Source organism: Haemaphysalis longicornis, unplaced genomic scaffold (genome assembly GCF_048455015.1).
Source record: "Haemaphysalis longicornis isolate Haplotype H1 unplaced genomic scaffold, Haemaphysalis longicornis Haplotype H1 scaffold_11, whole genome shotgun sequence".
NCBI classification, from domain to species: Eukaryota; Metazoa; Arthropoda; class Arachnida; order Ixodida; family Ixodidae; genus Haemaphysalis; species Haemaphysalis longicornis.
The window spans coordinates 129,223,917-129,296,005 of NW_027526214.1; positions in this window are offsets into that span (position 1 = coordinate 129,223,917).

Consider the following 72,089-nt stretch of genomic DNA (forward strand, 5'->3'; position numbering starts at 1 on the left):
AAATCCAGCGGAGCACTAGTAGTCATACCTGACAGCACGCAAGTTACGCCTGCCAATATCACATATCAGATATTGATCAGTACCATGAACAGGCCAATGCAGCATAAATTTCACAAACATTGTACCAAAGAAGTACGATGGATAATGCAAAATTACACTCCGGAGTCAGTACACGACGACAAATTTAATGCTGGGTCGTCTTGTCCCGAGGTGAGCGCTCGCAAAGGTTCATCTGTTACATTTATCCTCCACGAGAAGCGCGCAGATGGCCTTATAGAGTAATCCGCGTCCGTGACCAAACTCTTCTTCGAAACATCGCCATATGACACAGGGAGACTGCAGAATCTAGCATAAACCGAAATCAGAGACCCTTATCAGATACGACACTTTTCCAACGAGCCCGTGTGTACGAGATTTCGGCGCTCGTTAAGGATCTCCAGGTGGTCAAAATTAATCCGGAGCCCTGCACTACGGCCTGCCTCATCGTCTCCGTTGCGTCGGCGCGTTAAACCCTGCAATCAATCAATCAACTCTTCCAACGACACCTCGTATCGCTTGTGAACTGCCTACCCTGTATTCTTCAAAAAATGCGTCCGCCGAGTGATCAGCCGTTTGTTGAAGGCGAAAAACAAACGAAAGGGGAACACGCAGCTTGTGTGTGTGATTACTGAAACGTTCATTCGTTGATTTCGCTCCGCATTTGTAAACAACGATAATTGAGCGTCCTGCTCCTCCTCCAACCCCCCCCCCCCCCTTTTCTAGCGAAATTTCAGTGCATTTCGCATCTAGTTGGTCTGGTGAATACTACCTTTCTCAAACAAACGTCTTTAGCATTTCAGAAGCTGCACTCAGTTTTTTTTTTCATTCCCGTACGACTATTCTATTTATTCCTGACTTGCATACCATTCATTTTCCCGTGGTTTCATTAACTTATACCCTGGTTCTTACTATAAGGCATGAGTGAGCACATATCTGACAATGCACAGCCTTTGAGTGTACTTAACATTTTCGCGTGGCTTATATTCCCATAAAAGGCACACGTTTTTGTCAGCTATTGAGTTATCACATCCCCGAAACATATTTTTCTACGACGTACATATTCGAAGCAAAGCCGCATTTGTTGTCTGCGCTGCAAAACGAGCCAACCTCTTACAGTGCCAATATCAGGTCTAAACGAGGCGACAATAAATATAATTCACTTATGCTGACGTGTTCGAAGGTGACAGCGGTGATATGCTGCTGCCGTCGCCGACGCCCGCAAGAGCGGCCAAGAAGAGCGCAGAACCGCCTCCCCGGGTAGCTCTTGTTGGCGTTAGAGCGCTCTACTAAGACGCAGCTGTTTTTTTCAAGTGCCCTAAACGTGCAGTTAGCTTACAGACGTCACCATAACAAGTTGTTTAGTGCGCGGAAAGGCAAAGAGAAGCGAAACAGAACCAAAACACTGCATGACCACCTATCAGCCACGCAGCGCTAATCCCGCAAACGCCGCGGAAGAGCGGCGGCAGGCGGCGCAGCGATCGCGAATCTCGAGGCGTATAGCTCAAACACTTGTTTAACAGATAAAGTATCTATGTCCTTCCCCAATCTGTGAAGGCCGTTTAGCAATACCGGTATTCTGCTTCGTAGCATATTGTCTCCGTAAGTGGTTCTGTTGAAAGAGACCGACCATAACTCCGGATGTCTCGTAACACGTGCCTGAACATTTTAAAATAATTTAGACATAATAACCAGGCTATTTGTACCTTTATTTATTTCTGTAATTAGCTTCTTGCAGAGACGGTAATCATAGAAGTTTGGGATGCTAATCAGGTGAAGTTTTTCTGTCAGAGGACGCACGGGGTGGTCAGAGACGACGTTTGAAATATTTCTTATTATTCTATTCTGTAATCTAGTAAGTTTATGTATATTTGTAGAAGTAGTGGTACCCCATACAAGAAAACAGTATTCAATGTATGGTAAGAACAGTGATTTATATAGTAAGAGTCTAGTTTTCATTGGAAGCAAGTCTCGGTGACGGTAAAGTGCACCTGTGACACGTGATAGTTTAGTGACTACTTGATCTGTATGTAAGTCCCAAAGCATATTTTCAGAAAATGTTACTCCTAGCGTCTTAAAACTACTTACTGTTTCAATGGGGGAGCCGTTCAGGAAAAGAGTTTGATTTTGATGCAGCTGTTTGTTTTTTGCTCGGAATACAACAGCTTTGGCCTTTTCAGTGTTTATAGCTAGTCCGTTGCACGATGCCCATTCATCAAGCTTAAGCAAAATTTCTTTTCCTCGTTTAAACAAAACTTCACAGTTAGTTTCTGAAATGAATAGACTTGTATCATCTGCGTAAATTACGAACTTAACTGAAGGATCGATTTGAAAAATGTCATTGATATAAATGTTGAATAGGTAAGGTCCTAATATACTCCCCTGGGGGACTCCGAACACAGTCTCTTTTTTTGAGGAATGGTGATTATTTATTGAAACATATTGGGTACGATTACTTAAATATGACTCGATGATATTGTGCGCTATGCCACGTATACCATAGGATTCCAATTTTTGCAACAAGACTTTCCTATTAAGGGAATCGAATGCCTTGGAGAAATCTACAAAAATTCCAAGAACTAATTTCTTGTCTTCAATAGCTTCAAGAATGAATTCTTTTTGGTCCAGAAGTGCAAGTTCGGTGGAACAGTTTTTTCGAAATCCATACTGGGATTTTGTTAGTGTGTGCTGTCTATCTGTAGAAGAGGTAAGTCTAGAATGCAGAAGTTTCTCTAATACCTTCGAAAAGCTGGGCAAAATAGAAATAGGTCTGTAATTGCCAAGATTGTTCTTGTCGCCGTTTTTATAAATAACGACAACCTTCGCTATCTGCAGAGAAGAGGGGAACGTTCTCCTAGAAAAACAAATATTAAATATATGAATTAATGGAGTAGCAATCATATCCGCAACAAGTTTTTATTTCAGGGGGGGGTTCGTCCTCGTCTGCTGGTGTGGGGCTCAGGCGAGTTATTCCGTCTTTTTTCTAACGGCTTGAAACAGCCTGCATGGTTCGTCATTTGGGATCTATTGACGAACCATTTCTCTGATTAACTTTCAGGGTACTTGACGTGCTAGGCCCTTGGTCGAACGCTAAACGAGCATCTAGGGCGACAAAAGCTCTATTGTCTTTCCTGTGAAGCACAGGACTTGATCAGACTCTTTAAACAGGGCTCTCTTAATGAGCGCGTCATCTTCATCACAGTCATTATCATCATCTGTTCATTGATTTCATTTTTTCATACATCTGGTGTAGCAAGCTAGGCGCCTTGGCCATGCTAACCTCACCAGTATCATTAAAGACTATTCTCTCTCTTTCTACTAGTGCAGGAGAAAGCTTCAAGCAGCATGTGCTGCGTCTTCTACCGTGCTCAAAGGGTGCAACAGTGAACCAAAAGTGACCAATGGGGGCCAATCATTTCGCACGAGCGAACAAACAATCTATTCGCATGTTTTACCGACTGAGATACAGGCCGAAATTTTTATAACATCATCATTTAGCTTCTGAATAAACACAAAATGCGTAACAAACTAACTCAGAAGCATTTGCGCGCTAATAGAGGCGAGCGCCGAAAAGCGCGCAAGTGCAAAAAACCTTTCGGAGCCGAGCCGGGAAAAGCCAACTCGAGCACGTTTCGCGAGTGAAGGGGGGAGGAGGCGAACGCTTCGCTTTTGCCGATAAGGAACGAGGACGCTATCCATCAATGCCTTGGAAGCTGAGATTTATAGACGGCAGCGCCAGACGTGAAAAAGAAGATGAGGACAAAATACCACACCAGGCAAGGGAGCTTGTAGAGGGGCCGGCGACGAACGCAAGAGAAATACAGCGCCAACACGATAAGAAATTGCATAAGCATATAAAGCGAAAAAAGTGGCGAGGATGGCGGTAATAGTCGGGGAGCAACGAAAACAAGCGGTCAAAATTGATGTATAGGGTAAGCCCCTAAAACGATCTCATCCTTGAGCAGAACGCCGAAGATTTCCGAGTGTACAACAAAAACGATAGAAGAGGCAGCAAGTGTAGCGTAAGCAGCAGCAATGCGGCATAGTGCGATCAAAGCTTCTTTGCGGACGGGGCTACGGCAGGTGATAAACCTGTGCTCTCTTCCCGCTCAGCAGCTTCGTGGAGATGTTTTTTTCTTCTCCCGTACGCAGGATGGGTTGGCAACCGAGCGAGGCCTTCCCTGCCGCTGGCAAAGCAGCAGTGGTGCACGTGTGCCTATGTCCTAGCTCGTTCCAAAAAGCAAAATTCTGCATATAAACCTGAAGTAGAGGATGGTACTGTAGAGAAAGAGAAATAAAAGTGCGGAGCAGATTACCAAAAAAAACTGCTTTGGATGCGGAATATTGCGCAGTCGGCGTGGAAGAGCGGCCGCAACGGCCGGCACTCCAGGAGGGTGTGCTGTGTTCGGAGTCTCCACTTCGGTTCCGCTTCGAAGCGTCATTTGGTTCTGTCCTTTTACAGTTCTCAGGAGGTACACGTTCAGTTGTTCTTAGCTGCCGAGTAGCAGAAGAGCAAAGACGATCCACATGCTCACTTCGGATCTGAGATTCACAGAGCAAGGCAAAGTAGTAAATCTACATGTAGGAGACAATCGCTGTACAAGCCAAGCAGGACGAGTCATTTGACACAATCAATGACCACCAAGAAGCAAGGCTTATATTTTGTGCCCACCAAATGTGAACTCCTGATAGAATTAGAGGTTCCACCGCGGAACCAGACCGAACTTGACAAGAGACTACACCACGGTGTTGCTCATTTGCTACCCCAGAAAGCAGTTGATATAGACTTTGTCAGGACTTGGACGAGTGAAACCGAAACAAACTAGTGCGTTTTCCTTCCAAGGCCTGAAAGGCTCGATTTGGCTCTTCTCTCCACTTTACTAGGGAGCCACTAGGTTTCTTTATTTATTTATTCAAAATACCCTTAAATGCCCTCAATGGTAGGGTATGACGTGGGGGCGGAAAACACTGAAAAAAATTTGGCTGGCGATTACTATACTCCCCATAATGATGTTTGGGCGCAGCTGTTTCCCTGTTTTTACTGTGCAAAATATGGTGAGGCAAATAATTTCACACGGGCATATTTGTATGGTTACAGAAAACTTGTATTTGCAGTAGCCGACGAAGCACATGCAAAAGCTGCCTCGTTCACTCACTCATTCACTCGGTGTTCTGGCGTCGGTGGTGCAGAGCTTCCGCTCTAGCAGCTCGTTTAGCCGCAGCGGCTGACGGAGCGCACGACTGATTGCCTCACGCCTAGTTCAGCACTCACTCCTGATGGCTGCAGTGCGTTGAGGCAGCACTCACTCGCGGGTTCTCTCGACAGCAGCTATGGTGAGCTTGTGCGTCGGCGGCGCGAAGTGCGTCTCAGGAAGACAGCGCGATTTGCGTCTTAAGGGGGTCCTGAAATACCTTCCGCCGATGCATGGATGTACAGGTAACCAAATAAAGCAATCTATTAGCAATCTCCTCCAGCAAGAATTTTGTTAAAGCGAAGAGTATTAGTTATTAAAGTATTAAAGCGTAGGGTATTAGCGAAGAGAAATCGTAAATCAAAAACCGCGCATTATCGTCGCGCCGCGTTTCCTGCTCCTTTCAACTTACTCTCCGCTGTTGAAGGCGCGCGAGCATTCCCTCCCACGATGCTGCGCTCCTCAGCGGTGACGTACTTCCGCTACTGCGCGGCTCAGACTGCCGTCTTCTACGGGCAAGCTTTGTTGACACCACGAATTCCGCACTCCGCTCAAGGCTGGGAAAGGGAACGAAAAATCTGGCCGCATGTGTGCGGCGGCCTGGCCTTGCCCTTTTGCGGTGTACGTTGCTGCAGTTGCTATCGGGGGCACATGACTTTTTATCGGTGTCGAACTCGCAGCCGCACGGGAAGGATCGTGCGCTCGTTCTCTTTGATGAACCGCGCACTGTTTATCTAAAAAGCGCCGTATCAGATGTGGCCCCGCTGGTGCCGGGTCTTATTTTGCGGCGGTGGTAATTCCTTGCGGCGGCATGTAAAAAAGACATTTTAAACCGATACAGAACCCCTGCACAAAATGCTTCAATCATGTGACCAGTTCAGCTTGGGGCGACGCCTGGTGGAGAGCGGCAACGTTGGCAAAACATGCTCCGCCGCGGCTCTGAGCTTTCTAGCGCTGGAGCAAGCGCCATTTCTTTGACAATCTCAAACATCGGTTGCCTTGGCAACAAGGCACAAACCCCTCTAGAAGTCCGTTACGGTTCCGTGATCCCGTTGAGCTCGGGGCCCCACCTCGCGACATGTGGGCACTGCAGGCGTACCACTCACTCCCATTGGGAAGTGCGAGATACGTTTGGCTATACAGGAGGGGATGGTATGTGTGTGGGTTGTGGACACCTTTGTTTCGCGATGAAATGCGACGTTGTGCTTCTGCGGGTGGATAGTGCTTCCCATGGTCTGGATTACCTTTCTCGAGCGACGTACGACTCAACCTCGCATGGGGTATGTGCAGTGTGCGTGGGTAAAAGCCATCTCGGCTTGTGCGCCAGAGTTAAGTGACGCTGTTCGCCCCCGCAAACCGCGCGCGAGGTGAGTGCCGAATTTACGACGGGCAGGAGCAGGCAACCCATCGTCTGTCAATCGCGGTTCAGACTTGCAACGCATGTTGTGACGTTGTGTTCGAAACGCATCTCTGGATTGTTTTGAAGTTGAATAAAATGTGTGCGTCAAACCCGGGCATTCCGGTCAGGGGGTTCTCTGCGATTGCACTAAAAAAGTGCCCTGGGGCTCCAACGATTTCTTTATGAAACGTACTCAGGTAAGAGAATATCCATGTCGTGGAATGGCCGTGTTGCATTTAATACAAACGGTTAAGCGTTTGTTTACACTTGTTTTGTTTGTCGTAAAATGTCCGAGCACTCCGGCACTACGCTGGCAGATCAGCCGGCGAGCCGACGCTGAGCAGACGACTCATCTCTTTGCCGGAAGTGCGTGAAAAAGTCGCCCAATAGCAGGATGTCTAGCTCGTGACGAACATCTGGGAATCTATGACGTAGACATGTGAAGAAGGCGGCGTCCAAAAACACGAAGGGAAGGGTGAGAAAAAAGCGACAAACTTTGCAACAAAAGTGTGAGCTTTCCGCTGCGCGTAAAAGAGTAATACTTGGCACAGATGACGTTGACGACCCAGTCTAATGATTGCGCTAGCTCATTTAGAGTGCTCAAAACGCCTTTAAGGGCCCCTTTAAAGGGACACTGAAGTGAATTTGTCATGCTCCCGTTATTGCTTGCACTGCGTAGACAGGCTCAAATGAAGGCACTTTTCATCGCTTTTCCAGGTGATAAGGCGGTATTTATTTTCTAAAGCCTGAAAGAAGAAAAACTATCATGCGTGGTTTGAGGCCGCTGCACAACTAACCGCAGTGACGTCAGGTAAAGGTGCTGCGTGATTGGACGATGTGCAAGATTAGCATTCAAACAAGTTTCGGTTTCAGTTCTGTGATGGTGATGATGAAAAAACTTTATTATAGTCGTCTCTGTTAAGACGGAGTCACTGCTTGGGAGTGGCAGTGTCCTCGTCCCTTCAGACGGCGGTCAGGAACCCATGGGCCCTGGCGGCGTCTTCCGCCAGCTGGACGACTGCTGTTTGGACGTCGGGTTGGGAGCTAAGCAGCGCGGCCTGCCATTGCTCGTGCCTCGTAATGAGTACATCTGGTGTCTCCGGTTTACTGGGACACGCCCAAACCATGTGTTGGAGCGTGGCGGCTGCGGCGCCGCACCACTTGCACTTATCTGTGTATACTTCTGGAAAGTTGCGGTGGCACAGGGTGGGGTGTGGGAAGGTGTTCGATTGTACCCTGCGCCAAGCAACCGATTGCCTTCTGCTAAGTGTACGATGAGTGGCTGGAAATGGGCGCCGGCCTAATCTATAATGCTGGGTAATTTCACGATATGTAGCCAGCCTCTCCCTCCCCCCCCCTCCCTCCCCCCCCCCCCCCCCCCGCCCCCGTCGATGACGGCACGTTGTCTTCGAAGTCGGTCTGGTAGCTGAATCCTCGTGCCGCTTCGTGTGCCATCTCGTTTCCCGGGAGAGACAAGTGTGCTGGTGTCCATATCAAACGGATATGTGGTGAGGGCAGGATTGGTTTGCTTTGAATTATTTTGGCTGCAGCTTTAGATATTCTTCCCCGTAAATAATTTCGTAATGCGGTCTTGGAGTCGCAGATAATGGTCGGGGCCGACGTGACCGCAACGGCCAGAGCGATGGCTACCTCTTCCCCAATTTCGGGATTAGCCTCTGTGACGGAGCATGATGCGACCGTATTGCCCTGCTGGTTTACTACAACAGCCACTGCCGCTCTTCGTCTGGGGTAGTCCGCCGCGTCAACGTAGCAGACCTCTGAGTTGGAGTGGTACTGCTTGTGAAGTGCCGTGGCTCTGGCCAGCCGTCTCTCTTGGTGGTGCTCTGGATGCATATTGTTACGTGGCTTAGGTACGTTACGTGTTTTAGGTAAAGGGGCCACACTGATGTGCGCGCGTAACTCGTCCCCAAGCAAACTTTTGTTCCATGTTGGTCTGCGTAGGAGATGCGGAGAACGTCTAAGATGCCTCTTCCAGTGGCGCTTCCGGCTAGTCTGTTGTACTGTGCTGTGCGCTGGTCTTCGACGACTTCGTCTAGGGTGTTGTGTATGCCCATCTCCATCAACCGTTCGTTAGAGGCCGAGATTGGGATGCCCACTGCCAGCTTCATGGCTTTGCGTATATTATGTTAAACTTTTTCTTGCTCTGTTCCAGTGAGCTTGAGGTACGGGGTGAAGTAGGTAATTCTGCTTATAATGTAAGCATGCACGAGACGTAGGATGTTGCCCTCTTTGAGCCCATGGTGTCTGTTGGCTATTCTTGCAATTAGCCTACTAATTTGAGTTGCCGTGTTTTGCAGGGCCTGTATTGTGATCGTATTGGTTCCCGTTTCCTGTATGCGCAGACCGATAATACGCATACACTCTGTTCGAGGTATGCATCTTCCCTGTAGCTGAACCTTTATATCCGGATCATTTCTCGGCCTCCGACCGGCTGTGGTGGGTCTGAAGAAGAGGATCTCGGACTTCTGAGGCGAACACGCGAGTCCGCGTAAGGATACGTAGTTTTCAACAATCCTGGCAGCCTCTTGTAGTCTTTCTTGAATGTCTCCGTCTCTGCCTCCTGCGGTCCAAATTGTTATCTCATCAGCGTAGAGGCTGTGATGCACGTCAGGAATTGGCTGTAGTAGGGGAGGTAACTTAATCATGACCACATTAAATAGAAATGGTGAGAAGACCGACTCCTGTGGGGTGCCACGGCTACCAAGACTTGTAAGGTCTGATTTGAGGTCCTGTACCGTTATTCGGGCGGTCTTTTGGGACAGAAAGTCGGTGATGTAGTTGTACGCCTTGTTGCCCACATTTAAGTCACTGAGATTATGAAGCATGGCACTGTGGACCACAAAGTCAAAGGCTTTAGTCAATCAAGCCCCATTATGACTCGAGAATCAAGTGGGGACACGCCCGGGTTGTCAATTATTTAATGATGAAGTTGTAACATCACGTCTTGCGTTGATAGGGAAGACCGGAAACCCACCATGGTGTGCGGGAAAACCTGATGCGTGTCCTTGTGGCGGTTGAGACGGGTCAAAACCACGTGCTCCATCAGCTTCCCGAGGCAAGAGGTCAGTGAAATAGGCCCCAAGTCCTCTAACTTTAGAGCCTTTCCAGGTTTGGGAATGAGCTTAATCAGGGCGCTTTTCCACGTGGGTGTGAAACAACATGCTTGACATCCGACGTTATCGTTGGATGGACACTCTCGATATTTTAATAGTCGTCATACCGCACTTCTGCCATGTTGTCGGCTGTAAAATGCCTCATATGGGCCTACCAGGACGGCTTGGGATCGTAGGAATCACTAGCCGAGGCCTACGCAGTGGATGAACGCCCTCCGCGTCATCGCAGGCGCTCAAATGCCATGCGCTTTTTTCCCATCTTTAGAGTTTGCCTCACTCATGCCTGCATCGTAAAAAGCGTGTTCGGACCAGGCCAAGGGTCCGCTAATTCGGAACTGTCCCCACTTCCCGCAAGCAGTTGGTGCTTATGGCAACAGCAGCCTACGGGAACTCGCTAGCGTGTCAGTGTCAGACTGCGCGTGTTCTGGGAACTCGCTTGTGGAGCATGGAACGTTACGGCCCAAAAATTGTGAATTCAGTACACAAAACATCGGCCGAGAACGATGAAATCAACTTACAAAAAAAAGGATGTACCCTCGGGGAATCGAACTTGCGACTTGCAAAATAACAAGCCTAACCTTCCAGCGCTGCCGGTGTTAAAAATATAAGGTAAATAATGTATAACCAGTTTAAGTTTTTATTTAGTTTTAGCATTTCAAGCAGTTTAGATGACTATTTCTTGGATAGCGTTCATGCAGTAATCGTCCCCCAAGTTTCCACAATATCTCAAGTCTAGCAATTGCATTTCTTAAAAAAGCGTTCCCAGATGTGTGGTCGTGCTGTTGACCACTGTGCTTTTTTACCCAGCGCAAGAAGTGCTTCATTCACCCTATTTATACGCTATACGGTAAAAGTTCCAGTTGATTTTATTTTATTTCCTTAGTGCCTATATTAACTTCGCTGACTCTTCTTCCGTCTTTAATTGGTCAAGTTTCCTACTAACGTACCAGCCAGCGAAGCGTCGCATGTGCGCTTGTGCAGCGCTTGTGTGTAGGGACCTGAACTTTGAGCTTGATACGATGTACAAACTAAAGAAAGGCATATTCTTCAATCCACAAACGTGTCGTGGGTTAGTTTCAATTGAGCAAACGAATTGCGACGACCCGTCAGCGACTGGCGGACAAATAGCTAGGCCTACGGACTGTCGGAAGGTCGGCTATCCGTGCAGTAGCGCAGTCAAGCAAAGTCATTTTTTCCTGGCGTCACACGAAAACGCCACACAAAATTGGAGAGGATGCGGAGAGGAGGATAGCATTTTCGAGTTGATTTTTCTACTAAATAAATTCGCGTAAACGCGCCCAGAGTGGTCTAGGGACTCCGGACTACAATTTGCGTTAGTAATCCCGCAATGTTTACAAATCATTTCAGTGTCTCTTTAAGCGAGCGCACAACGTCGTCAGGGGACGTCCCCCTTGCGTTTTTGTAGCGTAAGCTGCACTGGCCTTGGTTCAGCAGTTTCGCGTGGACCTTGAAGGGCCGTACTGCGCAAGCGCGAGGAGCTTGGAGTGGATTAGATTGGATCTGGATTGGCTTGGATTGGTTTGAATTAAATTGGTTTGTATTGGATTCCAATCCAATTGGAGTACGGCTGAACCTTAGCTCACGCTACGTATATCCTTGCATAGCCGAGCTAAGCCACGGCTAATCTTTGACAAGTGTCGCGTGTAGTCGAGCGCCTCGTGCGAGCACAGCATACTGCCCCCCCCCTGCACACTCTCGAAGAAGCGTCTCGTGCCTCCACGGCGAACCGCCCTGCCCTCCCAAATTCGCGACGGCCTCCTCCTTTGCTTTCTTTCACTCTTCGGTCTTGCCATCGTTCTCTCGGTAACGACGACGGCGACGCGGCTCAGCCTAGGGACGGGCGCCAAAGTGCTGCTCCCTAAAAAAGGGTAGAGTGGAAGCTTAGGCATGTTGGTAATTCATTTTGGAAAAAGGGTTCACAGCGCGGGAGACGCAGCGCTTGTCCTGTGTGTTTCGTCGTCGTCGTCTCCCGCGCTGTGAACCTTTTTTTCCAAAACTACAAAGGTTCTTACAGCACTTACCCTAGATAACGCTGGCTTCTGCCTACCACGTCAGCGCGGCCACGGAAGGGATTCGCGGGTGCGGGTCGCCGGGCAAGTTACACCAGGCGACGCTGATGTCCCCGTAGCGCACCCCATTAGCCGGCCGCGAGAGTGACTGGAGGAAGAGCGTGCATGGAAGCCGCGGCGCATGCGTTTATCCCGTTCAGTGCGCTTGGAGATGGTTGCTGACCATTGCATTATAGCGCTCCTGAATCAGTGAGCGTGTGAACCGTGGCTGCGCGTGCATGCCCCCACCACACCGCACCGCGGCGACACTGGGGGTGCACACATAAAGGACCGACCGGTGATGTGCACGTGCTTAGAGAGGAAAAACGCTGACTGAAGCGTCCCTCCGAATGGCCGTCAAGGTGCTCGAGTCTGGACGGGAGAAATAACGGCCACAACGTCACTCCACGTGTCCTAAAAAACCAAAAACGCTTTCACCGCCGGAGTAGAAGTTGGCCGCGTATCGGCTCAATTCGTTGCCGCCGCTGCCACGTATACGCCTCCTTTCTGCACTCGCGCACCGCTCATTCTTTTCCCGTCCCGTCGCCTACGATGAACACGGTGGTGGTTTGCTCAGGTCAAATAAATTTTGCCGCGTTCCACTGCTCGCCCACCATTTACTGGAACCATTCGTTACAAGGGAATTCTTAAAATGCCGCCACGTGGCATAAGTGTCGGGCGCGAGCGCTTTTTGTATTTTGTGGTCAAACTGCTGTTTTACACGAGTATTGCTTTTATTTCCTATAAGCAAAATCAAGCCGCCTTATATATTTAATAAAAGAACTGTGCAAATACCGCATATGTAGTAGCGATGTTCTGCTTCAATTAATGATTGGTCTTTTGCCTAAACAACGTCTCCCTTTGAAAAATTTAAATGTGCAATCAAAAGACAGTCTATGTTCCAAAGGCATGAGACTGCGTGCGTCCTGTGTACGTACGTCGCCCATGTTGAAATTTGACCACTGACTTACTTCATCCTCCAAGTGTCCCTTGTGTTTCCGTCCTCCATGCGTCCAGCCCATGTCCCAATGGTAACCAGCAGCGTATGCCTTTCGTGTGGCACCTGTATCCCCCGAAGGCTTCGTCCTATATGTGTCCTCTGAATTGAAATTTGGTCCCCGATTTTCGGCGTCCTCCAAGCATTCTTGATGTTTCCGTCCTCTGTGTGTCTGGCAAGCTTCCACATTTGAGTTCCCTTTTCCTGCTGTCGAATAACAGCACCCTACAGCCAGCTACGTGTAGAGAATATGAGACAGCTGCACAGTCCCTACTTTGTGCTACAGTTGACGACCAAGCTGACGAAGATCACATGAAACACATACAGCTGTTGCAAACCTCGCGATTTTATGCAGATTGGATCCATGAGGGCTACTGCCAGCAGCCACACCAGGCGCTTCCTCCTCATCTTTCCCCCTCACGGGATGGGATGGACACTGCACACACTTGAACCTGAAATTGGCAAACACATTGATCTCGCATAAAGGGATTCAAATGCACATGTATCTGGAACATTTGCTTGTTATGCTTATGAACATGAGGGAGTGTTCCTATACAAAATTGAACCAAGAATCCTTAGAGACAAGGTACAACTTCTAGGTTGCAATATTAGCCACAGAATTTAGAGGAAATAAATTAACTAACGAGCTTATGGGCATCAAATACGAAATACTGTTACAGAGGTAACTTAAAACAAAAGTAAATTTTGTTTAGATTCATGGCCTCCTCAGGAAGGGAATTCATACATCCTCGCAATAATCTTTGAGAGCTCAGATTATTGCAGTCGCAGTGTGGGAACAAAGCAATACAAGGTGGGGGCGAGGGTATAAAGTAACATAAAATAGCCCGAACATGCCGAGTAGTTGCTCGTGTTTATGTGTTTTTCGGACACCTATGAAGGCAGCAGTTTTAATACAGATGTCGTTCGGGGGATAGTGTTGTACCGTCCTTGTGCTTTGTTGTGCGCACTGTTTTTGCTGTCAAAAGCAAAATGTTGGGCGTTGAGGAAACGCACGTGACTATAAACTGACAAACTTCTAAATCGCCCCTTGACCTTATATGTCCTTGTCTTGGAAAAATTAGTCCACCACAATATTGGTAAGAATCCCAGCAGGTAGCGTCCACCCTCGACCTCTTCCCCACTAGTGAATTTCTTAATTATTGCTATATGCAAATATACATTCATTCTTTGGGTGTTCAGACGGTGCACATGGAAAGCTCACAGCTTTGGCTGGAGACTGGGGGCTCTTCAATAATTAAGAAGTGGAGCAGGTAGCAATAACGGAGTGGGTACGTTAGCAGCATTAAAGCGACAGATGACTAGCACCAAATTTAATTGCAAGTTTTATGCTTGTCGCCCTTGAGGCAAGCTACTGCGGAGAGTAACTTGAACTGACTAATACGTAACGTGTGCTCGAATGCTGCTAACACACAAGCGTTTTTGCATAGGTTTCCACACAGAACATTCATACCGTTGGGTAGTAATGCAGGCTTTCCTATTATATACATTATAATATTGCTCCCGACCATGATTTGATTTCTGTACTTAATGTTTTGTAATGAGCGACTGGTTTATGTTTTTTTAAGCAAAGCGCGAATCTCCCTTTTTCTTTGTATGCAGGAACAGCAGTCTTGTTTGATAGAGAAAAGGTGTTGCTTTGCGGTCTCTCTCCTAGACTTTTCTTGCTTTTCTGAAAATGTTCTAGATCTAAATTGGTGAGTGCAAAAGAAATGTTGTGGCATTAAATTCGCCAAGGTTCGTCTGTGCACGTCCCTCTGCTGACTGCTCCTTCGACGCATGTGGATTTAAGGTTTATTATGGAGCACAAGTTTGCTCCAATCAATTATGTTTGTACGAAAACCCTGCATTGTCCGTGGCTACGTAACAATAATTTGGTCGAAGTCAGATATACAGAACCACCTTCCGCTTTTTCTTTTATTGCCTAGCACCGTTGTATAATTACGACCATGATTTGCTGCTGCTGATGATGATTGCAATTGGTTTCCCTTTTGTACTGGGGTGAAGACATGTCATCTTATCAAAAAGGACTAATATACCTATGGTTTATACTCTTGGCTTCATACTAGCGCTGCTTAGGGCAGGGACAAAAAGCTTATTAGGCACAAAATACTTTTTTCTTCTGTTACAGGTGGTAACTGTCGTAGAAAATATTCGGTTCTGTGGTTTTCGTCCACGAGCATTCTAATCTTCTTTTCGTCGCCTCGACAGCCTCGAAGTTAACTTCCTCTCTCCTACCCTTAAACTTAAATACTCGGGCTTGTGAAAGCCCAATATACCCCTCATGTGGACTTCGATGGATACCCTCACATGCTAACACTATGTGCCGCATAGTTTCTATTTCTTTTCCGCAGACCACGCATACCCCATCGTTTTGTGTCTACTTCCCCACAAAGCTCTTAGCTCGCAAGCAACCTTCTCTAGGCTCAAAAAGCCAAGCACTGCCCTCGGAATCATCGTAGAAATTTTCCTTTCTGAATTCTGTGGACATGGACATTCGTGGTATAACAACGGCGCCGGCAGAACTAGATGTTTTTACGGAGCCATCGGTGTAAATATGGGTGCAGTCACTGTATCTCTCGTGTAAATAAATGAGACTTAGCTGCTGTACTACCAGCGTTAGAAAATCTTGCTTCTTTGTTAAGCCTGTGATACTGAGGCATGCTCGAGGCTGCGTCGTACACCAAAGTGGGAGTCGCGGCCTCATCGCAGGCGTGTAGTTGGATGGCATGCTGGTGATGTTGAAAGCTACAACCTTTGAGAAAGACGCATAGGGGCGTTTAGATGGTAGACTAGCAAGGTGATGATCCGGCAGCCTGGTTAGGTGCCTAATATGCGCCTTGAGTGTTTCAATTGTAACGTAAGTGGGTAAGGGGTGATCACGAGCCACAGCAATGGTTGCAGCTGTTGACGTGCACCGTGGTAGGCCAAGGCAAGTTCGGAGGGCCTGCGCTTGTATGCCTTGCCGTTGCTGAATATTGGTACGGCACGTACCCGAAAGTACAGGCAGGCTGTACCTTAGGGAGCCCAAGAATAGTACGTCGTATAGCCGAAACATTGACTTCATAGATGCTGCCCACGTCTTGCCGCCGATGAACTGGAGAATGTCGGCCACTGCAGACAGCCTCTTCTTCAAAAAACAAACATGGGGGCTCCAAGAAAGGTCTCTGTCGACGACCACGCCGAGAAACTTGTGGTGCTTCACATTAGATATCCTTTCGCCATTAACTGTCAAAGGGTATGCGTACATAGGCTTCCGTGAGAACGCAAGCACTGCGCATTTGCTGGAAGACACTTCCAACCCTTGCTTGTGCAGATAGCTGTTTGTCAAATCTGCAGCCTTTTGCAGGCGCGCGCGCACGTGCCGTCGAGTCACTCCATCTGCCCAGATGCAATAATCACCCGCGTAAATCGACAGATGAACCCTTCATGGGAGGGAGCTTGCGAGGCCGATGAGAGTCAGGTTGAACAACGTGGGGCTCAAGACGCCTCCCTGGGGGACACCGCGTTGGGTGTAGTGTATTGAAGTTGGGCCATCTTGAGTCATTACAACGAATGACCTCCCCGAGAGGTAACTTCGCACCCACTGGTAGACGCGGCCTCCAAGCCCCACTGCCTGCAGTGCTTTAAGAATGGCATCTTGCTACACGTTGTCATACACTCCTTTCCCATCCAGAAAGAGTGCAGCGCATATGCGCTAGGTGCGTTCCTGGTGCTGCACAAAGGTCACCAGGTCGATAACGCAGTCGATACAACAGCGGCCATGACGGAAACCAGGCATGACTTTAGGGTAGACGTTGTAGTGTTCCAGGAAACACTCCAGGCGTGCAAGGATAACTCGCTCCATAAGCTTGCCAACGCATCTGGCAAGTGCTATGGATTTTCCAGGTTTCAGGAGCGGAACAAGGCGGCTAGACCTCCATTTTTCAGGGACTATGCCATCACGCCATAGGTCGTTGGCCCATCTTACCACTGTAGACGACGGCCTTCTCCGTCGTCTGCGGACAAGGCGACAAAAGCGCTCCTGTGTTTCCTCAGAACGACGGAATTGCACAAAAGACTGTAGCGCAAGACTACTCTCTACGAACTGTCTGAACGTTTTTGTCTATAGTGTCCTACCGCTGGGCACACCACTCCACGCTCTGTCTTTCCCCTTCCACGCTCTGTCTTTCCCCCTCTTTTTCTGCTTTCCTCTTTTTCCTCATTGTTCCCCCTTCCCCCGCGCAGGATAGCCGTAGCCTAGGTAACATTCCTGCCTTTCCTTTACTTTCTCTCTCTCTCTCTCTTTCCTTTCTGATGTTCAATTTTTCAGCCCTGTTCATCTCTAACGACGTTTTAGCTGCCATTTTTGTTCTCCATTTATCGGTTTCAATCTGCCTTGCCTCTTTTTTGGTTACTTTGGCTGTTTTGGATTCTCCACTGTTCTTTCCGTATTTCATCGTTAGCCTTATAGTCTTCCTTAACCACTGCGTGTCCACGCTTTTCAAGTATAGGTACCTAAAAACCTTAGCTGCCTATCTTCGTTGACCCATTGCTTTAATTAGCAAGTGAATTAGCAATTAACTCTAGCAGCCGGCTACAGTAATAAAGTTAGGGCATTTTACAAGACTTGTCCCCAGAGGTACAGCGGTAATTGAGACTCATTCCACTTTGAGAAAGATAAAGAAAAAAAAGGCGCGCAATACACCTCTTTCACTGCAAAGCCAAAGTTGGTTCTAGGGAACTGAAGTTCGTTTGACTAAATTCTATTTCTGGGAGCGCGAAATTATTTAGCCCATGAATCATAGTACGACTTTTCGGTAAAAGTCTAAAGCGGTAGTTCATCTCCAAACGGACACAGAAGTGAAATCCCCACGCGATATTTGGCTTCTAGAAAAACCGCTCATATTCCCGCACCGACGCAGCCGGTAATTTACGACAAAAACGAGCGCAGAGTGCTCAACACGAAACAAAACACTGCACACGTTTCTTCTCCGCGTAAGCGTAACCAGCAAAAAGATCTTACAAAAGGGCGCTAGGGCAACGCGGACGAAAATTTTAACATGCACCATTATAAACAATCACCTACGGCAGAACACGAGGCGTCTTTCACACGTCGCGCCGACAGCCTGGAAGTTACAGTACAGGCGCTTCATTCCCGTGGGCACGCATAACCTGTCAGGTGTTTTGTCAAGTGGCGACCACGATGTGCGTCCACTTCAGCAGCGCAGTACGGTGACGACACAGGCACTTTGCGAGTACTGACGAACTTTGAGGTAAAAGGTATCAGGTAAGAGGTAATATTTTTAGTAATAGGAAATATTAATAGGTAATAGGTACAATTACCGCAGGAGGAGCGAGTAGTAATTCACATAACACCAGCAAATCGAAATCATACCAACAAAACGTTTTCGTGCAAACCAAACGAGAGAAAGAGAGAGAGAGAGAGAGAGAGAGAGAGAGAGAGAGAGAGAGAGAGAGAGAGAGAGAGAGAGAGACTAAACTTCTTTATTAGCAAAAAAATTTGTAGTGGTGTCCTCATTTCAGGACCTCATTCGTGGTGCCAGCTGCGACAGCCCTTTCAACCAACCGAAGCTGGTCTTCCGGACTGGAACTGGACAACACGCTCTCCCACTGCTCATAAGACGTGCAAACTGCAGTGACTGCATATATGATAGACTGGACTTACCTTGTTACTACAGTTGCGCAGCTGTTGTAGACGCTATTCAATAATCACCTTAAAGGCAAAACTAGGCAGAACATTGTGATATTGTGCTGAAGTTCATAAAAGCGAGCAGGTATAAAATCGCAGCATTTTTTCTTATTAGCCAGCAACATCCTTTGTTGTCATAAAAGGTAGTCACACAGCAAGTGAAAATATGCTTAAACAGGAAGAAATGAGCCTTCAAAAAGGCTACGCGAACTAATGGGCCGGAAGATTGGCTTAATTACTAATATCTTTCAAAGCAAACTGAAGCCTTTATAAAAGAGGCCAAAAACAAATATTTCAACCGTACTTTATCTAACCCATTGAAAACCGACCCCAAAAAGCTCTCAGAGACGCGCTAAACCCTACCGACAATCCTATTTTATCAACACTACTTAGTGGTCGAAGAGAAACTTTGTCGCTAGAGGAAAGCGCCGAATGCATCATTACACATTTTGCTTCTGTGTTCACGGAAGAACTTCCACTGGACCCACGGACACTGTCACAGCCCCTTGTTCACGACCCCTTTTCTTCAATTGCAATAATAGAAAATTTTCTTGATGGAGCTATAAAGTGTGAGTGTCTGGCGCGCAAGATAAGCCCAGGGCCAAACTCCTAAAATTAACCTGCCGTACATCATCGTACTTATTGTCACTGATTTTTCAGCAATCGCTCCCGGGCTGTGTACCGGAATACTGCAAATACGTCTTTGTTAAAGTCATGTTAAAATCCGGTCAAAAGTCACGTCCTAACAACTACTGCCATATCTTTTTAACCTGCACTTCGTGCAAGCTCATTAGAACACATTCTATACTCGGATATTATTTCTCATTTGAATAGAAAGAACGTTCCCATACAGAACCAGCACGGGTTGTTGCAATACGCAACTAATTGAATTATTGACAGATTTACGAAAATCGATACACAGCTTCATTCCTACAGATTCAATTTTCAACGATCTTTCAAAGGCTTTCGATTGTGTACTACATAAACGATTACTAACTCCAGCTTGATCATAAAACAACCCAATGGACTCCAGAGTTCGTCTGTAACCAATCCCAGCCTGTCAAACTTAACCCCTTCATTGCTTGGCAAAGTCCAGTGTCCCGCAGGAATGCATGCTTGGTACGTTATTATTTTTACCTGGCCGATTTCTCAGACCTGGAGGGGCACGAAAAATAGGCCGAATAAAAGAGCAGCCCGAAAAATTCGTGAGCCTAATGGCTCAATGATTTTACGGACTGCTCTTTTATTACGGTTTCTCAGGAAAGTCCGAAATATTCAGGAAGTCCCGGTTTTTGGAGTCCAAAAAAGACGGTCATCTGCTGTATATCAATGACATCGTATCCAATATTAATCTTTCCCTGCGCTTGTTCGCAGACGATTGCGTTATATATAGGGAGACAATAGAACAGAATGGCATTGCAACCCTTCAGTCATATTTGGTAGAACTAACAGAGTGGTCCGGTTAGTGGCAGATGTACGTCAATGATAAAAAACCAAACACGTTAGGTTTGCTTCCATTGCTGACCATCCCTACCAGCCGATATATAGTTAGCAATACCGTAATTAAAACTGTTTCGACGAAAAAATACCTGGTCATTTTCTTCAGCTCCGAATTTACCTGGAACAGTCATATGGAATACATAACTAGCAAATCATCCAAAAAACTCGGGCTTTTGAAACTGGGCTTGATATACGCAAACTCAGACACAGAGCTTTACGCGTTTAAGCCTGTGATCGGGCCTTCCCTGGAGTTTGCATCAACCATCTGACATCCACATACGGCCATATAATCTGATATGGAGAATCTGTGTAAAATAAGGCAGCTAGGTTTACCAGCTCCTGCTATTCTTGCAACCAAAGCATATCGTTACTTAAGCATGCTCTGAACCTTCCACCACTGGCCACGCGCACAAAGTTGTCCCGCCCATCCTTTTTCCGAAATTTATATCATAGTGACATGACATTTTCCTTAACTTTCATTCAGCCGGCTTCCTACGTTTCTGCTCGCGTCGATCATGCACGTATCCAATACACTCGCCCTCAAAGAAATACCACTTTTCACCTCTTCTGTTCCTAATAAACGACTGGAATGCTCTAACCGCCAACATCGTCGCCATTTCAGCTCCATCCCGTTTCCAATCAGCCTTACTAACTTGCTTAGAAGCAGACAATGTTCAGCAGCCGCCGTTGACATTTCATGTGATAATATACGCCGACAACGTTTAGTGCTGTTAGTGGAAATACGTATTCTCTTGCCCCTGACTGTTCACTGTGCTATTATTCGCTGTGTGATTAGTATTGTTGCTTTTGGTACAGGTCACTTTGTACTGCTCCCTAAAACACTGTTTTACTGATCATTTTGTTACACCGTCTATGTATCCCCCTTATCCGCCTTCTGGGCTGTTTATTTATTTATTTATTTATTTATTTATTTATACTGTCAGCCCGTGAGGGCCGATACAGGATGGAAAAAAAATAAACAACGCTGGGATATGCTGCTGACAAAATAGGTAACACTTCAAAAACTGGCGCTTCGAAAACACATACATTGAAGAAAAAAGCACTCATCGACATTTGGAAACGCGCAATTCTTCATGCGGGAAACACTGATCAACAATACTCACAGTAATGTCAAATTAGTCCCACCCGTTACGCGGAGACAGTGCTGCCAACGTGCAAGACTAGGAAAAAAAGAAAACACTTCAAGGTACTCATCGATAGTCAAATGTTTAAGTGTACATTTACACTATCCATATCCACAGACCTTACCTAATTTTCAAGATTCACATACTGGTTTTAAAACAACTCGAGGCTCGTACTTACACTAAGAAGGAAAGTACGGTGAAATTCCGTCCGTTCTGGGGAGCACAGGGCTGGAAGGTGAACTTTAAAACAGTTAAGTTTCGATTAAAAAATGGTTTAAGACAGATTTTTTGAGTTGATTTAGGGTTCCTGGATTTACGATTTCTTGTGGCAAAAGGTTCCATTCTCCAATTGTTTTAGGAAGGAAAGAGTATTTGAAAGCATTTATACGTGTCATTATCGGCATAAATTGACCTTGATGACTACTTCTTGCTATTCGCGAGGACCGCGGCTTTAAGTACAGCTCTGCGCTAAAATTAAAGTACTTATGGTGCATTAGATAAAGAAACTTTATTCATGCCACTCTACGTGGCTGGGAAAGAGGAGGGAGTTCGAGCTTGTGCAGTTTTTGGTAACAGAATCTGATGATCGACAGTCAGACATAATAACCCTTGCCGCTATTCTTTGGATCCTTTCGAGCTGATCAACTTGGTATTCTTGATACGGGTCCCATATTATGCTGTCGTACTCTAACACAGGCCGCACAAGGGATGTATACGGCGTTAACATAGATTTCATGGAGGTTAGTTTAAGTTTCCTTCTTAAAAACCACAATTTTCTTTCTGCGGAAGAGCATACATCACTTATGTGCAACTTTCAATCTAAATCTTCTGCTATTGTGACGCCTAGATATTTGAAGTGGGTAACTCGCTTTAAACGTTTTCTGTTGAGCTCATATTCAAACAAAAGGGTATTCTTAGATTTATTTGTTTTTCTTGCGAAAACGGTTTTATCGAGGTTAATTTTCATTTTCAATTTCGCGCACCAATCGTGCATTCCTGCCAACGCTGTGTTTAATGTGACCCGGTCATTCTGACTTGAAATTTGGGATAAATTAAACAGTCATCCGCGAAGAGGTGAACCATGAGAGAGCTGTAAATGCCGTCTGCAATATCATTAATGTAACATAGAAATAGAACCGGACCGAGCAACGAACCCTGGGGAACCCCGGAAGTTACCTGTAGAATTGCGGATTTCGTCCCTTTTATCTGAACATACTGCGATCTGCTCGTAAGATAGGATGTAATCCAATTAATAAGTTCTTTATTCAGTCCTAGAAGTTTAAGTTCAGCATGCAATAGAAGCACTAGAAGCTCAGCATGCGTTACAAGATCGAAAGCCTTAGGTAAATCTAGGCAAACTGCATCCACTTGGCCTGATTCATTCAACACCTTGGCAAAATCATGGATAGCCTGAACAAGCTGGATTGTATTTTATAATTTACGTCGAAAGCCATGCTGATTCGGAAAGAATTTATTTGAGTTTTCTAGGTAAGTGAAGAGTCGTTTGTATAGAATGTGTTCGAATATCTTACAACTGGTGCAAGTAATTGAAATGGGCCTGTAATTTTCGATATTGAACCTACTGCCGCTTTTCTGTACCAGTACAATTTTAGCTATAAGCCATTCAGGAGGCAAGATCTGTTGCTTCAGTGATGCATCAAATATAATTAGCAAATATTTAGAAACACATCCGGCATAACGCTTTAAAAATTCATCCGGAATACCATCAGGTCCAGGAGACTTTTTGGTGTCGATGTCCAATAATAGTCACAATATTCCTTGCTCGGACACACCAACACTCGACTTATTTGATTGTAGACAATCATTAAGCTCTGAGCCAGTTCTCAGGGATGATTCCGCAAGACTTTCAAAGACAGAGTGAAACTATTCATTAAATTTTTGTGCTAATTCTTTCCCATCGATTATGATGCGTTCATTAACGGTAACCTTTGATGGGGAAATGTGACGCCGAAAGCGCTGTGGGGAGTCGCTCATGAATTGTGTTTCTGGAAAATATCTTTTTTTCGTTGTTTTGTAATTTTTGCTTAAGAGTAAGCGAAAGATCACTGACTTCCAATTGATTCATGTCCTTTTTCTTCCTCTTGCGCTTTATTTTCCGTTTTAAATGAATAATTTCACGATTTATCCAGGGGCTATGCTTCCAAACTGTTTTTACTCGAAAAGGAACGAAAGTTTCATAGCAATAGTTTGCTATTTCTTTAAAGCGGCTCCACAACACATCAGCATCGATCTCCCCATCGAACGAATACAATGACATCTCTAAGTATTCAAGGATACTGACATCATCATCCCCTGAGAAGTTACTCGAGGTAAAAGTTTTTCTTTTAGCGACCTTAGCTGACAACACAGTTTTTATGCGAGCCAAAGCAAGTTTTTGATCTGAAAGACCATGATTAATTTCAGCGTCAAATTCAGACAATCTGCCACCCAGAAACACGAGATGAAGTACTGATTCCGATGTGGTACCAACTGTAGTCGCACCGCGGACTCACTGTGCACGGTCATGTGTGAATGCTATTTCCAACAAAATTTCACCATTGTTAACGTCAGTAGAGCTGATTAAAAATTTATCCCACTGTATACCAGGCAAGTTGAAATCACCGGCTATAATTAATCGAATGTTACTAGATACACTAGTACACAGGAAGTCTTGGATTGATTTCAAGCACAAAATTGATTTCAAGCACGGCCTGTAAACAGCAGAAATGACACAGGGTACTCCACACAGTACAGATGAACACCATATACTCTCATTATTGGGTCTATGTCGCATCGGTACAAGCCTTATTTTTTTTAAATGATAGCAATGTAGACAAAGGAACGAGCCGCCGAGACCCCTCCGGTGCTTCCTTTAATCCCATGAACTCCTGATGATGATTATGGGGCACGAGAGAGGCAGATCTACTTCTTTTACAACATCCTCCCCCCGCGGGACAATGAATCAGCAGAGTCCGCAGCAAAACTTGGTTAGTCCATGGAGAGTTATTTTTAAGTCCGTGTAAGCCAAAAGAGTCCGAATCCTCGCGCCTTCCATCTCCACCGGTGGTACCGATGTCTTGGCGTTGGTGGACCCACGAACCGAGCACGTGCGCCCACTAGAGGCAGTCTTGTGAGGAGACTAGCTGAACCTTTGTCCTTCTTTGGCAACAAGTCCATCTTGTCCTTCTTGTCCTTATTGTCCTTCTTGTCCAACTTAGCAGTAGCGACGAGCATCGAGCGCATCGCTGAGCCGTTTTTGCCTTTCGCCGCAGGTCGCATATTCTGCAGCCGCACCTCGCGCCCACTTGCACCGGACCAGCTTGCCTGTTGGAAACCCAAGTTCAAGCTCAAGTTTATCAACAGTTGGGCGTGATCGTCGGCTTCATCCGTGGCCAGCCCCGTGGGCGACAACGCCACAGCGCAGAAGATAGAAAAGGAAGCCTGGAAGCGCCGGCGTGTCAATTGGCAGTAGCGACGAGCATCGAGCGCATCGCTGAGCCGTTTTTGCCTTTCGCCGCAGGTCAGTTTTTGAACGCATTGCCGTCCTTTTTTGTTGCTCTTTTCTCGTCGCTGCTCCCAAGCGTTGAATTATTCCAATTGATTTCACTGTGTTTTTACTTTGTCTATCGGAAGTGTGATGGCTAAAGATATTGCTAAGTATAAAGAGGAAATGCGCGCGGATCTTGCCAAACATAAGGAGGAGATGAAGCTTGAGCTTAAGACATTTCGTGAATCGCTTGAACGGTACTTGCGCAGTGAAATTTGTGAACTGCGAACCGAGCTGCAGGCTGTGACCCAAAGCCTTGAGTTCGCTCACGCAGACATTGCCGACTTGAAAAAAGAACTTATAGCTGAAGCTGCAAAGAATACTAAACTGGAGTCGGAAAATGAAAAGCTTCGTGAACAGTTGGATGCGGCTGACAGTAAAGCAAGGGAATTCGAAATGCGCCTCATTAGCTCGGAGCAGTATTCCAGGAACACGAACATTGAAATCCATGGTGTCATTGAGAAGGAGAAGGAGTCTGTCATGGATATAATCTCGAAGATGGGACAAGTGATTAGCGAGCCTATTTCACAGACAGATGTTGAGACCTGCCACCGCGTGCCTACTAAGAAGGATAACAAGGCGAGCATCATTGTTCGGTTTCGCTCTCGTGCGAAGCGCGATCAGGTTTTGAAGAAGGCGAAAAAAATGCACCTCACAAACAAAGACGTCGGGCATGACGAAGAGACGCCTATCTATGTGAACGAGCACCTCTACCCTGCTCTAAAGAAGTTGCTGGCAATGGCCGTAAAGAAGAAACACGAGTGTCACTGGAAATCTGTCTGGTCCTTCAAAGGGAAAATCTATGCTAAGCAACCGGAAGGTACGCCCATGATTCCGATGAAAGACGAGAGCGACCTGAAACTCATTTGCTCCGTAAACAGTGAATAATATTCGGCACGCGTGCTCTGATAGTACTGCGTGCTGAACATTAGCTTGTCTTATGACCGAAAGTGAGAACGCACAATATGAATACCACGAACTCGCCCTACCGAGCAATGTTAAGCTTCCGGATTCATCATGCGAATCTGCTATACATTGGAATGCACGCTCTGCGTGTAATGAGGAAGATGATATAGTGCTTTTTTTAGACCAGTTTTCTTTTTCCTTCGATATTGTTATGCTTTCTGAAACGTGGTACTCCAATGATTGTAAAATGCTTAATATGGAGGGGTATAACACTTTTGTTTTTGAACCGGCCAGGCAGGCGAGGTGGTGGCGTAGCTGTACTTGTTAAAACGTGTAAACACTTTGAACTTATGTCCGAATTCAGCAAAGTTACAAACGATTATGAAATGTTGACGGTGTTATCTAACATTGACCTTATTTGCACTATATATAGGCCACGTGATGGAAATCTAGAGCGGTTTTTGGACTTTTTCGAAGAACTTTTAGAATATGTTTCGCGAAACAAGTTTCCCCGGATTTGTGGCGGGGAATTTCAATTTGAACATGTTACAAGATAACAGTGCTGTCCGTGAATTTACTACTAGAATTCATTCTTGTGCTTTCGTCAATCCCATTAAAGCACCTACAAGGATTACAAGCTCTACTTCAACATTGCTGGATATTTTCGTCATAAACTCAGAAATATTTATTCGCAGCACTGGAACCGTCACATGTGACATTAGCGATCACTGCCCAGTTTGTATTATGTACCAGAGTAATGCGCCACAGAAACGGGACCAATTTGATCCGGTTATTTTTCAATCCGTTACTGAGCATAACCTTCAGTCATTCAAATCTGACATAATGACTGAGAATTGGTGTTCTGTATTGATCGAAACTGATGTTGAAATGGCTTACAACAAATTCCTAGACATTTTTGCAACCACTCACGCTAAATACTTTCCATTTAAAATTTACAAACAATCAGGGAAAATCAGAAAGCCATGGATTACCCGTGATCATATTCGCATGATAAAAGAAAAAAATAAGATGTATCATTCTTTTCTGCGAACGCGTTCAGAATTAACACTGAAGGAATTTAGGAAAACGCGCAATCGACTCAATGCACAACTGAGACGGGCAAAAATAGGGTACTATGAGCACTTGTTCGCTGACATCAACCAAAGGCGCCCTGACGCGACATGGAAACTGATAAACAATGTTCTTGGACGAGATAAAGGCAGCCCGTCCCCCGAAATGTTAAGTGTGCTGTCGTAAGCTCAATGGCACTGCGCTCGCGGATTATTTTAATCAATACCTAGTAAATATTGTTCCCTATGATAATAGCCCTGTTTCATTTGCTGACCGTCATAATTCTAACGATAGCATATTTCTGATTCCAACAGATGAGAATGAAGTTTATAACACCTTTATGAGCCTTTCGAACAGCAAAGCATTGGATACAGACGAATTACAAATAAAACCAATTAAATATGTTTTGCAATATATCACCCATCCCCTGGCTCACATTTTTAATCTATCGCTCTCCACAGGAAAATTCCCAACTAAAATGAAACGAGCAAGGGTCTCCGTTGTTTATAAAGGTGGTGACCGAAATTCTGCATCTAATTATATACCCATATCAGTGCTTCCTATTTTTCTAAGGGACTGGAAAAAGTTATATACGCCCGTGTAACAAAATATTTTGACATGAAAAACATATCCAACTCACAGTTTGGTTTCCGAAAGGGCAGGTCTAGCGAAACAGCCTTATTAGCGATTAAGGAAAGCATTTTACAGGGTATCAAATACAATATGTTCACAATTGGTGTTTTTATTGATTTCAGTAAAGCTTTTGACTGCCTGAATGACAAACTTTTGCTAAACAAGCTCTCCTCGTATGGAATTTGTGGTATACCATTATCATTACTCGAATAATATTTAAGCAACCGAACCCAATCTGCTTATATAAATAACCCTAAATCAACTTTTTTGCCGATAACTTCCGGCGTACCCCAGGAAAGTGTTCTGGGTCCGTTGCTATTCATCACGTATATAAACGACATGGTAAATATTGGTGAAGGGGTAAAATATGTGATATATGCGGGCGACAGTACTTTGCTCTTTACTGGACCCGATATACATGACCTAATCCACAGATGCAATTTAGTTATAAAGGAATTAACAACCTGGTCAAAGTTAAATCAATTAAAAATTAACCCTGTAAAAACCAAAGCTATAATTTTCTGTGATAAGAATAAAAAGTTATCTCGCAACAAACCATATACATCGACGACCAACCTGTAGAAATTGTCAAAGCACACAAAATTCTTGGTGTCTATTTTACATGCAATCTGAGCTGGGAAAACCATGTCGACTATCTCTGTAGAAAACTCTCGACTGTTTGTGGGGCTCTTTCTAGATCCCGTTTGTTACTTGCACTAAAGGTTAAACTTCAGATTTATTATGCGTTATTTTATTACCAACTAAATTACTGCTGCTTGGTATACACCACGACAACAAAGACAAACATAACGAAACTTTTCCGCCTCCAGAAGAAAATGATTCGACTGATTGCAAATATCGAACGTCTATATACAACACAGGAGGCATTTAAAACACATAACATAATCAAAATAGAACACATTTATGAATTTCGCCTTATACAGACGTATTGTTTTTCTTCAGCTAGCATCAGACATTTCTTAACCTCCCTTGCCGACCTACAATATCACAGTGCAAATATACAAACACGTAGGCATGAGGGCTGGAATATACCTTATTTACGTACCAATTATAAATTACAAATGTTGGCCCATAATCTTCCATCTGTTTTGAATAAACATCATAATAGAGCCAACTTCACATACAAAGAAGTCCGTAAATATTTCTCACAGCTATGATGATGATGACGTTGAGAATAGAAACACTGTTTTGAATGATATTGTGCTCACATATCTTGATCTATGATAGGGGTGTTTCGGCTATATATTTTGATTGTTGCAAATGATATTCAAGATGTTGTTGTCTCCTGTCTGTTTTATTATGAAACATTGTGAACCTTTGTATCAAGGTGTAATGTATATGGGTTGGTTGTACGCTTGTTCTTTCATTAAGTTCAATGTAAGCTTGTGTTTGTGTTTTTGTTCGATCATGCTTGTCGCTGCACCTTGCCAAATTCAGGGGCAAGGACCTTTGTCAAGCTGCTGCATGGCGGCTTTTTGTCGTTGCCCTAGCATTCGTGTTGTTCTTTGTTAAGAATGCTGAATAAATGAATTGAATTGAATTGAAGTATTACTCGCTGTTTCCAGCTCATACGATTTTTCCTAGTGGCAGCCGGGTGCACATTGAGCATATTAGAAGCAGGCTTGTTTTCACAGCATAGAATGAGTGTCCTGGAGGCAAATTCAGCTCTTTGCCTTGACTCACGGCATCCTTCACGCCCTTTCGCTGGAAACGGCCGGCGCCCGTAGCAATTCTTCCCTTCCGCAAGCTGTAGTTTGCGGCGCCGATTTTCTCGAAGTGGGGATGAAGTTCCAGTTGAACCGACTTTTAGCTTCTTCGTCTCGGACGGTTCTTCTTGGCAATCTTTCCTTTGCTTCGCTTACACACCTTCTTTCTTGTGACCACATATGTTAACACTGGAGCACCAAGTAGGTCACGTTGAAACAAAGATCTCTTCCCGTCTTCGACCGGCGAATCGCACGAAAGCGCCTTGGACTCTCCGCTCTTGCAATTTCCTTTGTCATTCAGTGTTCCAGGACTTGGGGTGCCCTTGGGTATTACTGGCGGTGTCAGGTTGTTTATGGTCGAGTCGTAAATTATCTCGTTTGCTTGCGCTGGTCCAAACGCGGTAGGCATAAGTGCCCTTCGTTCCATCTGATACTTTCTTGTGCGTGATAACCTCGTCGTATTTGGTTTCTTCAGAATTTGACACGAGATGGCCGGTTTCTAGTAGCGTTGCACCTTGCAAATGTACGTTCATTTTCATGATAACTTGGCCATTATTCACTGCGGAAGCATTCTTATCCGCGTCTGGAGTATCGGTATTCGCACAGTATTCTTCTTTATCTTGTAGGTGTTCTTTCAGTTTCGTGTAGTTTCCACGTCTGTAAGAAGCAATTAGGTTTTGTCTGGCTCTCTGCGCTTCGACCAATTTGAACTCAGCCTTGGACTTTGCCATGCAAACTTATTCTTCGAACTTAAGCGCATCTTCAACCTCGGCCTCTAATTTATCAATGTCCACGGTGTCTTGAACTTCTCGGTTAATCATTTTGAGTGCGTAACGATATTCAATCAAATTACCAAGCAGCTCCTTCAACTCACTTGTTCGTGGTCTTTCGATTGGGAGGAGGTCTTCAATCTTGCCGATGATGGACGTGATACCTTGACGGACGATGCGCCGCCTTTCAAGTAGGGCCTCCATAGTCCGGTCCAGCGTCGCAAATTCCGTAAGGGCTGGCGACCGGGCTCAGAGGGCACTAGTCGGCATCGTCTCCGCGTCAGTATCGTCCCCGCATAGGATCATCATGTCTAGCATCGTGCAGATATCTCCAAGGCTCGGCTTGTTCCATCTTCTTCTTCTTAGGCTGCTCCGATGTTCCTCGAATCGGCGTCTTCCATCTGCGGCTTCATTCTGGCCCCCGAGAGGTGAGAGGGCGGCCGAAGAGAAGCAAAATCCGCTCAGTGTGGCTCACCTCTCGAGGTCCCTTGTCCCGGGTTTTGGCACCAAAATTATGTAGACAAAGGGACGAGCTGCCGAGACCCCTCCGATGCTTCCTTTATTCCCATGAACTCCTGCTGATGATTATGGGGCACGGGAGAGGCAGATCTACTTCTTTTACAACAAGCAACGCCCCCTCCCCGCGTATCGCCATCTGTCGGATGATACGATAGGCCGGGGGTATGTTTTCGCCGTCCTGAATTTCTGGTCGCAGCCAGGTTCCGTGGTAATAACTATATCTGGGTTATATTCGAAAAGAAAGTGTTCGAGCTCAACCATTTTCTTTGCCATGCTACGCGAATTTATGTTGATCAAGATTAAATTATTACATCGTCAAGCGGAAGCTTGACGATGTAGCTTGAAGATTATTACATCGTCATTATTACAGGAGCTTGAAGATTATTATTACATTATTACAGAAGCTTGAAGATTATTACATCGTCATTATTACAGAAGCTTGAAGATTATTATTACATTATTACAGAAGCTTGAAGATTATTACATCGTCAACTGGAAGCGTTTGCCTCAGGGCTTTTCTTGCCTATTTTAACCCTGCAATTCTTGGCTTCGTCCCAAACCAACGCGTCTTTTTTCACCGTAATTCTGTCATGCACCACCTTGACTTTAAATTCCACTTGCTCTTTCCGCCTTCGTACTTTCCCATAGTTTTCGCTGTTTTTGCAGAGTAGCCTGTCAGAGGTCATTTGCAATGGAAATATTACTGCCCTTTCGCTTGGTGCAATTCTTGAATATGTTAACATTTTCATTGAAGTCGTAAAATCGCATAATTGCCGGTCGCGCCTTATCCTCACATTTTTTCCCAAGTCTCAGGATTCGCTCAATTCTTTTAGCCGTCACACCTAGATGTTTTTTAAATATACCTGTAAGAACTTTCGCTCTTAAGTCGTCATTGGTTTCACTGGGTGGCTTAGGAATCACAAATACAATTAGGTTATTTCGCTGGCTGCGATCCTCAAAGTCAACCAACTTGCACTGTTTAGAAGCTAAAACATCTCGCATGCTAGCTAGCTGTTCATCGAACTGAGCAATCTTTTCCGTATTTTTCCCCACATTTGTGAGGACTGTTTCTATTTGAGAAATTAGTTGGTTGATATTGTCGAGTTGCTTCGAAAACACGGTCTGGTTTTCTTCAATCTTATCGATATCTTCAGCTGTCGCCTTCTTCCCCTTCATGAGCCCTTTAAGCATTTTTTCTATTGCCTCGGGTCCGGGATTTAGCTAAACATCTCCGGCTAACAACAACAACATCGAAAGACACTCCAAAGCATTTATAGCAAAAACTTCGGGGCACGGCACAACGGTTATGAACCTATTTTCCCTTCTATAACATTTGCCAAATGTACTAACCTGCAAAAACAGGACGAATGGTTTAATTGTCTTCATCTGCGAAGTTGTGCCGTGCCCACAAGAAGACGTGATGAAGACTAGCCTTATGTAGTCCGCTCCGGGGGGTGTCAACGCTTCCGCTGTCTGGGTTCCGCACGCATGCGCCAGTCCATCGTAGATAGGCAAGTCCCACGTAGGTCGAAGCGTGTTAACACCGTAGTAGCTTCTGATAAGGCCCGTACTTGAAGCGTGAGCAGCAGCTGGCACATTGCACCGCAAAGCCTGCAAAAACAAGACGAATTGTCTAGTTGTCTTGATCGGCAACGTTGTGCCGTATTGACATAAACAAATAAGTTATTACGCAAAAGAAATAAAACCTATGAACAAACAAAGTAATTGTCATCGTCAGGTACATTATGATTGAATGTTTGTTGAGCTAACGCCGCCTGTATTGACGTTGTGGAGAGCACACGCATATACTTATTTTACTTGTTTCCTACACAGCACACGGGAATAACAAAAAAATTGCACCATCTTCCCGTAGGGGAACCTGAGTAGTATGCGAAGCAGCCATGGGGTCGATTCAAGTGCCCATTCGTTTTCAGTTCATCGTTTCCGTCAGGTTGAGGTACGTATCGACCGTTATATTTATCGTTTGGTTTCCATGGTAATTACCACACTTTTCACTTACCGGAGCTACGAAACGGGAAATTGCGTTGACCCAATGGCTGTTTCGCATGCTACTCAGGGTTTCCCTACGGAAAAATGGTGTAATTTTATTGGAGGGGGTTGGGGGTGTTAGAGTGGAGAGGCATTAAAGAGAGAGAGAGAGAGAGAGAGAGAGAGAGAGAGAGAGAGAGACGTTGTACGTGGTAGGAAGTTGTCTTTATGTAAGCATTATCATCATCATGTTCAACGTAGGTGACGTCGATCTGTGGTTGGCGTTCCGCTTTGTTTATATCCGCCTTATAGTCTGTGAAATGTAAAGTCACGGGGTGTTGTAGTGAATGAACCCTAAAGTTGCTGAAGATGAGGTCGACGCACGTTCCCCGTATGGTTGTGGGCTGCTTGTAATCACGTCCCGCCGAGACTCGCCGACGCACGCCGCTGCCGACGACGATGAAACGTCGAAAGCGCGTGAAGCGTGCTCGTCTCGTGCCGGCCCTGGAAGACACCGGCAACACTGTCTCTCCAGGAGCCATTAAAGGGTAAGACACCACCGGGCGTTCAGCAAGCCGAGCATGCGCAGTGAAGATGTGGACGGCGCAACAACAACAAGGGAGGGACATAGCCCGATCATGAGATGCTTCGCATCTAAAATATCTTCCCGAAGACGCACACACACACACACAAACACCGCGCGCCACTTCTTTACGTAGGCAAATATTCTAGTTCAGTGGGACGTAGGCTGTGCGGGGATATGCAAGCTCGAATATTTCGGACTAGGTTTGCAGTGTGTAGCGATGCCCCTCTTCCGCCCACCCCCTCCCCCGTGGTTTAGCGGTCGTCTTATGTTTTACATCAAGGAGGCCGAGCATCGAATCCAGGTGTGACCTTGTTTTTTCCTCTGTTTTTCAATTATAATTTTTATGGCGTAGGTTAGCTTTTTATATTTTAAATTACTGCTTTAATTTCGCCATGGTGTGTTAGGTTAGCTCAGGTTTCCTTATGTTAGGGAGAGTGAAATAATACCTGACGCAGACGTGTGGTGGGCGTCGCTTATAGTACTTTTGGTACCATCGGACGGCACTCCAGATACAGCCACTATTTTGTGGTTTGATGGAATCGTAGGCCCACGTTTCGAAACGATAGAACAATTTTTTTGTCTCAATAAATATAAGGACATTACGGAATATTGCATGTTTTTAGTCTTTCAGATTTCACAATAACTTCGTCACGTTGAAGAGTGGTACAACTACGTGATATATCAGTTACAGGCTTATATATTTTTTTTATTTTTAATTAATCAATGTCATGTCATACGAGTATGTCCTAACTATTATTAGAAATTGCGCGAATGTGTCAAAATCACTTACATATGAACAGCAGGAATAATATGTTAATTATAATTTTCCATTTAGCTGACGCCAAGCCTAGTGGAATCAATGTGAGTTCTCTTAGAAACGTGTGAAATCTCATTAACCACCCACGACAGCACACATGAGATGTCATCCTTTCTCGTCGAGATGCATGTATCCCATATGAGATCACATACCAGTGGCGCACAAAGAAGGGGCATGGGAGGGCTGGGGTGGCAAATGAACGAGGCCCACTCTGGCTCTAGCTCTCATCCATCTAATCATAATAATTCTTCTGTCGCAAGGTATACCCTAATAAACATTACACGGCTACAGAATCTCCCTCCAATTATTTCCCGCATTTTGCTGCAAAGCTATTTGGCAATGACCCTGAAGAAAAACACAAATCACTAAAACAATCGGAAAGTTCACTAGTACACGCGAGCCCCCTTTTTGTGCTGTTTTTGTTTTCAGTTCTGCTTTGCAATGTTGTCTATTCTGCTGTTCTTTTTTCTACTTTTCCCCCTCTTTATGTTCTTCTCCGTCTTATTTTTTTTTCCGAAAGGGAGGGGGGGGGAGGGGGCAGAGAGGGGGCACTCCGAATTCTTTTGCCCAATCTGTGCCCTGCCTACGTCGCTGTTTCACCCAAACGTACCAACTGGAAGTATTCTATGAATTTATCGGACCTGGCATGCACGAAACGTCATATAAAGTTCTTGAGTTTAAATTGATAACTTGCACAAAATATCGGCATTTTTTTTCTTACACTGTAGCCAAGCCAAAAACTAAACCTTGCGAGTACCATTAAGGCTTACATGCGTGGTTTCATGTTTACTTGAGTACGCACAACAGGATTGTTTAGTCTACGGCCCTTCAGGAAAAGAATTAAAGCAGAAAATAGTTCCATCTTCTACCCAATGTCGTAGAGGAAATGAATGAAAGGAAATGAGTCTTTGGAATTAATTTTTCCTTCAGTTCACACATTGGAAATACAATTATTACGGCACAGAAGAATAAAGGCAGCAAATAGTTACACCTTGCACCCGGTGTCTGAAGGGCAACACAAAGGAAATAAGTCAAAGTGTTTTACTTAATTTTGCCTAGGGTACACTCCCGGGCAACAGCATTGCGGCACTCGAGAAAAGATGGAAGCAGTTCGGCGGCTGATCTCGACAGGTTGACTGACTTAACGTGCCAGTGTCCCCGATATTTCTTGTCGCTTTTATTTCGTCATGCTTCCTGCAAGTGTGCAGGCAGACGTCACAAGCCTTAAAAACATATATGATACTAGCTGCGAAAAAAGCTTAAGCTGCGTGCATTTCAACCTTTCTCATCAACCTTTCTCATTTCATCAGGCAGAAATAGGCAAGATGAACTCGATCAATTTTTGGTGACACACAGGTACGGTTTCATGTTATGTTTTCGGAAACGTGGTTTGCTTCGCAAGAAGAGGTGTTTGCATTTCCGGGGTACAATTCGTACTATATGAATCGTACAGATAGAAGAGGTGGTGGCGTAGAAATGCTAATTTTAAGCTCAATGAATTCTGAACTGATACCTGAATTTAGCAGCAGCACTCCTTTCTATGAGTCGCTTGTTGTCAGATGTGGTAATTCAGTATTTTGTGTGTGTTACCGCCCTCCTTCATGACAATGGAAAACCTCAATGTGTTTCCCTATGAAGGCTTTTAACGCTTAGCCGCATGCTTTGTACGCTGCCCCGTGTTCCAGGGGGTCAGGGCCTCTCAAGCTGTTTCCACAGCTGTTACCTGTCCTCCTCGTAACATCTTATTGTTGCTGAATAAATTTCAATTTCAATTTCAATTTCAATTCAGTTTTAAACATTTGTACGTCTCGCCGCAAAATAATCTTTTTATAGCGATTTAAACTTCGTTTTTACCCTAGTACGTGCAAAAATTAAACATCATGTCTCTTTGTCCGGCAGTCTATTCAAAGAACGCAGCCTGTTTATGTCCTGTTTATATTTATGTCCGAGAGGAACACGAACAAAAAGCCAAAAGAAAGGCCACATGGTAAATATGAAGGAAATGCAAAGTAAACAGAAAGGGGAAAAAAATATTTTATGAGGGTTACAAGTATAAAGTGTGTTTCCACATTTACCGGATCGGAAACGTTTTACGTGTATTAACCTCTAGTTCATGTATTCTTAAAACTTTTGGCTGGATGGGTGAATCTAGCGAGAGACAGATACACAGAAATTTTCGAGTTTAAATAGCAAATGAAAGACGCCGATTTGTCCGCTGAAGCTATATACAAAAGCCAAGACATTCACAGCTTATCTGTAAAACGCATATTTCCGGATAAAGGTGAGGTTATATTCGACGCTAAGGCGGCTCCGTTTGTGACAAATAACATTCCCTCGGAAAAACAGGATCTGACCCCTATAGTCTAGCATTGAGCCACAGGCTCCTTACGAAGCGAGAACTGAGCTTATGGCCCTTATTGCCCTGCAGCTGTACGACCCTGGCCAAGGTTGAGGTCAAGTCGGCGACACCGAAGAGAAGCCAAGACTCTTTAGTTAAGAACGGGCCGCCACTTGCACCTTATCCCCGCAGTGCTTAACACTGGACCTCGGTAGAGCTATGCAGCCTTAGCTGAGCTCGAAGGCGTTAAGCGGAATATCACAGGGCCAAGTGATTTTATGCGGACGGGTGAGAGCTCCAAGAGGTTTAGTAGTGGGCATACTGTAACAACATATGGCATGAAAAAAGCTTGGCGTGTGTCTTTGATCCATGAAAAGATAGAAGTGATTTTGGAGGAACACTACGGCCTTGGGCCGTGCTGAAAGCCCGCAGACTATGCAATGCAGAATACGTCAATCCGATATCGTGGCGTTCGCAGTGCTTACGCACCCTCTGTTGGAGAACACCGACCTTGTAGATGCAGTGCGACCAGAGGCAGTCGCCGAACATTTTAGGGGCGATAGATCAAGCAGGAATGCGTTTTCTCGCTGTGCCAATAAGCAGGTCTTCCTCTTGCCTACAATTTCTCACATGCCATCAGCGTAGCAAAAAAAATGTAAAAGACGCAAAAACGTAACAAAAGTATGCTTGGCCTAAACAGCCCGTACTATTCGTTTTTACAATCATCTTCGGAAGTGAAAGAATGCTTTGACCAGTAAGTGTATATACAGGCAAGCCTGTTCAAACTATTGAAGCTGCTGGCCTGGCTTGAGGGCGTTCGCTGTACTGAGAGGGAAAAAAAACATCATGCACTTTCCCGCAAAATGTAGGTACGTTACGGAGAGCACCTGCGTCTTTTATTTAGGAGTACACATTGTATATCTTTCCACCACACCAAATGAGTGAGTGAGTGAATAAACTTTATTTAGACGAGCTTCGGGGGGTTGGGCGCCCGCCCGGTTGGGGAGCTCCTCTAGTCCGGAAACCCTTGATCCGCGCTCGCTGCCCTAGCCCTCTCCACCAAGAAAAGAAAGACAGTGTATTAAACTATGTGTCGGAGAGATGCAAAAAGAAAAAAAGCACGTTTACAGTAGCTCCGAGCGAACCCGTAAGTGAAAGTCCCAAGAGCTGGCTTACGAACAGGGCCAGGGCCTTGAAGTAAACTAAGCAACAAGCAAGCATCGTAGTCATCGTCATCATCAACAACAACAAGAACAACAACAAACACAACCACAACAACACCCTATTCAGGTCGCTGCAGGAAAAAGGATTCTCCCATTGACCTGGAACCGCTTCTGCATTTCATTACTCATGACTGGAGCCAGGGAGAAGCTGAAAACTTTGAGGGCGGGAAGGGCACGTAGGAGAGCGTGTCAAGCACGCAGGGGTGGCAGCAAAACATCTTCTTTGTTCATTACCGGCGAAACAGGTAGATGCGCGGCCAATTTCATTGCTTCTGCTAAGCTGTTCATGTTGCAGTGCAATGAATGGCGGCCCTGCTTTAGCTCGGCATGGTTAAGATTTCCCAAACGTGTGCATTGAGTTTAATTCTTGCCTCGAAAAGTGAGGCTACATGTTCCGGAGGCAAAAAAAAAAACACTGCTGCACTCTATGCACCAGAATAAAAAAACATTTTAGGAACTGAACATTACGGATGTGACTCCAACCTTTATGACAACCGAGGGAGCAGCAGTGCAAAACCAATTTTAAAGCAATTTAATGTAAACGATTGTAACTGGTATCTTTTTATTAGTTCCAAAGCTCTTTGAAACTTGTTGCTTGGCTAAAGCCGTGGTAATATAAATAAAATTTATAACCATTTTTCGAGCTAACTTCATTTTACTGCTTATGACGTAAAATAAGGCGTAAAATACGGCCACGTAACCAAATAAGCCACGCAAGCTCGCTTTGAACTAGCGCAAAAGTTAGCGGCGTATAAGAAGCAGAAACAAAAGCGTATTTCCCGACGCCTCCAATCCTCCCTAACCCTGTCATAAAGAAAGCGGGAAAGGCAGCTGTGTAGGTTCGCGAGGCTGGAGATCTTAAGCGGATAAGTGCGCCTTTGGCAATCGAAGCGGGCTAAGCCCTGCTTGAGAGGAACGCCGCGCTGTAGTGTTCTAATAGGATTGCCAAAAGCATGTCTTCATCGCTTCCCCGTTGCCGTGTTTTACACGCGAACGGGTCTACACGGGAGCAGGTCCCCCTTTTTAATGGTGGCGATTAAAGGAGACAGAAGGCTTCTTATGTAGGAAGTAACAAGCAAAAGCAACAGCGCGACATAAGGGCCCGGGTGAGAGTCTGAGGAGGACGATCCCGGGCCCGTTCGAGGAGGGAGGCAGCTTTATTGGTATGCTTGCGCCAGTTGAAAGAGGAAGGAGCAACTAAGCCAGCGCGCACGCTGCCGCCGTTTATAACGGGTACGTACAAACGACGAAAAGAAACGCAGTATCCTCTGGACCACATCTTTCACGCCGCGTTAGGCTCCACAGCTGCGACCACTAAGCAGAAAAATGTTCCCCATGATTCAGGGCTTCACGGCACGCGGGGATATTTAAGGAATGACCCCAAAAGGGCTGCCCACACGCTTACTTCCGGGGAAAGACGGCTGGGCGAGGCTGTAGCTTTCCGAGTATTTTTAGTTGTAGATGTACGGTATCAACATTTCCCACCCACAAAAAAATTGATTCAGAACTGAGTTTTTGAGTAGCTGAAAAAAAACTCGAGGGTTTATTATTATCAAAGTAAGCTTATTATTAAAGCAATTATTATTATCAAAGCAACGGACAATGCCTGCTCTGGCCTTCACCAAAACGGAGAACATTTGGATTCCCTTCAAAGTGACATGCAGTTAGGTATTGTTAGGTTAACCGCAGGGGTTACTTTACCGAAAAGCACGAATGTCTTCTTCATGATGACCATAGTATGTGGGGATTACTTCCGGCTCGATAGTTGCTATCGCGTTAGAAGGAACAAATGCACTTTATTAACAAGGGATGGCCCCGATCCGCAAAGCGAAGGGGAAGGACAGGTAGAACACTAATAATGCCCAGCCATGGAGGCCGCACAGACGAGGCTCCAGAGTGCCGGAATGCGCCGAAGAATGGCAGAAGCGCCCTTAAGCAGGGTGTCAGAACGAAAAGACTACCGGAAACGAAAAACAAAAAAGCGATATTTTTGGCCGTAACAAAAAAGAAAACGTGACGATGTTTATTTTTTTCTTTCACGAGCGGAACCGAAAAAATGTCGTTTCGGTTTTCACTTTGAATGGCAATTTCGGGTATTTCAGGGATCATTTCAATTTCTATTCAGCGAGATCAGAAATTGGGTCCATTCGCTGGCATAAAATCGTTTTTCGCCCCTCTGGCACACACTCTCCTTGGGAAGGCTTGCCGTCTGCTTCCATTCTCTCCGCTTGTGCCGATAGGCGCAGTGGTGAGCTCCACGCTTGATTGCCGCGGGCGTTGGCTGCGATGGAGACATCGCGGCCTCATTTATTTGTTTACTTCTTTAGTTTCATAAAATATCCACATTAGCCCTACGGCATTATGTAGTGGGTGATATATACAAACTCACACGAATATTCCCAAACACGACGTAAGAACAAGCGGGAAAAATACAATCTTTGGCGTGAACACCAGCATACACCACTAGCAGCGCAAAGAGCAGATTACAGCCGGAAATGCAATGCAAACAGCTACAAGCCACGCTGCACCTGTGCGGCAGTGCTGCCAGAGCGCAGCGGAAAAAAACAGTTCGCGAGGAGCAGAAGCAACAGTGTCGGGCAGGGCACGCTTATCCATAACAGCTATTAAAAAAAACACGCTTCCAATGCAGATGTGCGCAATAATTAGTTACCAATTTTGCTGTTATCATTTCTTCTGGATATATACAGATAGTTACGGGGGGGGGGTGCTGAAGGTACTGACGGTATCTATCGCTACCTACTCTCATATAATTTCTTTTAGGTATAAAAAAAGGGTTATTCAGTGTTCCGTGAGACAGACCGTTTTAGACTTTTAACATTAACATCCCAATATAAACTATATGGAATTTTCAAAAATAATATATTAGAAATATTGTTAAAACTCACTTCATTTTCTTTAACGTAATTTCATAATTCCTTATCTTCTCTAACAATTTTATAAATATCAATTTTTTTTTCGCGCAACCACGAACCGTTAAGAACTGTTTTTTTTTGTTTCCGAAGCTAAAACAGAACGGAACTTTTATTTATGAAAAAAAAAGAAACCGCAAAAGAAAACATTTGGTTCCGACACCCTCCTCTTAAGCCGCGGCTTCCCTTTATTTACTGCGTCGTAACAAGCTGTGAGGTGAAGCGCTCAGTTGGCGGGGACGACGACGACGACGTCGCGGACACATGCCCGTGGAGGGATTGTCCTCATTTCGACAGGGCCGCAAAAGAAGTGGCAGGCCACACGAGCCGATGACGAGGAACGCGATCGGCCTATGAGAGCCGGCCACAACGGAGCGGTCACGAGGCCAGACGGGAACGAGGAAGGACGGCCATTGCAGTGGAAGTGTTCCGAGAGGACGGTTCGAGGAGAGCGGTGTCCAGGCGCAGATCGAGAGCTCATGGGTATCGGGGACCCAAGCTCAGAGGGATCTACCTGACGCCAAGGCTTCCCCTGACCGGCGTCCTATTCTCCAGTGTCCTGGCCATGGCAGGCATACGCGCTGCGGCGTGCCCCGGTCCTGAACGACCACGGCCTGGAGATCATCGTCTACCGGCGACCTGGTGCCGACTACCCGCGGCCTTCCGTGACGTGGGGCCTGGTGGTGACCAGGTTCCGGCCACGGCCGTTCCTGCAAGTACCGTTCCTGGAGGAGTAGCGACGGAGCTGCATCGTCAATGGCCCAGCACGCCAGACTTCCCGACACGGCCCTCAGCGCAACGCAACGCGACACCCCGACGCCCGAGTACTACGTCACGTCACGGTGAACTCTTTATGAACTTTTCTGTGGCACTTTTCTGGCGTTTAGATGTATAGGCTTTTCTGTACACTAGTTATACGGTTTGGGTTTCTTGAGGTCACATTTGTAGAATAATTATTTCTTTTTTATTTTTGTTAGCTCTCTTGTAGTCTCTCAGCTAAGCATTATTGTCTGTGCCTTGCTTTGGTTCTAGAATACATATTTTCTTCGTAACTTCTCAAAGGGCCCTCGTCTGATTAACTGGCGACTGTGGCTAAACACCGTAGAGCGCAGTAGGCAAGACAAAGGACGCAGGGGACACGGACGAGCGCTACTTACAACTGAATTTTATTAACACCACGAAAACATATAAATAGGAAAGATTATCACGCTCACGTGACCACGAAAGGTTGCGAAGCCACCACGTCATGCAGGCATAATCAGCAGCTTCCATCCAAGAAGGCCAGCTCCTTCGAGGTCAAAGATATGGACGTCGTGCTTACGCAGTCACCAATCTTCTGCATTTCCGCTGCTTCGATAATCTCCAGCGTGCGCTGATCAGAGTCTCGAAATAGCACAGCGCATGCATCGAACAAGGGTTCACACTCGCCGCACTCATGGCAATGACTTGCCAGATTGCCCTCCTTTCCTTTCTGCACTTTGTTGTGGTGCTCCCGCAGGCGCGTGTTGAGGCATCGACCCGTTTGACCAATGTACGCTCTTTTACAGGAGAGGGGTAACTTGAAGACAACACCTTCCGCGCAATGCACGTACTGGTTTTTGTGGTTGACAGAGGGTTTAGTCTTTCCCTTCCTCACGGGGCACGTTCTGCTGCAGAGACTGGACAGCTTGTCAGGGGCGGACATGACAACTTTCACGCCGGCCTTACCACCAATTCTTTTCAGGTTGTGTGATAAGCCGTGCATGTACGGGATGACCGCTACCTGTTGGTTCTTTTCAGCCACCTGATCACCGTCCTGTCTCAGATCAGTCTGCGCTCGTTTTTCTTTCCTACGGATGGAGTCAGCCACTGCCACGATCAGATTCTCAGGGTAACCTGCTGAGGTGAGGCGACATACTTGCGCGTGAAAGCTGCTGTCCGAGAGGTGATGGCATGATTTCTTAAGCGCATTTGTCAGACATGTCCTGGCAATGCCACTCTTTACGAGCTTCGTATGCGCAGACGCAAACGGTAATATCGGTTTTTTGCTTCGGGGTTCGTAACGCCAACACACATGGGATGGTGAGAATTTCAGGCATAAATCCAAAAACTTCAGGAGGTCCTGTTGAGGCACCTCGTGAGTAACCTCAAGTGGCCTGAGGCATTCTTTAAAAATGCCCAGAGTGCTTGCCACGTCCTGATGAAAGGCTCCCACGTTACTCGTCAGTACCACCAAAAAATCGTCGACATAGCGAAACACTTTCATCACACATGTGCCTTTAACTTGTGTGCAACAATCCTGTCCAAATGAGCCATGACGAGGTTACTTAGTTCCGGAGCAACGCAGGACAACAAAGTGCAGAAAGGAAAGGAGGGCAATCTGGCAATTCATTGCCATGAGTGCGGCGAGTGTGAACCCTTGTTCGATGCATGCACTGTGCTATTTCGAGACTCTGATCAGCGCACGCGGGAGATTATCGAAGCAGCGGAAGTGCAGAAGATTGGTGACTGCGTAAGCACGACGTCCATATCTTTGACCTCGAAGGAGCTGGCCTTCTTGGGTGGACGGTGCTGATTATGCCTGCATGACGAGGTGGCGTCGCAACCTTTCGTGGTCACATGAGCGTGTTTATATGTTTATTCCTATTTATATTCCTATTTATATGTTTTCGTGGTGTTAAAAAATTCAGTTGTAACTAGCGCTCGTCCGTGTCCCCTGCGTCCCTTGTCTTGCCTACTGCGCTCTACGGTGTTTAGATGGAGTACCAACTAGCTCGTACCCATACGTTGTTAGACTGTGGCTAGCCCCAGTCGCCACCGAACACACCATACTCAAGAACCTGCAAAGGGGATTTTCTTTCCCTCCTCACAAAATTGGCGTCCGCGACAGGACGAGGGCGTTTTCGCACTGAGAGGTTACGGTGCGACAGTTACCCCTGCATCGGTGTACGATGAACGTGCAGGAGTTGCTACCGGGGAGCGTCTTGGGTTGCGTGATACGGAGTTGCGTGCGTGGGGTGACGATGCTCTAGCGAAGGCGCGAGATGAGAGGACGGCAGAGCGAGAGGCTAGCCGTCAGGAGCGCGAGGGTGCACGAGTGCGACTCGAGCTTGAAGAAAAGAACCTGCAGCTAAGACTCAGGTTGGCAGAAATTGGGGAGAGTAGAGGCTCTGGGACGACAGCTGGTTACGCGCATTCTGCGGAAAGCCCTGTCTTTAATGTCAATCTGCACAAGTTTATTCCCGTCTGCATGAAGCTCGTGATGATTTGGACGCTTATCTGGAGCGTTTCGAGCAAGTGGCGAACTGACAGCGTTGGCCGAAAGAGAAATGGGTCACAGCGCTCAGTTTGTGTCTAGCCGGAGAAGCTTTGAAGGTCTTCGGACGGCTGTCTCCTGACGAGTCCGTCGATTATGATAGGACTAAACTGGCACTGCTGCAACGCTTCTGTTTCATGCCTGAAGGCTACAGGAAAGGTTCCGGCAGAGCAAGCCGCAAGATAGTGAGACCGCGAAGCAATATGCGACTAGACTAGAGAGTTTGTTCGACTGCTGGGTGGAGATCAGTGTTGCGGAGTTACCACTCCGAAATCGGAATCACTCCGGAATCATTCCACCTTTTTGAGGTTGTGGGGATTCTCCCCTGTGAGCGCCCACGTTAGGCCGTTCAAACTGCCGCGCGCCACCTCTCCTGCCATCTGGGAACACACGGCAGAAAGACTGTGCGATGGAGGGGGGGCGTGGCACATTTTTGGGCACGCTAGATAAGGGCAGCGGCGCTTGGTAGCGGGGGGAGTTGCCGGCCGGGAGCGCCGCCGGTGACAAGAGAGAAGCCACCGCCGTCAGCCACCTCGAAGAAGACGCACGTCAGCAAGGCCCGCCGTTCGTCCCGCCGTACCGTAAGCCCTGGGACCCTGAAGTGCTTTTGTTATGTGCTTGGCTGATTGTATCCCCTGTTCCATTTATATTTCATTTTCCACTGCTTGAGTAAAGCGCAATTGTTCCTCTTGCAATGTTCTGTGCGTGATGTTTTGACGAGGCCGTTGCCTGAACCCCCCTCGGTAGGCAGAACTACCTACAAGGTGTTGGAATGGAATAAGAATGGAATGGGAATGGAATTTAGCGCATTTTCCCGGAATGGAATGGGAATGGAATGGTGAGTTTTTGACGACGACGTCACCATCGCTGGCACCTTCTGGCCACTTAATTAGTCTGTAACGACGACTGCGTCGGTATATCTCAAATTGAGCACCGGCAACGAAAACGTGAACGCATACCGGGCATCTTAAGTAACCAAACCTGCGCAGCCTGCGGCAGCGCTGGTGACACTGAACTTCGAGCAGCGCACCCGCGTCTGGCCGCCGGGCCGGTGACGACGTTAGGTCGGCTCTTTGTGCTTTTGCAGACTTTTTGAGGCATACCTTTCCCTCTACATGGCACCGGTGGCAGACCATCGTGACAGTTGCCGCCGTGTGCCCAGCCCAGCAGGCGGGGAATATTATGGAGAAACAGGGGCTGGGGAATACGAACAGCGCGCATCCGAAGCCGTGTATTTCTCACAGCAAGCTGACGCTGCGAAATCTCGGAGGTAGCAATATAAAGTGCTCGTGCATGTTGCATGAAACAACGAGTCTGCTTGGTGCTTTCCTCCCACCCTCCATGCCCGGCGCGCAATGAAGAGCGTTATAGCTTGTAAGCGGACCTGGTAGGCATCTCCCGGGAACAGTGCGCCAACCTGTGGACCCCCTGTCCGTCTGTTGCAGTGCGGCCCGGGGGATCCAGAAAATCAATACCGAGGCAGCAAAAAGAAACTGTGGGAAGGGGGGGGGGAGGAGGGGGGGGGGTCCCTGTGCGCCCGGCACCCGCCATTGGCATAAGAAGCGAGCTTCGGATATGTTACTGAGCTTTCTACCTCCAAGCTTTGGTACGGTAGTTGACAGCTGGTATCTATGAATGCATTAGATATAAATGCGATAATGCAGAAGACACGGCTCCCAAATGGCGTTTGTTTCTAACATTTCCGGCTCTAGCAGCGCCATTGTTTGTGAGTGATTTGACAGCTCTGAGCAGTGCGACACCGTGCTTTGCTTCGATGCGAAAGTGCGGCCTTCTCCTCCAGTTGTTCCAAACTGGCTCGTGGTTTGGTTGCTATGTTTTGGTGCACATGGTCTTTGCGCCTGGGGTACAAACGTACCTGATTACTGAAGCCTTAGTAGTCGGTGGATAGTTGGAGCATCGGCACTATTCAGGTAGGGAGGCCTCATTTCAAAATTTTGATCAGGTCCTCGTGCATATTGGTTGTGGGTTCACGGAAACAAAACTGCCTGACCATACTTCGTTATTTTGCTAGGGCTCTTGTCACGATACGGCTCTGTCTCTAATGCCGTGTATTGCCGTGTATTGAACGGATTGTGCTGAGGTAGTGGCAGGGCAATAAACAAGCGAAATGGAGGTCAACGTAGAGTGGTGGAAACTTTCCTACTGTGAATGCAAAACTATTAACGGTGTTCCGTGATGCTGCCTTCCCGTCTCTCGCGTTGGTACAGTAGCATAAGTTCTCATTGTTGTCAATTCAATTGCAATCATTGAAGTAAGCATTTAGAATGCGTGTACATTTGAGAAAGCTCCGCTTGACATGCCTGTGAGTTATCCACATCATACTAATCCTGGTGGTATGACGGTACACAGAGCAGATAGCGAGGTAGCACGCGACAGACTGTGCAACAAAGTGGACAATAACGTAATAGCTGATTCACCTCGCGTCGCGCAAGAAGAAACAGTTAAAACATCATAACATGCAAACACCAAAATGAGTAGCGGGATCCAGCCAATAATATGCTCATTAGCGCCAAAGCTTTCTTAGTAGGACCGATGGCGTTCGGTAAAAAAAAACTAATACATTTCCAAATATACCGGCTGCTCTTCCGAAAAGCTCTGATAACATCCCTGGACACACGGCGCATGCGTGAAACCGGGGACCGCAAATAAAGTCTTCCTATCTCTCTCTCTGAAACAGGGCTTCCATTGCGTCAACAAAAAGGTTACTTGAAAATTGCGGGAAAAGAACAGTTCTAAATAAGACTTCACATGCGTCGATCCTGAAGAAACAGTGCAATAGTATATGTTTATCTCATAAACCACGTAACCGTGTACATTCATATTGTTCGTAGATGCCCTCCTTGTGCGGGAGAAATCGTCGCATCGATCCGTTGTTCGCTTGCAATTTGGGTGTTTGAATGTTTGGTGATCGGTTGGATGAACTTTTAGCTTTCGCACTTCTCTCTACTTTCGTTTCCATAAGAACAGTAGTTGTTCTGCTCGGAGTACGTAACAAGCTGCTACCACCTCCCGAATAGGGGAAAAGTGGCATATTTTGCATACTTTTGCAGTTTTCAACCTGTATGACAACGTTAAATTCATGTTGCATACCTCGATAGCTCGATAGAGCGCCTTAGGCAGTTTTTCCGTTGAGGAATTAAAGGAATGGAATTGAACTGCCCTGCCATTCCAAGAAGGGGAATGGGCACAATCCTGTAATTCCGAGGAATGGCAAGGAATGGAATCACGGCAAGTTTTAATTCCTCAGAATGGAATTGGAATAGAGTGTGGATGCCCATTCCGCAACACTGGTGGAGATGGCAGGTACTCCTAAAACCTATGACGGAGTATGAAAGTTAATTGTCGCGGAGCCATTCCTGACCAAGTGCCACAGCGCGTTAGCAATTTTCCTACGGGAAACTCTCGGAAATGACGCAGGCCGCCGATCGCTTCCTCGAGGCCCAGCATCAAATCAATCTGCTGCGCTTTAAGGCCACGCAGGACACTGGGTCGTCAAGGGAGGCGAGGAATATGACGAACCCAGCCAGACCCCCTCGGTGCTTTCTGTGTGACAAGCTGGATCCCCAAGCCTGAAATTGTTGGTCGAGGCCAAAGCAACAGTACTGTTCGGATTTCCGCGAGTGGGTGATAACGTCAAGTCTTGCCCTAAACGAGCCAACAGCAAGGATACGATATCTTGCTGTATGTCACCGACAGAACGTAGCCTCGAGAAAACTTGGAAAAAGAGAGTATTGAACCCGAGGCTCGTGGGGGAGACGTCTCGAGGGTCGCAGACGGGGATGAGCCCGAAGAAGACAAATATTGTAAGCCGCAAAACGCTGAAGTGAAAGGCGCGTGCGAAGCGCGAGCTGATCCCCTACTCAAACATGACACAGTTGCAGACGCACCGGGTGCAGATGAGTGGAATGCGCCATGTGAGAGCAGCCATGCGCAGCCGAGAACCGAGTTGGATAACCAGCTGGAAACGCACCCCCACACAGAGCTATTCGACGGCGGCCAAGAAACTCAAAGAAAGGACAGGGTGTTCGTGCAGGGGCTAGTAGGCTGCGGCAAAAACATGCGAAAACGCATGAACAAAATGCCCCGGGAAAACCATTTCAACCGTTCCTTTGCACGCAAAACTGAGCGAAGCAAAAAGATCGAAGAGCGTTCCTGTTGATGAGGATAGGCCTAAAGTGAAACATAGAGTAACGGGCATGCATAAGGCAAAAAAGAGAAAGGTGAAACTGGATCGGAAGAAAGTCAAACGGCGAGCAGTAAAAATCAAGGTCCAGGGTAAGCGCCGCAAGCCAGATAGCGCAAGTCGCAAAGACCCCGGTCCGTCCTTGTGGTGGCGAGCTCACAAACGGGCCCGAAAGATCACTCGCAAGAGAAAAGAAGCGGATGAACCTGGAAGCCGCTGGTTTGCGGCACAACCGTTGAACCGCGATTCTTGCCCTGAGCGCGTTCTAAGAATCAAACTGATAGCCTCAGCAAGGGTGCGCAGTGGAAGAGGCGCAAAAAAGTAAAGATGAAGCCTTAGATCAATGAAACGGGTTGAAAACATGGTATCGACTTGGCTTGAAACGGGTTGCTTCAGAAATAGAGATTGTGTTATTAATGTATTGCTTGTTAGAAACTCTTCAAGAACTTCAACCGCCGGACCCCTGAAACGCGTGCCGGTGCCGTATATCCCCGGAACAAGCGAGGCCTTGGCCCACATTTTCAGAGGGGTACAAGCCTTCGACAAATATAGGCCGCTTAATCCCCCGCCCCAAAGACCGGACGACAATAGAGAAGGCACCCGGGGTCGTCTACCGCATTCCGTGCGCGGGGTGCAACGCCTCGTACATCGGTGAAACCAAAAACCTGCCGGAGAGGATTAGACAACACAAGAACGACGTCCGGAAGCAGAATAGAGTTCGCAGCGCAGTCGCCGAACACTGTGAAATGGCCGACCACAAAACTGACTTCTCCGGAACGGCCATCCTCGAAAGGGAAACGAACTGGAGGAAGCGGCTTTTCCTCGAATCGTGGCGTATTCAACGCACACCTGGGAATGTCAATCGCTCGCTTGGCACTCTCCCCTCGGTGTACACACACGGATTACGTGCCGCAGCGAGGGGCTTTGTGCGAGGCCAGCAAATGTGAGACTATAAGATGGAGCTGCAGCGTGGCCACTGTCACCCCTGAAGAAGAAGCCGAGCCGGCTTCGAAACGTCGGGTTTTTTGCCTTTTTGCATTGTATTGGTTGGAGCCTAATTAAATCTCAGTTCAGTAACTTCCCAACCAGACAGAAGTCTGTCGAAATGTTCACTTTCAAGATTGGAAATAGAGTGGTCGGACCAAATATTTGTAGAGAATGAGTCTCTAGTGCTCTGATGTGTAAAGTGTAGAAGTGGTTGTTGTTTTATAGTGAAATAGTATTGCTTGGTGGCATGACACTGCAAATCGTCAAGTACTTGTCGTGACTCACTTGCGACTTGTAGTGTGCGAGCATGCTTGACAATCATTGAATGTGAGTGATTGCATTCACTACATATCTAAACGCCAGAAAAGTGCCACAGAAAAGTGGCGTAGTACTCGGGCGTCGGGGTGTCGCGTGGCGTTGCGCTGAGGGCCATGTCGGGAAGTCTCGCGTGCTGGGCCGTTGACGATGCTAGTGTTGGACCACCTATAAAGGAACATCCTTCCGCAAAGAAAAAAAATTGAAAGTGTAAAGTATCAGCTACATTATCCTTAACTGGAACGTGGTAATTGCAAGGCCTGGGACTTTTCCTGAAAGAACTGTGGATGTTATGTGCTGACCAGCTTAGAGGAACATCACTCAAACACATCTGCCAAAACCGTTGCTGCTCCAAGATGCGTGCAAGCCTTGAGTCGGCTCAGCAATGCGTTACACCTTTTTTTTAAGCAACCGACGTGCATACCCCACGTGCTCCTGATTGGGCGTGTGCCTATTCTTTCTTGCATCCGCCACATTCGAGTAGTCACGTTAATTTGGGAATGGTCGAATCCAGCATTTGCGCACACGATGCGAGAGATTGAACACAACCCACCTGCCCGCAATGAGTTTTCAAAGATCTCCTCCACCTGAAATTACTGAAGTGAGAAGTAAGCATTGCGGAAAAACCACACCGGATGAGGGTATATATGAAGCATTGTTTATGGTATGAGTCGTTCTCTCTCATTTACGTGTTTTGAATGAAAAAAAGTGCCACTTAGAGGTGACAAGTCGTTCCCTGCCGATTTGTGTTGCCTGATTAGGTTTGTGGCCATAAATTTAGCACATTGCTCACATGTTTAATGTGTATGTGTGCTTAAGCAGTCAAAAGCTCATGTTAGCTGCTAAGTATGTGAAAATAGTAGTTTGATTGTAGTTGTGTGCAGATTACCTACATTGTTTGGATTCCTAGAAAAGCAAAATTGTGGTAACCCTGCCAATTGTTCTGCATTTTATTATGCTCGTATAAATAATAGAACCTGCAGGAGTTCATCTGCTTGATAAAGGTGAAATAAACAGTGCTACAAAATGAAGAGCATCTACGAAGAGCAAAACGAAGAGCATGTAATTATGTATCGAGGGCCCCGGTGCAGTATAAACAATGTGACCCTCGTCTGGATATATCTTCACATGTAACCTTCCTCTTTTACAATAAACTTCTTCTTCTTCTTCTTCTTCTTCTTCTACTAAATAAAAATATCTTCAGAATCGCAGGATGCCAACGGTCCACCTACCAACTTGCGTCGTGCATCGTTTCTGCTGGCTGGAGTGGTGCCTGGAGTATTTTTCAGCTTCTCGAAGTTTTTGATCAAGTGCTGCCCCAAGTGAAGGATGCCACAGAGGGATCTTCTGCTTACACGCCTCAACACTTAACTTACTCGTGAGGTGTTTTAAATATTCATCATTACTAGAGGGCCTGTTACCTTCGTCTTGGGTGGAATGTGGCTGCAATCAAGTTATTTGTGACAGAAACAAGTGAACCACGTCGTGAGAGTCATTCAGGCCTTGTTGATTGTGCATGCTTCTGAAATAACATTTTCATTCGGCTGAATACTTTCTAAATATTACAATTTGTGAACAAAATATGATAAGTCATGATATCATGATAAGTAGTACTACAGTGCAGGAAAGAAATGCCAACATACGTTTTAAGAGCCTCTGATATTTCAGGTCGATGGCTGGTGAGCAATATAACAGAACTGAAAATTGTTTAAAGTAAAATCAAATATTCGTTGTCACCAGTGCATGACCCATAGTAAAAGCTATCTAGTCCCCCAATTTCGAATGAGACAGGAAATTCCAATAAAAAATAAGGTAATAAACTAGACGGCTTGCTACAATAAACCAATTCAAAGAATTTCTCAATGTCTATAAAGTGGTGATTCAGGTGGGATAGTTAGGTGTCAGTTGGTTTACACACCCAACTTGCGAGGACGCACATGAGCTCTTAAGAAACGAATTATTGGAGATGCGTAGTGGCTATGCACTAGTCCTGGTTTTTATTCGTTTCCCTTGATGAATACGATCTTCTGTAGCAGTGTTTTAGGTAGCTGACTCCCACATTATTCCTTTGTTTTTTGGACATTGTGGAGTTTCCATTGATTTCTCGTTTTATTTCCGATTTTCATTGCAAGTACTAATATGTCAGGAGCCCCGTAATGAGTTTCTAGCTGTAATAGCGCACTACTGTGCGCATGAAGGCAGCCTAAATAAAAAAATTGGCCAGCTTGCCTTTGCTTAGAGGGGACATGCAGACAAAACACAAGTTTGGTTCGTTCAAAAAATTGCGTCGTTAGAATCATACTGACAACACTTTTAACGTGCACTTCGCTCGAATAAGCTATATAATTAGCAAAAAGGGAATGGCCATGCGGCCCACCAGCGCATTTACCGCAACAGAACCTATGATGTCATATGGGCCCAGCTGTGCGATTGGCTGAGGCTTGCAAAAGGAAACGCAAATGGGGCAGGCCTTATAAGCTTGCTAAACGAGCTATTTGCGCTTATATATAATGCATATTCATTTTACCGCAGTAAGAATGGTGCGGTAAACAATAAAATTTACGAAAGTACAAGTACCGATGCGCACTGATGTTGTTACTGTGTGCACTATGTTTGTTTTAGCTGGACAGCACTCCGCCGCTGTGGAGTTGCACGGCACTGGCCGATTGGCGTAAGCGATGTCTTACGTCACCCTGTTTGTCGAGGATAACCTGTGTTTCACAAAACGATTACTTTCTATAGTAACAAATACAAGTCAGGTGCAGATATGGTCAAAAACAAAGCAACGGCAGACAACAGTCCGTGCATGAGTATGGTAGCTCCACCTGGGAGGACTGACGGCTAGTAAGGCTGCAGACACGGGTTATGCAGTAGAAGTTCTTTTGATTACACGTACTTATGGCTTGATTACTGACGTCCTAAAAACACACGATATGGTGGGAGAATCAAAATTCTAACCTAAATTGAATAATTTCTCACTGAATGCGGAATCATTTCCTGCCGGGCAAGTGGGGGGGGGGGGCACTATAAAACATGAAATCTTCCGAACAAAACAAACTTTAATTTTGTCTGAATGGCCCGTTTAATGCACTGTATTATATTTTTGGTTCCTGTAGTGATGTCACCGTAAAAAACAGCAGTAGATAACGTTAATGTCAGCGCTTTACCGCGCATTTTTCTTTGTCTTTGATGGAAACAAATATAAAAAACTCCCACCTCCCCTCGCGTGAACCCCTGCGTAGATGCGACGGATAGGGGGTTGCCTACCAATGTAGAGGCGACGTGCGGCTGGTATTTGCCATTTCACAGTTGATGCTGCTCCGCTACACCCCTCCGCCCGTACCCGCAGGTCTCGCTGGAGCGTTGCTTGGCGCAGTAGCTCGCGGGGTGCATGTTTTTCTGCGAGAGAGGTAAACACACGTAATCTCTCTCCCCTCACTTCTATCTCCCTCTTCCAGCTGTTTCTTTTTTTCAGCATGCGCCCCGGGCTGTGTGGAAGGAGCTTTCTTGGTAGGCGGGTCCACCAGATTTTCTCTTCTGCTGTCAGAGTAAAGCTGCGCTTTAATAGATTTCTGGCGTAGTTGTCGACGGTTTCTTTGACTGATTAAACGGGCGGAAATTAGGAGACAAGGTCATCTACTTTTCTCAGCCCAGATTTTTTACCACGCTAGACTCCACAGCTTGGCTTGGAGCGTCGTATTTAAAGATGGGGTGACTAACTATTATATGGCATTGCAAAAAGGAGAAAGTTAAAGTTGACATATGAGCCCGAAAATAAGGTCTTGACAATGTGTAGAAATTCCCCTTTCAGCTCAAACTTTCCTGCTCACCTTAGCACATGTGGGGTCTCGCGAGCAAGGCTTTCAACCCCGCAGAACAGACACGCCCGAAGAAGGTGCTCGAAAGCTTGTGCCGCCCGTAGAGTGCGTTTGTGGGCGTAGAAAACATTTCCGTTATTCATACGCAGAGAGGGTGTCTCGCTGACGGTGCAAAAGGTCTGACGAGAAAATAATTGTAATCATCATCAGCAGCAGCAGCCTCTCTACGCCCACCGCAGGGTAAAGGCCGCTCCCACAGATCACCAATTATCGCAGTCCTTAAATTGAAGACGACTCAAAACTTAAACTGAGGACGACTCATCGAGCAACAGAACTTGTTGTTGGGCTAGTTGGTTCATGTTTACAAGTGGAAATTTTAGCGCAAAAATTTCCACTTGTAATCATCGAGCAATGAAACGGGTGATGATGTGTGTAATGTTAAGGGACAAGAACAGAGCAGAGATGGTCAGGGAACAAACGCGTGTTAAGGAAATATTAGAAGAAATTAGGAAGAATAAAAAGGAGAAAAGAAAAGAAGAAGAAATTAGGGAAGGACATGTGACGCGAAGGCAAGATAACCGCTGGTCATTAAGGGTAACAAGTGAATCCCTAGAGAAGGCGATCGTGGCAGGGGGCAGCAGAAAGTTTGGTGGGCAGATGAGATCAAGAAATTTGTGCGGATAAATTGGCCGTAGTTAGCACAGGACTGGGATAGTTCGATGAGAAAATACTTGTCTCCAAAATATATCGAACTGCATTGCCTCTATCAGTGTATTCGGATTTTTTTTTCCTGGTGAAATTTTGCGGATTGGTGTGTTCGTGTCACTGCAATAGGCACACTTAGTCAGCACTGACCTTGAACGTGACCTGGCCAGTCTTTTCTTAAAAGTTGAAAGGCCGGAATAAGTCGCAGCTACAAAACAGCGGAAATTGTGCTACACCGCCTCCCATTTGCAAAGACGTCTTCGCAGGAGTGATATCTACCGGCGTCTCCATGAGCCCCGGGCCTAATCTTACCAGCTTTTGTTCGTAGCCACCCCACAATGCCCCTTGCTTGTGGCGTTGGTGCATCGTTTCTGGCCGATTTGCCACCCATGTCTCCTCACGGCACGCACGAGTCACCGGGACGTCACAGGGATGCCGAGAAATAGGCAAAGAAATGGCGGGGAACGAAGAAAGCGCCCTTAGAACATCCGCGCCAGTGCTCCCGGGACGTAATGCTAACATGGCGCAGGGCCCAACGAGCCGAGACACATTACCGAAGAAAGCGACGAAGAAATGCACTTGAAAGCAGGTGCAATCTTAACCAAAGGCTGGCGTCAAGTGTCCATCGCTGATGGTGTGCAGCCTTGGCTCGGCTGTGGCGTGCAGTAGGCTGGCTAAGTTTCAGCAATCGTCAATTAAAAACATGGCTGCCTTCTTTGGTGCTACCGATGTTATTTTGTGCGTGCTCCATAATCCAGGTCACTCGGGTTTCGTCCTACCTCCTGACTTGAATTCAATATTTTACTTTGTAATCTAGGTCCAGCAGAGCTATTGCTTGCAAGGAGAAGCCATTCGTCACTGTGATGGACTCTAGTGCGAAGACACTAGTCCGATACCCCTAACCAGCGTTCAATAGAGGGGAAAAAAACGTTCTCACAGCCGCCTCGACGGTGGATTTTCGGCGACGTCGATGGCGGGTCGTCGCCGGTCCGAGACACGGTCGAGCGCTGGCCGTCTGTCGCCAGCTCTGCCCGAGCGAGACGGAAGAAGATGCACCACGTCCTACGTGGCGGGTGCAGCGCTGGTTGCGCCCTGGGCCGTGATCCCGAGCCTCGGCCAGTCGCACGATCGCGCCCCGGGCGTCTGCGGGTCCCACACGGGTCGGCGGGACTCACACGCCTCGTACTACTCGAACGGGATCACAGGAACTGCGGGTCCGCCCCCGGTCCTTGCCCGCTCGTCAGCTCCGAGTCTCCGCTGCTGCCGGAACCGCGTTCCACCTCCAGCCCTCTTCTTCCTCCTTCACGTCTTCGTGCGCCGCGCGTGGTCCACTTTTTTTCCAAGAATTATGGCCAATCCTCACAGTCACCAAAGTCAGTAAAAATGTAGTTGGCTGCATGTCTTCTGGTCTGCAGTAATAGGGTAGAGTGCGTTAGAAACACCCGAAAGAGTACAGTGCGCAGAGAGCATTGCTGCCCACAAAGCATAACGTAAGGCGTTCGTGCCCTTCAAAGCAAAGCAGTGAAAGAGAACATCGAGGTTTTTAATTGCAAAAGCAGTATTCAACTTGTTGTGTCAGGAATGCGGTCTTCCTCACACACAGACGGAACACAACATGTCGAATGTCCCATACAAATGAAATAGGCGGTAATTGAGCTGGAAAAGATGGTAAATACGGTTCTGGATGTAATCCGTATCAGGTTTCTGTGGAAGCCCCAACGCCACCACACCCCTGCGAATCTGCGTGACTAAAGGTGGTCCTAGCGAAAGCAGACTACACTGGAGTAGACTAGGCTAGACTAGACTTGTACTAGAAGCACGTGTTGCCCCTGTATTTACAAACCTAGCTTAAGTATCACTTTTGCCGCTCGACGACGTTCAGCGCGTTAATGCATTTCAAGAAGTGTGAAAGGGCGCCTTTCCGCGAACTTATCGGCCCGAAAAGTAAGCTATGCTTTAAAGGGCCATGCATACAAAATACACGTTTGTGTTGTTCGATTGATTCGGCATTTCATAGTGCACCCAGCAGTTTTCCGGCAGCAAGCGAGGCTTTATTCACTGAGAAATTATTCAGTTTCAGTTAAAATTTCAGTTCTCCCTTGAAATCATGCGTTTTGTGACGCCTGCCATGACGTAAAAGAGACAGGTCTTCAAGTGGAATTCAAGTGCGCTGTTCATCCTGCCGTGGGCTGCGGCGCCATGTTTACCGTCATTCCTCCTAGAAGGCACCACCGTACTGCTCCGCACGGGTATTTTATTTGCCGTTGCTTCGTTTTAACCGTATTTTACCCCTGGCTTTATTTATTTATTTATTTATTTATTTGTTTGTTTGTTTATTTTCGAAATACTGACAGGCGCCGTTATGGAGCATTGAGTAACGGGTCATACATAGGGAATAGAACAATTCTAATAAATAAAACTAATGCCACATTACAAAATCATAAAGTGGAACTATTAACAAAGATTGAATAAATGTGAAAAAGGGTTTATAAACAACACCAAAAATTTTAAAAGCAGCAAAGCTAAAGAAATTACTCCATCTTCCAACGTGGGAACCCTGAGGGGATTTAAAGCCGTGCAAACTGAGATGCTTTGCATCCCCTCAGGGTTCCCACGTGGGAAGATGGTGTAATTTATTTGTGAGTAGTAGCGTATTAATTGGTTGTTAGAGTAAAGACACGTGTAGTAGCGTATTAAATGTCTTCTTTATTTATCGAGTAGTAGGGAACGTTTTCCGGTTTCTCGTTCTCGAAGCGAGAAATCCGCTGTTCGACGCTGGCGTTTCGAAGCGTTGTCACGTTGCCGAACGCCATCTGGATCAGCTACTCGCCACTGGCGTTTCAAAGCGGCTTCTCGTTCTCGAAGCGAGGAATACGCGGCTCGACGCTGCCGTTTACGTTCGGCGTGTGCAGCCTTGTCTTCGGAGGTGCTCGCGGTTCTGACAGTGTGCTGGCTGGCGCTAGTTGAAGGTGTGCCAGCCAGTTCGCTGACGGAATCGTTGGCGTCCATTTGCAGTCATCGGACGGCGCAGTACCCAAGAAGCAACTGAGCGGAGCGCGGACCGGGTTTATTTGCAGAGCAGAGGGAGTGGAGAGGTGGAGCAGCGCGCATGCGTGTGATTCGACGGCTGCTGTGGAGAGGAGAGAGGAAGAGCAGCGCGCGTAGCGCACCGGTGGTGTGGAGAGGAGGAGCAGCGCGCGCTAGCGCACAGGTGATGGTGAGAGTAGGAGGGGAGAGAGAGGTTTTATCACAGGTGGTGTGGAGAGGAGGAGAGGTGCGGACGCCGGACGCCGACGGACGACGGAGGTCGACTAAGAGATGCTTTGCATCTAAAAGCATTAATCGGAAACAAAATGGCAGGGCTGTAAACAGTACTACGGTAGGCAATATTCGCTTCGTGATACGTGGGGTGTGTAACATAAATAGGGTCAGGTAAGGCAATGTCGCAATCAGCCACTACCGTCGGAGACATTCCCAAAGCGCCGCACTGTTGTGAAGGTATAACAAGCATTGTGCCCGCACTAGCAACAGCCGTACGTAAACTTCTATGTTTACGTGCTTTCTTAACTTTCATTGCTTCACCCCGCTATTCTTACTGCTGTAAAATTAATACTTATAGAATAATAAAATGTGGCGCAAACTACACGTGGATGAAGAGGACAAGGCCCGGCAGATACAGGCGCCACCTTCCAACAGTTTATTCAAAGGAAACCAGACGAATTTGTACATGATTTATCTAAGCGTAAACAACAAAAAATAACAACCAAGCTATAATCATGCTAACAAGTGTAGAAGGCGGGGACGATGGATAGAATGGAGAATGAATAGAAATGACATTCTTACATCACAGCGTGCAGTGTAGCCCGTGGAGTTGTCCCTTCTTTCGGTTTGGTCTGCGCCTGGAATTCACGCACGTACTTTGGGAGCGCCCTGATTGCTCTTAAGGCAGCACTAGATTTCACACTACCAGCAGTGTTGTACTTTTTCATTCTATCCCCACCTTCTACACTTGTAGCATGATTATAACTTGGTTGTTTTTTTTTTGTCGTTGTTTCTGCTTAGGTAAGTCATGTATACTTTCGTTTCCTTTAAATAAACAGTTGGAAGTGGGCGCCTGCATCTATCGTGCCTTGTCGTCTTCGTCCACATGTAGTTTGCGCCACATTTTCTTATTTTATAGGCATGTACCAATCAGCTCAGCAACATGTTTTGTTAAAATGAATACGCTTGACACAAGCGAAAATAGTTCGTTCTCCAAGCTAATGAGCCTTGCCTAACTTGCGCTTGCTTTTGCCGGTCTCAGCCAATCGCACAGCTGTGCATACGACGTCATATGTACTAATCCGGGAAATGAGCTAGTGGGTGGCATGACAATTCCGTTTTTCCCTAATTATGTGGATATTTGAGCGACGGTTACGTTACAAGTAGTGTCACCGTTATTTTAACGAGGCAATTTTTACAACGAACCAAACTTGTGTTTTGTGTGCATGGCCCCTTTTTAAGGTAGCTCCCGACGTGCCTTCGAGCACCTTTTCTAGCTGAGTCGCCGGCGTACCGAACTCTTGGGACTCCGTCCCCTGCCCAAGCTCAGGACAACTTGTCCACTGCGTGTTTCATATTATGTCCGAGCACTAAAGCCTAGTGTATCAACATCGCCTGGCTCCGAGCGCATCCTTCGCATCTCCCGGTGAGTCGAACTAACCCGCCGCGGCGATGTCTTCGACACGCCACGTGGTGGGTTGCGGCTTTGGTTCTCGAGTTCTAACTTGCTAGGCGCAGGTAATAGGGTCCATTTGTAGCCGCGACCGGCCGCAGTGGGGACCGGCCAGTGGGGACCGGCCACCGCAGCCGCAGTGCAGCCGCAGTGGGGACCGGCCACCGATGTAGTAGGCTGATCCGAGCGCTTCGAAGCTGTCGCCACGTCTTTCCCAATCGGTGCAAGAGTCAAATGCCGACCACACTCCCGCGCCCAGCGCGCTCTGAACGATCCTGCACCCTTCCGTCTAACGACGACGAAGGTTGTACACGAAACGTTCTCGTTATTGTCTTTTTTTAGATGCGAAGCATCTCATGGTCGGGGCTATGTCCCTCCCTCCGCCGTGCGGCGTCCACACCCCCCCTGCGCATGCCTGGCCAGGCACCGCTGATGATGATTGTGGAAGGCTCCCACTTGGGATTGGACAACCAAAGAATCCGTCACGAGATAGCTTCGCCTTCAACCACCGTCGTCATCTTCGCGTAGGGGAACCTCCTCGCGCAGCGCCGCGATGAGTGCCACGGGCAACGCTGGCGGTAACGCCACCTGCAACGCCAGCGTCAACGCCAGTGTCAGCGCCGCGGACAGCGGCGCGGAGAAGGGGGCACAACAAGAAGAACAAGAAGGAGCAGCACCGCCTCCTACAGTGATCATCCACCCGGAACACGAAGACGTCGACCTCATCCCGAGCCAATACTTGGTGCGCCTGATCAAACACGCGAGTCCGCGCGCGGCCGTGCGCAAGCGCCAGGACATCATGGACCGGGACGACTACTACAACTGGATGAGGATGACAAACGCGGAACAACATGAGCTACTCCGCGAGATCATCCACTGGCAGACGACGCCGTCAGCCCCTCCGTTACGGGTCTTCTTTACCGGACCAGCCGTTTACGGCAAGACGTTCGTGCTCTGGCTTGCCATGCATTTCTAGTTTTAAGAGGCAAATACACCAACCAAGGGCGTTTATTCAAAGCGGTCCCAACGTTTCGGAGCGGTCCCAACCGCTGCTTCTTGTCGTACATAGTCACCCCTGATGAAGGAGCCGAGTTGGCTCCGAAACGTTGGGACCGCTTTGAATAAACGCCCTTGGTTGGTGTATTTGCCTCTTAAGTTTAACCCAACCAGACAGAGTTCTGTCGAAGATGTTCACATTTCTAGTTTTCTACAACTGGTACAGCAACACCGGCAACAACCCCGCCTACAACGCGTTCGTCATCTGCGCGAGCACCAGAAAGGCGGCTGTGGCAGTAGGCGGAACCGCGGTGCAAGCGGCTTTTAAGCTCTGTCGGAAGACCACCGGCCCCAACAAGGACGGAGGCCTCAGCGCCAGCGAGTTGAACACCTTCCGCGTACTTTTCCAAACGTGAAATGCGTGATCATAGACGAGGTAAGCATGATGGCTGCGGACAGCCTAAACGCAGTCACTTGAGCCGACCCCCATGGCTGCTTCGCATACTACTCAGGGTTCCCCTTCGGGAAGATGGTGATTTTTTTATTTGTTGGTCGAAGTTGAAGTTGAAGTTGAAGTTAATTTCCACAAACGTACGCCGTTATTGTGGAAAATAGGGTAAAAAGTTGCACTAAGCAACTTAACGGAGCCCTACATCCTTCATGGTCAACAGAAACAACAACGGCGGGGAAAACAAACAAAAAAGCGATACATAGACACCACTTGTGGGTGACAAACAAAACTAGCACGAAAAATACAATATGTTCAAAACTACAATAGATAGCGCATCAATACGTGGATATAGGGACGTGAAGGCAATAGTGATAAAAAAAATGTACGCAACAAACCGCACAAAAACAGCAAGGAACTATTCCCGAACATAATAGTCTTTCCGTACAAACAAGTTAAACAGCATAGATTTTGTACATGAGTCAATATCAAAGCCAATAAATGCAAGTCCATTCAACAACTTCGGAAGGGTATACCCAATCATCTGCAAAGTGTAGTTTGCACGTGGGCAAGGAACTTTCCAACGTTCAGACAGTGTAGTCGGATAGGGCGTATGATTAATTTGAAGGTTAGTTATCAACGAAATGTTCTTAGCATTGTTTTTGCGTTCTAGAGTGTATGTGTGGGCTAAGCGGTACCTAAGCAGGTCCTGAATTTTAGATAGACAAAGTTTACTAAACAAAGAGGCAGTAGGGGCATCGTAACGTGCATTACATAGAAGCCGAATAATTTTTTCTGTAGCAAAAATGACCTATTTTTATTAGTTGCAGAAGTTGTACTCCACACGAGACAACAATAGGTAGTTAAAATTACTTAAAAATAGTGAATTGTACAACAGTAACTTGACTTTATACGGAAGATCGCGTACAGAATATACCATTCCAACTATGCGCGATAGTTGCCCTGCGAGAAAATTAATGTGTGCATTCCAAGACATGTCTTGGTCGAAAAAAACACCTAGCGTTTTTGCAGACATCACCAGTTGAATTTTGGAGTGGTTTGACATAATATCAGCCGGTAAAAAGATATTTCTGTTTTTAAATTGAAAAAGCATCGCTTTCGTTTTATCTACGTTAATTCTTAAGCCGTTGTCCGCTGACCACATGTGTATTTTTTCAAGCGCTTTATTGGCGGTTTGTACCAACTGCATGACATCACAAGATGAAACAAGGAGAGTAACATCGTCAGCGTAAATTATGTATTTTGTGTTATCGTCAACGTTCACGATGTCATTAATGTAGATGTTGAAGATCCTAAAATACTGCCTTGTGGTACGCCTAAGTGCAGTTGTCTGATCTTGGAGCGGATATTATTTACCTGAACAAATTGGCTACTGTGACCTAAGTATGACATTATAGGTTCTAGAGCTATGCCGCGGATACCATAGTAACGCATTTTTTCGAGCAGTAGTTTATGATTTATACTATCGAAGGCTTTGCTGTATTCTGCTGAAGAAGAATTGATAATCCCCCACCTCGACAACTGGTACGTGATGCAGTGAAACATTGATAGTTTGGTGGACAACAAGGCACTGAGTTAATATCCTACCATGTCTCCGACAACATGATTAAATGGAACTCACGGTCAAAACTGCTAAAGAACGCATCAATGTCGTCACCCTTACTTTTAATTGACTGACAGTTTAAATTACATATATTAGTTGATCTGACATAGTCAGGTCCTATGAAGCGGGAAAATTCAGCCGGCGAGATCAGATCATAAGATGCCATGTTTTCTACAGATGCTGGAAATTATGAAAATTGCAAGCTTTAGCTAAACAGTGCAGAGCCTTCAGTTTTGGGGCAGTAGGGAAACATTGAATATTAACCATCTCCGTGTTATTACACATTGTTCTAAAAAAGATGAAAACCTGCATCCGCAAGAGAAATTTGTTCTTGGTTGAATGAACATCAAAGTGTAGATCGTTAGGGTTCCTTAACGCATCAGAAATCATCTGCGGATTGGTGTGCTTGTTGACCCGCTTGTGCAGCATGAAAGTAAGGTAGCGAGACGTGGATACTCGTTCGAAAAACCTTGCCTAGACAAAACAATGAAAACGCAGTTGCACAGCGCAGGGCATACATAGCGCGAAAGCATCCTAGTAAGAATCAGCGTGAAGTCACGCGTTGAACACCAGTGACGAGCACAGATCGCTGGAACCTTATCGGATGCTGTGTGGAGCGCCGTTAAAGACTTCGAACAATGTACACGCACAAATGCGGTATGCAAATAGATAGATAACCACTGGCAACACAAAAGTCAAATCAAGATGCACGTGACGGGTAGAATATTGCCCCATCGAAAGTAGACGTTTCTTTCTCACACAAATAAAAATGCAGAGGGGAAATTGCACGAAAGAATGCAAGGAGCAAAATAAAAAACCGGAAACACGACAGTTATAATTCGCTATCGCCATCTTAACAGTTCGCATATACAAAAATAAATCTATGAAAAAGAGAGTAACAAGAAGCAAAACTAGAGCGTAGAACATTTTCAGCTGTCAGTCAATTGGAAGAGATCATCCTGACGACAAATTACAATGGCAGGGCCCTCCGATTTGTTGCACCTTGCCATTTGCATGCCAAGAAAAGCTGTAGCGGTTTGCCATTGCCCATTCACGGGTGAGGCGAAGCAAGTCCCTGATGTGTTTCGTCATGTTTTCAGTGATCGATACTGGCGATTTCGCAGTTTTGAGGGCTTTCCGTGCTTCAAGCCATTTGTCACGAAGTGACAGCCTTGTGAAACGGACAATGATTCCTGGTATTTTGCCAAACGTGTAAGGAAGCCGGTGAATAGCCTCAATGTCATCAGCAACCAATTCTGGTAGACCAATAGGTGTACCCACCCAGTTTAGCTTATTCGACAAGTTCTCGTCTTCGGACACAGCGGTACCTTGAACTTCGATGTTGTACTTTCTGCTGCGCCACTCAATGTCATTAAGCGAAGTTTTCATTTGTTGTATGTCGTCAGAGTCACATGGTTTAGTCTCCGGTTCAAGAACACGCTTCTTTAAGCTAGATATTTCCTTATCGTGATGGGCTCTCTTACACAGTATTTCGTCGTATTTTTTAGACATCATTTCGAGTGACTGCTTTATCTCAGCTACCTGAGAAGGCAAGGCAGCGAGTGCATCGAGCCTCTTCGTTACTTCTGCGAGGCAAGAAACAAGTTCCGGTTCCATACCGCCCTTTCCTCCAGCTTTACCCTTAGAATTGCGGCATGCAGGGCATCTCCAACTCTTTCTCACCGCTTCGCCTTTGCTTTTAAACGTGGATTCTGACCAACCTGAACAGTTTCCCAAAAGGTAAGCGTATTCACATTCGGAGCACTTGATTTGGCGGCCGTCAAACGGTAGCTTCGCAGGAGTGTCGCAGGAGTGGCACCGCTCGTCCGTAACGCGGAGGTGCACGCCGTTCAATTAAGCACAAAATGCATGATAGTGGACGGGGGAAAACAGCAAATAACCGTATGTGAGGAGGTGCTGCTCACCGGACAGGGGTCGGCAGGTCGAAGCGAGGAAGACGAGGTGTGTGCGGAGGCCGAAGAGGGGCGCGAGAGAGATAGAGGAGGAGGAAGAAGAGGTGGCGAGCGCTGGAGGCAGGAAGCAGGTGGTTCCAGAAGCTCTCGGCTGGGCGAGAACGCCTAGGGGGTCTTCGTCCCGGAGCCGCACATCCCTGCTGGAAGCTCTCAGCTGGGCGTCAACGCTCAGGAGATCTTCACACCGAGCAACACCTGGTCTCTTCCAGACGAGACGGTCCACAGAACACCCGGGCCAAATACGACGTGTTGTTCACCGGCACCGGCACAGCACCGGCATCGACAAGGGCACCGAGCCCAGCGCACCGAGCCCTGCGCACCGAATCAACTCGCCCACTGTGACCTACACGTGAGCGCGAACAATTTGGAGTGGGACTTCTCGCAGGGGACTTTATCATAGGACTGTTGACATTAGATTAGCTGGATGTTCATTTGTGCACGTTATTTTGTAATTTGTCCCGTCAATATAATTTTGTCCTTGTCCGTAGCCAAATCGTCTCTACTCTTGTGCGCCCGTTAAATTTTAACCTCCTTATTTACAAAAAACAACCTGCATCACAAAAATGGCGTCCGCGACAGGACTCTCTGCGTAACTTCCAGAGAGTCGAGGAGGTTGTAACTCTGGCGGAGAGGGGAGTATTTGGCAGCCGACATGGAATTAGAATATTTGCTGAAGATCGGAAAAGGGCTAGGACTGGCGGGTGCTGAGCTCAGGGAATGGTTGGAGAGAGAAGCGAACGCTGCTCGCGAAAGAAGGGCACGCGCGAGAGACGCAAAAGTGCGAAGACTCCAACTCGAACTGGCCGCTCTAGACCGCAAGATGGAGCTTGTGAAAAATTCAGATCAGCTTTCGATTGCGGAGATAGACCGTAAAATAATAAAGATAGACAGTCACCTTGAGGAGAAAGAATGCAGAAAAAAAGGCATCGAACTCCAAGCACGTGATGAAAGAGAAGTCACGTGGGTCACAAAATGCGATGAGGCCACGCGGAAAAAAGAAGATAAAGAGAAGGATTTTGAGCGGCAAGCCGCAGAGGTGGAAGCCGTTGTCCAGGCACAAGAAGTTACACGTGCTGAGTGTGGCACGCAGGCAGACAAGCCGCGTGCTGGAACGATTATTGTGAATGCGCCGAGTGAGGTCAGTGGTGCACAGCCGTGTGACATGCCATTCGAGCAGTTTGTTACGCGCTCTGAGTCAGAACGCTTTGCTGTCGGACGCAAGGCGAGAAAAAATGAATCGGGCAGGGATGGCCTGCAAACGCACGTGGTCTCGGGTAACAAGCTGTTGCTAGCCGAGAGTGACCAAGATTTGAAACAATTCTTCCAGCCGAAGCATGCAAGTTCTCTAAAGGAAATTGTTCCCGCACGCGACGGGATTAATGTTCAGCCGCACTCCTTCAGAGCTCAAGTACCTGTGCCAAGGAGCGCGCACATCCGCAAAACAGCGGGTGCAATCAAAAGGTACTGGTCTTTCGAGATACGGCTGGGGGGGTCATCATGCGGCACCCTTGCTAATGACAGAATCCCTTCGAGAAGCCAAGCCGACCGCCTAGCCAAAGGTGTCCAATGGACGCGTCGGAAGAAGGTGAAGATGAAGTGACATGTGAACAAACGGGACTGAAGACACGATTTCGACATGGCTAGAAATCTCATGCCTAAACGAGAGGAACATGTTTGAAAATTATTTTAGGAAAGAAAACTGGTAGATTGTTGCATGTTAGGTTCATAGCTTCTACTCTGTTAACTGTGTACGGCTTACTCGAGTCACCTTGAACGACGGCCGCCAGTATACAGTGCTGGACGGTTTTGCGCGGTGGTAGTTTAATTATTGTTTGGTATTGTTTAAAATGTCTGTGACTTCTTATTTTGGTTGGAATAATTGTTGTACTATTCGTCACTACTTATTTTGGGTGGTTTGTGTAAGCCGTGACTTAGGAGATGCAGTTTGTTGTATTATAAGTATTTGTATTTGAGTTTGATTGTGTGCTGTTTGGATTCATTGTTATGCAGTGTTTTGGAAGTGTTACTATATGACGTGAAAGTGTTCTGGTGGAAATGGTGATACGTGGTGCCTTGCGTGTAAGCTGACTGGACTTTCCACCGTGACCATCGACGGACTTTTCACCGGAAGTGTTTCTTCCCGAAAACACTTCTTTCGATGGGGGCAATTGTGAGGAGGTGCTGCTCACCGGACAGGGGTCGGCAGGTCGAAGCGAGGAAGACGAGGTGTGTGCGGAGGCCGAAGAGGGGCGCGAGAGAGATAGAGGAGGAGGAAGAAGAGGTGGCGAGCGCTGGAGGCAGGAAGCAGGTGGTTCCAGAAGCTCTCGGCTGGGCGAGAACGCCTAGGGGGTCTTCGTCCCGGAGCCGCACATCCCTGCTGGAAGCTCTCAGCTGGGCGTCAACGCTCAGGAGATCTTCACACCGAGCAACACCTGGTCTCTTCCAGACGAGACGGTCCACAGAACACCCGGGCCAAATACGACGTGTTGTTCACCGGCACCGGCACAGCACCGGCATCGACAAGGGCACCGAGCCCAGCGCACCGAGCCCTGCGCACCGAATCAACTCGCCCACTGTGACCTACACGTGAGCGCGAACAATTTGGAGTGGGACTTCTCGCAGGGGACTTTATCATAGGACTGTTGACATTAGATTAGCTGGATGTTCATTTGTGCACGTTATTTTGTAATTTGTCCCGTCAATATAATTTTGTCCTTGTCCGTAGCCAAATCGTCTCTACTCTTGTCCGCCCGTTAAATTTTAACCTCCTCATTTACAAAAAACAACCTGCATCACACCGTAGCAAGGCAGAACGACACTGGCAGCAACGGCGGTAGCAAGTACGACAAACAGTCAGCATGGAACGCGAGAATTGCTACCAACCTGGGAAACGAAGAAGGAAAATTTAGGGGGCGTCTTCTCGCCACCGCCGCCGCTACAGTGTACTAGTGTACTAGTTACAGTGTACTATACCGCCGCTGCCAATGTGCCTCGTTAGTTGTTCCACCACCAGGAGTCCGATAAAACGACGTGAAGACAGCGTTGCCAGTTCTATACTCGCACAAGTCCAGTGGCAGCTGGTGAGGCATCTCTTGTCCTGGGAAACGACGAAGGAAAATTTAAGGGGCGTCTTCTCGCCACCGCCGCCGCTGGCAATGTCAGGAAACGGCTGCACGTAGCGGCTCTCGATGTTCACCTCCGAGAACGCCGAGAACTCCGTGAATTTCCAATCGAACACCATTTCTTTGCTTCGTGCTCATAATATCTTGTCTGTTTCAGAAGTCGTTTAATATTCCCATGGCCTATTAGTTTATAATTTAATTACTGGGAGCCTCCCCCTTCAGTTAATTAGTACTGACCAAGTTCTTCGTGGTAACTCCACTCGAGTTTCTTTAAACATGAACTATTTAATGCCAAAAGTAACAATGAACTACGGAAAGTTTTCACCTAACTTGTCGGCTATACACTTTTGGAATCCGCTGCCGCTTTCTATTGAAACATGCCGTACTGTGCATATATTCAAAAATAATTTGAGGGTGTTCTTATCCCAACCTGAATATTGTGACTTGGTTGTACCATGTTTAGTTTTCTTTATTTATTCCGTGCACTACTAATATGCTTCGTGCTTATGATGTTCTTGCCTATACACCGTTTTCTATGTTGGTGATATTAGTTTTTTTCTTTTTTCCATGCATTGCTAATACTTTTCTTGCTTATTATGTTCTTGCATATATTATGCCGTAATTTATCTTGCTGATATTAAATTGGGTTTCGTTGATTGATATATTTGTACTTATAACGAGTGTTTCCGTCTCTTTAACGAATAACAGGAGGTCCCCGCTCCAGTCTCGGATTCTGGGACCTCCTTCTGAAATCTTGTACTCTACACATTCTTGTTCTTGTAAGCTCAAAACATGACATTAGGCCTATTTACGTCACTCTGTCGCACGCCTGCGTCCCCTCCTTCGTCTGCTGCGCATCAACTTTCGGGGAGGGGCCGTAACGGAGCCGTCGCCAAGCTTCGCAGGGAAGCGTTTTAATTTTGCTACCACAATCATAATCATCGTCAGAGAAAGTCTTCTTTCCTGCAGGGCGTATTCGCGTAACAGACGCCATCGGTGAGAACACTAAAACGTCGCTTTAAAAGGCTCCTTTTAAGGACGCCTTAAAGGGACCCTAAATAGGGTGGCGAAGGCTGCCAGGCTTGGAGCTTTCACCCTTTCCTCGCACCTCAAAATACTGTGGATGCCACGAGCCCGTAAGCTGGAGAAAAACAACCTAGATGCACTTCTAAGGGCCCCTGCGCTCCGAGGTACGCGCAGCCATTGGGTGCGCTCAGTGGTTCGTCCGAATTTTATTTTAGATGGGAAGCATCTCTTGCTAGGGGGGATGTCCCGCGTCCGTGCCCCGTACGCAGCGCCTCTGATGATGATTGCGGCAGGATGCATTTAGGGATTGGCCAACCAACAAATCCATCACGAGATAGCTTCGCGTTCAACCACCCTCGTCATCTTCCAGTAGGGGAACCGCTGAAGAAGAAGGAGAAGAAGAAGAAGAAGAAGAAGGAGAAGAAGAAAGAGAAGAAGAAGAAGAAGAAGACAAAGCTGCGAAGAGGAGGGCGTGTACGTTGCTCTCAGCCGGTGCATCAACGTCAACAACCTTTACCTCACCAACGCTGACGGAGACTACCGATTCTACCACAGAGACGACAACATCGACAAGACCATGATGGACGAGTTTCGGCGCCTCGAGAACTACCGCCTACTCACCGTAACACAACAGTACTTGCGTGCCTTTGGACCCGGACGCGGAATTCCCTCTGGCGCTAGTAAACACCAGATAACTCAACATAACGGGAACACAATGGAACCACACGGAGCCCCCATGATGCTTCGCATCCTCATCAGGGTTCCCCACGGGAAGATGGTGTAATTTTTAGCAGCGCGCTTCCATTCTACGCCTACTACTGGCTGCGTGGCACTGCTTTTCGCGTCGGCCGCTCTAGCGATGGCACGTCAGATTTAGCAAAAAAGACTTAGCATCACCACAGTTATTCGGGCACCGCTTTTTGAAGCCGTGCCCACGAATATCACGAGCCCAATCTTTCACTGCACTATCATTCTCCTTCACAAATTTGTAACCTGATTTTCAGCAATAGTCCGGATCTCGCGTGCGACGACGAGTTTTAGCTGCTGCGGTGTGTGCTGTGTGCCGACTTGTGCGCGGTACATGCATGTCCACCAGGAAGGATAAACGGTTGCCGCGGTCACGTGCGTAGCGTTTCTGCCTGCAGAAGACTCTGTGCTTGCCAGAGCTATTGACATCTTGTAAACGACGCGCAATATCAACAAACAAAGCTAAGCTCGAGTGGCGGATAGCGACGATCGACATTCGTCCCTAAAATTTACGCCGTCATGAAGTATCGCTCTCGTAGACACCGCCAAAGCCACCGAAAGGAACAGCAGCTTCCCCCATAGCCGGGAACATTGATTGGTTGGAGCATTTCCTGGAAGCCGCAAATAGAGGAGCCGCAGTTGTCATTACCAGCTGCGCCGTAGAGCTTACGTCATAACCAAAAACCTACGTCAAAGCTCCGTTGAATGGTGGCAAGACTACAAATGTAACTAAGGAAAGAAACGAGCGAAACGAAAATGAAAGAAACGAAAGAAAACGAGGGAAAGAAAATCGCAACCTATTTAGGGCCCCTTTAACACGCACGGCCGCCTTTTCTCATTCTGGTTTATTTTTCGGATACTTAAGGAAATCTTCCTTAGCGGCGACTCACCTGATCACATTGCTATGGGACAAAAACAAAAAATTACACCATCTTTTCCTTGGGAACCCTGACGAGGATGCGAAGCATCATGGGGGGTCCGTGTGGTTCCATTGAGTTGCCGTTATGTTGAGTGATCTGGTGCTTAGTAGCGCCAGAGGGAATTCCGCGTCCGGGTCCACACCGGTGGCAAAGGCACGCAAGTACTGTTGTGTTACGGTGAGTAGGCGGTGGTTCTCGAGGCGCCGAAATTCTCGAGGCGCCGAACATGATGGACGAGTTGTCGATCATGTTTTTGTTGATGTCGTCTCTGTGGTAGAATCGGTAGTCCCCGTTAGCGTTGGTGAGGTAAAGGTTGTTGACGTTGGTGCACCAGCTGAGAGCAACGTACACGCCCTCCTCTTCGCAGTTTGTCTTCTTCTCCTTCTTCTTCTTCAGCGGTTCCCCTACGGGAAGATGACGTTGATTGAACGCGAAGCTATCTCGTGATTGATTCTTTGGTTGCCCAGTCCCTATGGCTATCCTGCCACAATCATCCGAGGCGCTGCGGACGCGGCATGGACGCGGGACGTCCCTCAGAGCAAGACAGGCTTCGCATCTAAAAACTAGAGCCTGCCAGATGTTTTTGTACCACGTCACCTCGGTAAAAGAATGAATTCCGGTCACAAGTGGATTGATGGAGGTATATCAAATATCATTGAAGTGTGGCAAAGTCTACGTAGGCCAGACCGGACGCTGTATCAATGACCGTATGCGTGAGCATGACCTCTCCATCAAGAACAAAACTAATGCCCACTTGCCCACTCACTCTCCGGCCTGCAAGAGTGGTGAGTGTGAACCACTGCTAAAAGAAGTTAAGGTTCTGCGCAGGTCCAGCGACACGAAGGCACGGGAAATTTTGGAGGCCTACCACATAAAAAAGAAGGGAGAGGGATGCGTGAGTGATACATCGGTGTTGCTTCATAAACCAGAGATTAAGTTTCTTGACATGTGTCTGTAGTATTGTGATAGAGGTGCCTGTAAAGATTGTATTGATTTAACGAATGCGTATGTGTGACCAGATAGTAGTGTACTTATATGTGTATGATCTGTTCAATAAAATTTAGGTGAGAGTTTGCGCTCGTCTCGTCCGTCCTGTGTGTGGTTTCTTTTTCGCGCAAGGCCCGTGTTCATTCACCGAGCTTCAAGAAATTTCTCGCTTCTTCGTGTCTTCTTCTCCGTCGCCCTGGTTACTGACGGCGGACCATGTTTCTCAAACGCAAACGTCTAGCAAATATCCTGCGCCCGAAAGAACATCAGGAACTTCTAAACTATTGGACTTTTAGAATTGGACTTTTAGAATTTAGACTTTGGACTTTTTAGAATTCTTCCGTCCTGTCTTTGCCGCCGTTCGCCGAAGCGCGGAAGGGTGCGCTCACGAAAGAAATGTGCCACCCAACGGCACACCTGCCGATAACCAGTTTTTTTGTTGACCCGCGCTGTCGCTACTCCCTAGTACGCGGTATCGCCAGTGTCGCCAGCGGCGCCAGCAGCCAATCTCGCCACATGTCCAAAGTTCGGCTACTTGTAATATATTATTGCTGCTGCTGGAAGAGTGGTTATGATTCCAGAAAAAATAATCGTAAATATTAAAAGAACATTCACAAACACCATTCAATGTTTTGTATATCTCGTGTCATTGTTATCGCGCTCCCTTTTCACACGAATCCATAGCTATGGCATAGCCATCGCAAACCAACTCAAAACGAATCCGAAGTCGCTTGTTCTAAATAATCCCGGATGCGCGCAAACCGTAGTGGTGCGAGCGTTCTTAGTGTTCTGTGCAAATTTGCAGCTTTGTTCGCGTTGTTTGCGATTGATGCACCTTATGCGATGCTTTTCAACTAGCATTGAAGGGCAGACATTGCAATTCAGCAGGCGATATATTGAATTTATTGAAGGAGAAGCCATCATATGCGCTGTTCCACCGCCGGTGTGTGTCTGTGCATTGTGACCGCACGACAAACAGGCTTGCGACGTGATGTGTTACCATACCTTGGCGAAATGTGTCATCATTGCTTTGGACTCCGTCATAACGCTGGGAGCCCCGCTGGGAGCGACGTTGTTATACATACACAAGGTAAGTTCATTCTTCCTTATTTTCCCTGTACATTTATCATGACTGACGTTGTGCAGTCCTACCTGAATGGCTATACTCACGACTTGATTAATTGTCGCTATATGAACAGTGTTTTTATACATGCCGTCTCGAGAGCGACATAAAAAGTAGGATATCACCCCAGCCTTACAAAGGTACCCTTCATAAGTGTAACATATTCAATTAGGAGGATATTGTACCGGCACTTAATATTTTGCCATCAATGGATATTTTACTGTCTTCCGCGCTGCTGTATTGTTTTTCGCGTGTGCTTTATTCGTATGTATCTTAAACTAAAGATCTAACAAAGCCTGCGAAGGCAAGTGACGGATGAATAGTGACGGAAACTATAGCTCGGAACGGGCAATCCGAGTTTCCGAGACGGCTACGTGGCAGGCTCAGCTTGGACAATACCTGCAGCGGCATCTTCGCCTCTTGCCACTACAAGACCCTTTCCTGGTACGGAGTTCCGATGAAGTTGTACAACTACTAGAAGATGGTCGCTGGAATGGAGTGCATGCCTTCTCTCTGGATGTTGTAGACTTATACTACAGTGTTCCCCATGATGAGTTGTTCAGTGCCTTGAGAGACAAAATAGATGACTTCGGTGAACTCAAATTTAACGGAAAAACCGGTGTTAGCAGTGACAGTTTTTTAGAACTTGTTCATTTTTACCTTCAGAGTACTGTTGTCGAATTTGAAGACAAGTTTTATGTTCAACGGCGAGGAATTTGCATTGGTTCGTCACTAGCCCCCATTTTTTCTGATATTTATTTGAGTGCCTTTGATAAGAGCATAAAGACGAAACTGGCAGATGCACATCACATCACCGTACTGAGATATGTGGATGACTATCTTGTTG